The sequence below is a fragment of the Clinocottus analis genome, unplaced genomic scaffold (genome assembly GCF_023055335.1).
Source record: "Clinocottus analis isolate CAN_PGR_092001 unplaced genomic scaffold, fCliAna1.0.p SCAF_16, whole genome shotgun sequence".
Taxonomy (NCBI): Eukaryota; Metazoa; Chordata; class Actinopteri; order Perciformes; family Cottidae; genus Clinocottus; species Clinocottus analis.
The window spans coordinates 6,676,871-6,748,959 of record NW_027175887.1 but is presented as its reverse complement, the minus strand read 5'-3'; the positions used below and the strand labels follow the sequence as shown (position 1 = coordinate 6,748,959).

At 41.4% G+C, this 72,089-nt stretch overlaps 3 protein-coding genes across 3 annotated transcripts; 1 reads left to right on the top strand and 2 right to left on the bottom strand.

Moving 5' to 3' along the window:
• Positions 1-5,530: 5,530 nt before the first annotated feature.
• Positions 5,531-22,456, bottom strand: si:ch211-198m17.1 (mucin-13). Its single transcript, XM_068578918.1, has 13 exons — positions 22,384-22,456; positions 13,027-13,416; positions 10,686-11,276; positions 9,951-10,049; positions 9,751-9,860; positions 9,604-9,662; positions 9,372-9,505; positions 9,144-9,278; positions 8,342-8,384; positions 8,116-8,153; positions 7,941-8,025; positions 7,430-7,625; positions 5,531-6,459 (listed from the first exon to the last, which is right to left on the bottom strand). Exons 1-13 carry the CDS (start codon positions 22,436-22,438, stop codon positions 6,331-6,333), a joined length of 2,064 nt encoding a protein of 687 aa, XP_068435019.1. The 5' UTR covers positions 22,439-22,456; the 3' UTR covers positions 5,531-6,330.
• A 6,359-nt stretch (positions 22,457-28,815) lies between these two features.
• Positions 28,816-38,814, bottom strand: znf281a (zinc finger protein 281a). The gene is made up of 7 exons (XM_068579416.1): positions 38,702-38,814; positions 36,559-37,012; positions 34,492-34,593; positions 33,937-34,063; positions 33,070-33,153; positions 32,847-32,965; positions 28,816-32,757 (listed from the first exon to the last, which is right to left on the bottom strand). The coding sequence occupies exons 2-7, from the start codon at positions 36,961-36,963 to the stop codon at positions 31,153-31,155; spliced, it is 2,442 nt and encodes an 813-aa protein (XP_068435517.1). The 5' UTR covers positions 36,964-37,012; positions 38,702-38,814; the 3' UTR covers positions 28,816-31,152.
• A 4,877-nt stretch (positions 38,815-43,691) lies between these two features.
• kcnj19a (potassium inwardly rectifying channel subfamily J member 19a) lies at positions 43,692-58,399 on the top strand. Its single transcript, XM_068578639.1, has 3 exons — positions 43,692-44,709; positions 53,062-53,278; positions 57,065-58,399. Exons 1-3 carry the CDS (start codon positions 44,044-44,046, stop codon positions 57,727-57,729), a joined length of 1,548 nt encoding a protein of 515 aa, XP_068434740.1. The 5' UTR covers positions 43,692-44,043; the 3' UTR covers positions 57,730-58,399.
• The last annotated feature ends 13,690 nt before the right edge of the window (positions 58,400-72,089 follow it).

Below are 72,089 nucleotides of genomic sequence, written 5' to 3'. Positions count from 1 at the left end.
CAGAAGAAAGGGAGAAAAGCCGAGGAGGAGAAAGGCAGAAAGACGAGGCGTGTTTCCTCTCATAGCAATCAAATAGTAGAGCAGCTGCTTCAGCTTCAGCTTCCTTTGTGACATTTTGGCCGGGATTCATACACACAGTTGTTACGTATTTATGTCCAGTAAAAGTGTTCGTGTTTGCTGCTGACTCAAATTGCTACGATAAAACATTATGAAAAGGATGCTCCAAATTAATAAAAAAAAAATTCTGGTTCTTTTTCGTTGAGTCATGTGACGTTTTTTCTCAGAGGAAATGTTTACAATAAGCCATATTCCTGTTATATTTATGTTGGACTGCTATATATGCTTTTGCTGTCAGCATTCATTGTGCTGCCAAAGATTGCCAGAATATTTTATATATTATATTATTTATAGTTACTTTTTGTGTTGTTCTGTATGGTAATTAATAGAAAATGGATTGAAGATTATGTCACCATCTACCCCTTCATTATTTAAGAAGAATTGGGCTGTGAGACCATTCCAGACGTCTTTAGTGGAGCGCTTCGTTATTAAGAGGCAGAATCAATGAGGAGCCACATCTTTAGCTCACTAAATGTGGGAAGATAGTGGAAACAGGCCCGAGTACTGTATCCTGCCATCCCCAGAACAGCCTCTCTGGGAGGGGGAAGTTCCTCAAGTTGGCAGTCTAGCTCGCTTATCTCATTGGCTCGATGCTTATTGGATTGCGTGCCCATTCCCACCGCTCCAGCGGGTCAAATGACTGGGATGTGTAGCTCACGGCCGCTAAGTGGTCTATCGATCAGTCAGCCGAGCCTGTGGGCTGATGGGATGTGCTGCAGCAGACAGAGCCAGGAGTTGGCAGGTTGGTAATGGGAACAAAATACGACGCATTCCTCCACAGCTGAGAACGGCCGTGGCGGACCGAGAGAGGAGTCCATTACAGAGAAAGTAGGAAATCAAGTTAATGAGGAATTCTGTTCTTCACGCTGTTTAAACATTGAAATTTGGGAATGCTGCTTTGTTTCTGTTTTGATGCTGAGGTTGACTAAAAGTAAGAGGAAAGCAGAAGATAAAAGGTTTTTTTATAACATATTGCGCCTGAAATTTAATTAAGACCTGTCAGCAATTTGAACCAAAGCCAGAGATCTTAAAGAGCGCCCGTAGTGCAGGTAACTTATATATGTCAATACTTCATGAGTTGATGATTGTGTGAACACAAGTGAGCTTCAGTCAGTCAGAACAAGCCATGGAGAAGAATCCCTAAACTGATATTATTTCATTATAGGTTCAAAATGTATTAGTCGTCGTAATATAATGACGTTGTAAAAATCCATGTCATGAACAGGTGAACTACATTTGGGCCAATTTCTAGAAAACAATCTGTATTATTATATAACCAACACATGAAGCGCTGACCGCAGCAGAAGGCCTCCAGCCAAACTGAGACAATGACAGATGGTTAATCGGTTGTACATCTCTGCAGGAACACGTTTAGAAAAAGAAAGTGATAGATTATTGAATAGTCATGATTCTCAATGTCCCCCTTCACAACACCTACACTCGCCCAGTTAAAGTGATGCAGCGAGGGAATTGCATCAATCACACAGACATTATAGTTTGAGCACATTTCTGATGATTTTGTGTTATTTTACTTTCATGGTTAAAAACTATGGAAGCCCATTTTTCCACCAGTAAAAGAAAAAACATTATGAGCTCAAAAGTCATAATTATGAGATAGTAAGTGTGCATGCGCTTCAGTGGCGGTGGCTTTTTCTTTCCTTTCTGTTGTCTGCTAAAAAAAAAAAAAAAGCCAGTGCCATTGCGCACTCATAATTTCGACTTTCTATCTCATAATTATGACTTTTTTTTTTTTATCTCATAATCTTTTTCTTTTATTGGTGGAAATGGGCTTCCATAAAATCCAGCCCTGCTGCTGGCATTAATATTAAGCTACAGATCAGGATGCTACGTATTGTAAAACACATGCACACACATGTTCACTTAAAACACGCAAATTAAATCCACACAACACATGTGCACCTGATGTGCGCCCTTATGCCATATGCCCCCTGTCGGCCCACCACAGTGTGTTTTAGTGACGCCCAAGATTAAGGCCTGGCAAAGCCAGATTTATCCTCCAGGCAAACCAAATCCCAGCATTTCAGAGCCTGTGAGAAGTGAGCTCTTATACTTTAATGCCAACACTGACAGCCAAGTCTTACACAAACTGCAACATAAAACTTCCAAGGCCTTCAAACACTGCGTCGCTCGGGCTGCCAGAGTGCTGCTGGCAGGGAGATGGAGGATTTATGAGTAAAATGCACAACCACACCTCCAAGAATAATCTCATTAACACTGTGATGCATGTGGTCATTCATTTAGCTGCTTGTGCAGCTTGATGCGCACCAGCACTCAGGTCTGTATTCTGGCTGATTGTGGTGATGTTTGCAAAGCATGTGTGGCTGTGAAAACCTCTACTGAAATGCACCCTCAATCCTAAAGACGAACAAAGGTGTGTTTACTCCCAGTGTTAATAACCAAATCCTAATTACTTTATCCTTGAGGTCTATCAAACGTGTTGGAACATTAACTTTCTTCATAAAACACTTGCAAACCCGGTTTATTAAGTATTGAAAATCCAGAAATTATTTGCATTTTTTTTTGGTATTGCTATCCAATCAATTTCAGCAAACATTTCCAAATCAAATGAGTCAATGTAAAAAAGGTACCACTCATTACTTTTTTCAGTTAAATATTTAACATTTACTTCATCATTTTGACATAAGGACATCTTAATAATACAATGCAGTATATATATATATATATATATATATATATATATATATATATATATATATATATATATATATATATATATATATATATATATATATATAATGTAGCATACACATGTCTGAAGATGAAAAGTTTTAAAGTTGACCCTTTAATACAAATCCTTATGACTGATCTGGCTTGATTTTGAGTGATATGACCCTGAACAACAGAGGTGTCTCATCTCTATTTATTTACATTACCCCATGAAAAATAAAACATTTTAAAAATGCAAGTAAAATGTAGCTTTGAAATATGGAATGGTAGACTAATACAACTTATATCTCGGTTGTACCTAAAACATAGTTTAAAGATGTATTTTTCATGAAAATGAGTGAGTTAATTGTACTATGATCTATGGAGGGGTGAATAACTCCATTCCACTAAAAAATGGTGACAGTGATGAGGTACAAACTATATTTATTATGATTTTTTTCTTCAACAATCATGCACCGGATCACATTGAGCCGGGACTCATTGCTGTAGAAACAAACATAACAGGAAACCCTCCTGTCTTGATGAATCTGTGCTCTTGAGTACTTTTTAGGTGTGGGCGTAGGTGAAAAAAGTTTTAAACATTTTAGTTCAAATTATAATTCTGTTTTATTTTGGACTTGCATGTCTTTGAGTGTCTGGGATAACCGGATCACCCGGAATAAAATCCCTTCAAACAGGTGGAGAACATGCAAAAAGAGATTGTGTCACAGCCTTAGGAAGATGGTTGTGATGAGAAAAGTCACGACATCATGTCGGTCATTTTGGGGGAAAGGGTGTGTGTTAGGAAGGAGGATGGCAGAGGGAAAGAGAAGTACTATTAGTTCTCACTCTTCTACTCTACTCTTTTCTTTTGCTTGCTTTATTTTTCATGCTGCCACTTCTTCTCCATGGCTTTCTTTTCCGCCTGTGCTTCCCTTCTATATATTCTCTCTTTCCTGAGAGCTCCCAGTATTTTCTCTTTCTCCTCCTCCCATTTGAGCTCCATGGTGTTTATCTGTTTCTTCAGGGCGGCGTTATCGAAGGTCAGCTCCTTGACTTGTTGTGTCAGGGTCTGCAGTTGTGTGCTGGGAGTTTGTGGGTTTTGTTGGTACTGCGCCTCTTCAGCAGGGCTGGCACCACGTCGAAGAATGCTGAACACTTTCAGCGGCTCTTTTTTCATGGCTTTCTTCTCAGCCTCCGCTTTCCTTCTACATACTCTCTCTGCATTGAGAGCTTTCAGTATTTTCTGCTTCTCGTGCTCCCATTGGAGCTCCTTGTGAGCCATCTGCTCTTCGAGGGCAGCAATTTTCTGGTCTTGCATTTTCAGAGTTGCTGTATTGTTGCTTAAGTACTGTATTGTTGGTTAAGTACTAGTGCTAGTTGTGTCTTGATAGTAGAAGTTTTCACTTCATTTACATGAGATGTAAAAGTGAAAGAATGTACTGTGCCCACAGGACTCTTGTATAAAGAACATTTGATGACATCAACAAGTGAAATCTTCAAAGGCTTGACTCCTCCCTCTTCTGGTTGAGTCACATGACTCCGATCACATGACTATTCAGGTAAACAGGATGTGGATTGGTTCCTTAGTCACAGAAAATATAATGTATTTTCGGAACAAAATCAAACTACATCCTGTTTACAAGGCTAATTGTGTGATGACTGACGTCTGGTTCGAATTAACAAGGATCAGCCATCGAGAAACCGAGATTGCCGGACGTCAATCATTGGGGTAATTTAAGCTGGATGATAGGACATTTGATCGATTTAGTTAAACGAGGAACAGGGCCCAGATCTAAATGACACGAACGCATCACATCGAACACACACACACACAAAACATCAGTTTAGTTGTGTGAAAAATATGCAACAATGTAGACCCAAGAGGCAAAGCAGTTTACACCCGGTAGACATTTTTTTGACTGAAACTCCTTCCTAACATGCCAATGTTTTGATGTATTGTGATTTTTCTTGGAGATTTGGATTCTTTAGGTCCTATTTATTAAAAAAATGTGTGTAATTAGTATGTTAAGGGTTATTGTTAAGGCCCTGAAGCATACAGTTTGAAAAACTTGGAGACCGCTCGAGGAGGCATGTTTGGGAAATCTTGCTCATATCATGCCAGATGTTTATAGTTATGATCAAAATATGGTATAAAAGTGTTTTTTTTTTAAATATACATTTTATTCCCAAGAAAATTCTGAAAAAAATCATATAAAATACCAGAAGTAATAGAATTCAGTTGGGGTTTATACGACTACTTGAACACAGGGGGAACACTTATTTATTGTCTCTCTTCACCTTTTCTTCCCTTTCCTTTTTATGTAACTCATTTTCTTTTTTTGCCAAATCTGTATAAGTGTTTGAGCTGTTAAGGCCACCTGGGGTCTCCATGATCTCAAACACAACATAGTGGTTCAACAGTACAACGCTTAAGATATCAAGAAGAGAATCAGAGTTAATCAGAGTTGCCTTCCTTCTCTAAACAGATGATGACGAGTGACACAAAGAGCCTGTGAAACACTCAGAAATGCACAAAGGTTTGACTTATGAGGCAATGAAGTTGTTACGACATTCAGGACAGTTGTACTGACTACATCCATCAATGATAAGAAACAACAACCATTGCTTTAAATTAATTTATTCCAGTTGCATACACACACACACACACACACACACACACACACACACACACACACACACACACACACACACACACACGCATTCTTTCCCAAAAGATCTTCAATTATTTACAAAACCTTTACACACTTATGAAATAGTGTTCTCAGACACACAAAGATAAATATATATTTAAGAGTTTTTAAAATAAATGTTAAGAAGGTTTGATTGGCACATCCAGAAGACACCAGCTATCACCAGCTGTGCACGTTTCCTGTTTGTCAGAGACGATTTAAACAGGCACGTTTTGCAAGTGCAGCTTTAAAAAATACAAAATGCTCAGCTTTAGACGGCGACAATGTTCATCCCTTTAAAAAATACCCCAAAACAGGGATCCAGCCCCTTTAGTGATCAATATTTTTTTTTTCTTTACACAATCATAACCATAAGAACACATTCAATTTACCTTTGATTGAAGAGTAAAACTGGTGGTAAACTTGACATACACTGAGGTGCAATTCACCAATACAAGAAGATGCATTTAAAAGACGACAGAATGATTTACTAAAAGCATAAAAAAAATATAAATGTGCTTTGTAAAACAGTGTGATAATTATACTGAGCAACAGCGACATCTACTGGTTATGATCAGCATCATTTAGCGCTTTTCAAAGAATACACGCTCTTCACCCAACGTCACTAAATGTTGAAATGTTCTTGCTCGCACGAATGAATCTCTTTGGTGGCTGTTTCCCGGTTGACAAATGTCCTTTGTGATTTAATATTATTCCAACAAGTTCAAGAATGTATAAATAACCCTGCTCAGGAAATGTGCCTGAAGACCCAGAGTTTTTAAATCAGTGGCTTCCTTTGGACCCCATTTTGCTCACTTCGACATGGCTTCCATCAGTTGTCCTTGCCGTCTCCTGGTAAGAAGTAGGGATTCTCGTGGCCTTGAACCAGATAGGAGTAACGGGATGGATTTTTACCTTTGAAGGTGTTCATCCCCTCTGGGCTGAGATCGTATGATCCCGTCTGAAATGTCAGTGGAAACAGTCAACACATTAGTATCTTTCAGTAGGGACTTCAATCATTCATGTACACACACTCACAAAAGCCAAGCAAGTAACCGCAGGCCCCAACGTCCAGTGAACATGACTACTCCCAAACTAGCATCAGCTGAACTTCTTTGAACAGTCACGCTCTACATTTACATGTAGATGAAAGCACACGGCTTTCCACAACACGTTTTCATGAAGCTCCCCCATCACCTGGAAAACCTGCCACCTTAATTCTCTCTGTGGCCTTTCTAAATCATCATCACGGAGCATCAAAGGAAATCACAAGACTAAAACGTACCTTTTTCCATCTTTTCTGCTTCAGCTGAAACCCCTAAAGCAACACACTTGGAGTCAGGCAAAGCAGGGAGTATGGAAGGGAGCTACGTGCTAGCACTATATATATATATATATATATATATATATATATATATATATATATATATATATATATATATATATATATATATATGTGTATAGGAGGATTGGATGAAACATACTGGTGTGCATAGGATTTAAAACATATCAATAAAGCTTCTAGTCCATCTCTGAAATGTTAAAAGATGATCATGTGATCCAGTGAACATGGATTTGTTGATTTGCAGGTCGTATTGCGTCTATTGTCTCGGATGAAACCAAGCTAAAATAATATTTAAGTGTATAGTCAGTCCAAATATCAGAGTGAAATCTAATCATTGAAATGATGTAGAAATAACGACTAAAGTGAATATAGATGTCTAAAAAAATGAAATGTTATTATATGCCCAGGTATGTTTTTTTCACCAAACCAATGCGTACTGGGAGGGTTTATGTTAAGCTGGAGGGGCAACACTCAACAAACTCAAGGCTGATTCAGCGGATGATCGACACAATGCAAGACTGTGAGTCTGAGGATTAGTGGTGAGCAATTCAGACACGGAGAAACAGAAGACGGTGTAATAACTCACAGATCCGTTCGTTTGATGGGTTTTTTCCACCGGGGTACGAGTGCCAGACCCTTCGGACATCTCTATGGGAGAAGCTGCCTCCCGGTTAGTGGTGGCCCGGGGGATGGGGGTCACGCCAGTGGGCCAAGGCTGGTTTAAGTCACCCGATGAGTATGGACTGCTGCTGTAGTCTGTCTTGCTCCTTGCACATCCGCTCCTGGTGTACCAACAGGGAATGTAAAATGTGAATGCCTTTTTTTTCTTCTCAAAAGCATTCATTTGGTGATTTGCATTCTGCTACTACATAATTTCAGTGATTATCTTTCAAAGTGCAACTACACTTTTGAAAAGAGGCAAAACAAATAAAAACAAACGCTGACACAGTACTTAACTTTTAAAAAAAACTTTTCAATGAAAATCTAACCCAGGTTTTACATCTTTTGACCTGTAAATAACCAGAGCTATATATTTGCTAAATGTGGCCCATGTGGCTCAAAGTGTGAGCATATATAGGAGTGTTTCATATCCTCACCAGTAGCAATATGCAAGCAATGCCAGGACAATGATGAGAAGAGCTCCCAGCACACAGGAGACGATCACCACTGCTAGCAGCGCCGCTGTAAACACATTTTTAGATGTTTATGGGTCAGTACGTAACTGTTACCACTGCATTTTTTCTTTTTATTGACAACAGTGCTGTTACTCACAGTCATTGCAGTTGAAGCCAGCGTATCCAAATGCACAGCTGAAAGACAAAATAGAACGGTTAATCACAACGATATTGTTATTCAAGGGCACATTATTGGAGTTTAACACTAAATCCACATGAGGGAGCCAACTTCACAGCAACATGTACCTTATACACAACATTATACAGCCACTTGCACATGCAAAACTTACCCTGTCGACATCATACAAAATGTGTGTACTCACGGTTGGCACACGTCTCTCTCTGCCCTCTGCCCACTTGGACACACTGCAATAAAAACACAATAATTTAAAAACAGATGCACACACACACACATACACAATGTTTTTGCACAAAGCGACTGAAATAAAAGGATAACAAGCTACAGTTTTAGACTAAGTCACGGTAGATGGAGACGCACAGCACGCTTGGTTACACAGTTGCAGACGCAATGAAAGCATGAGCTTCATATGGAGGCTGCATGATGACCATTAAAAACAGGCTTATAATGGTGCATTATGCATTTCCTGGGAAAGGAACTGCATGCAGCATTTGGTTTATTGCCTCTTCCTATAGCTGATCTCCTTGGTCACAACCTCCACAGAGAGAGAGAAAGCTGTGATTCTTCCACATGTTTCCAGGGAAACAACCGCTCTTTAAAATAAATCAATTAGAGAGATAAATGAAGTATGGGTCAAGGGTTGGCATTAAAGAAAAGGGTACCGCTCTTGACCTTGTCTGAGTCTCGCTCCCTGTGGCTTCTTCCCCTCATTCTCACACACAAGTATTTCACTGAGGAGAAGAAGGTTCTGTACCAGTTCTCCGCTGGGAAAACTTATCTTGGACTTGTCTCAGACGCCGTGGGTCGTTATAGTGAATGTGAAGCTTTAATAATCTATAGTGCCAGGCTAGCAGAACATTGTAAAGATTTCACATTTCTTTCACTTAATATACAATACTAGAGCTGTTCTACTACTGTGCTCATTGAAACCTAATACTCGTCTTGAAAAAGAAGTTGAATAAAGAATATTAAGTAGTAGTGTTTACTTCTGCAGCTGGTGTTGGAGTACAGGATGGAGATGTAGCCCTCTTTGCAGGAACAAACAGCTTGGCCTTTTGCATTTGTGCACATTGTAGTGGAGACATCACATGGTAATGGCTGCTGTGTACACAGGTTGGTACCTAACGCAGAAAACATGTAAAACAGGTGTATAAGAAAAATTTAAAAAAAACATGTCAGGTTCTCATTCAAAATCAATTAGTCGCATTACCTACCTGTAAATGTAGCATTAGCAAACAAGTCATTTGCCGGGTTGGTTATAGCTTCCGTAATGGCCTGAGCAACAGACTCTTGAGTGGCGGTGGTGTTTTCAAATATGTTATTTACAGTTGCTCTTACACTTCCTGGTCTGGAGAATTAACAAGAAACACCAAAAAAGGTTCAAAGATAATTGTGTCACTTTTTGCATCATATCTTTCTGCATTAGGAGAGAGACAAAATACTCACTCAAGTTGCACAACATCAGATTGTTTATACCCCGGCTGATTTTTGAGGGCATCTCTGAGCTGTGAAACAGAATAAACATGTGGTTTAAGAACAAAGAGAGAGCATTTAATATAGAAATTCAAAATGCTTTGTAAGCCCACAACCTACCGCTTTTGAGATCTGAGCTGCTGTCGTCTGGAATATTTCCGAGGCCCTGTTGCTCATGTTCTTTTGAAATGTCAAGGAGGTGAGATGAAGCTGGCCTGGGAACACTTGGGCTGAATGAAAAGGAGGACAGGAGAGAATTTGTCTTCCTTCTACGGTAATGTCTCATATGACCACACTTCAAATGTTGTTCATGTTCTCACCAGCTGCACAGCGGCCATTCACCAGGAAGCTGCCAGAGAGACACTGGCAGGTGCCATTAAGACAAACACTTTCAATTGGGCACGGGACGGTAGGACACACTGGTAAGAGACGGAAGAAGAATTATGTGTAAAACAACTGGCCATCACATTTTTCCAGCAATATAATTACTCACTAATGAAATTCTGTGAATGTGATTCACACTCCTTTCAGCTTTGTTTTAGTTTCTTTCTGGCCAATCTAGGAGGAAATATCTGGCTGTCTATCTGATAAGTGCTCCACTATGTTCAACAGCTACTTGCTAGCTCTGTCTATCTGCCGTTTAGTGCAGAGTGGGTTGTGTCCAGTGGGTTTATCACAGCTTTTATGCTGAAAACAGCTGCCTGCTTTGGCCGGAAGCAGGGCAATGAAAGCAGTTTGAGTGAACCAAAAGAGCCGGACAGATGAACTCTCTGTAAAGCCGAGGGAGGGGAGCAGCAGATTTAGATAATAATTTTCGAGAGGCTCATTACTATGAGCAAACTTTTCATATTTTCACATTTTTTACATAATCATTTGATTTTTATTGTTGTGCAAATATTGATTACAATCATTTAATTACAATAAAACAGTGTGGGACTTGTGAATGTAAGGTATAGGGACATCTTTTTCAGTTTTTTGATTGAGTTGATCGATGGAATAATATACCTGTAACATGACATTTTTATGAAAAGTACAAACCTATGAAAAGTACAAACCTATGACTGGACTGACGGGCGGGACTGCTGTTGTGTCTGTTGGTCGCTGGGTGGTGCGAGTGACAGTGGTACCAGTGCTGATGGTGGTGGCGGATGTTGGAGTGGTGGAGGAGTTGTTGATGGTGACGTCTGTTGGTCGCTGGGTGATGCTGGTAGTGTTGGTACCAGTACTGATGGTGGTGGTGGCCATTGGAGTGGTGGAGGAGTTGTTGGGAGTGACGTCTGTTGGTCGCTGGGTGATGCTGGTAGTGTTGGTACCAGTACTGATGGTGGTGGATGTTGGGGTGGTGGAGGAGTTGGTGGTGGTGACGCCTGTTGGTTGCTGGGTGGTGCCAGTAATGGTGGTACCAGTACTGATGGTGGTGGCCATTGGAGTGGTGGAGGAGTTGTTGGTGGTGACGTCTGTTGGTCGCTGGGTGATGATGGTAGTGTTGGTACCAGTACTGATGGTGGTTGATGTTGGGGTGGTGGAGGAGTTGTTGGTAGTGACGCCTGTTGGTCGCTGGGTGGTGCCAGTGATGGTGGTACCAGTACTGGTGGTGGTGGTGGAGGTTGGAGTGGTGCCAGATGAGGCTGTTGTATTGCCACTCACTGTAACGTAAAATACATTGTCAAAATCAGAGCGAGAACGTCCAATAGAGCAAGTTAGCAAATGTTAGCATGCTAAATTAAGATGGTGAACAATGTAAACATTATAGATTCTTAGCATCGACGCTCTTAAGATGGCCAACTGCTGCTTTAACTATTTCATGGCCCGTACTGCATTCTTACTCAGCTGCATGTTATAGTACATCATTTTTGTAAGAACAAACATCAAAACTCATCATGCTGTTAGTCCTACCTCCTGAGGTTGTTGTTGAGGGACTAAGGGTGGTGGTATTTCCGGTAGGGGGTGCGGTGCTACTGCCTGGGGAGGTATTTGTGGGGAAAGAGCTGGAGGTGGAGATGGAGGTAGGTGAAGAGGGTGGGGGTTCGTCTGTGACTGTTGTGTTTGTGGTGATAGTGGAAGATGAGGGTGTAGTAGTGGACATAGAAGTCTCAGGAGAGGTGTTAGTAGAATGTGTTAAAATAGTTACTGTACTTGTACTCGTGGTGCCATTGGTAGTGTGTGTGATCGGTGTACTTGTGGTTGTATCATTGCTGGTGTGTGTGACCGGTGTACTTGCGGTTGTGTCATTATTGGTGTGTGTGACCAGTGTACTTGTGGTTGTGTCGTTGCTGGTGTGTGTGACCGGTGTACTTGCAGTTGTGACGTTGTTGGTGTGTGTGACCGGTGTACTTGCAGTTGTGATGTTGTTGGTGTGTGTGACCGGTGTACTTGCAGTTGTGACGTTGTTGATGTGTGTGACCGGTGTACTTGTGGTTGTATCATTGCTAGTGTGTGTGACCGGTGGACTTGCGGTTGTGTCATTATTGGTGTGTGTGACCGGTGTACTTGCAGTTGTGACGTTGTTGGTGTGTGTGACCGGTGTACTTGCAGTTGTGACGTTGTTGGTGTGTGTGACCGGTGTACTTGCAGTTGTGACGTTGTTAGTGTGTGTGACCGGTGTACTTGCGGTTGTGTCATTATTGGTGTGTGTGACCGGTGTACTTGCAGTTGTGACGTTGTTGGTGTGTGTGACTGGTGTACTTGCAGTTGTGACGTTGTTGGTGTGTGTGACCGGTGTACTTGTGGTTGTATCATTGCTGGTGTGTGTGACCAGTGTACTTGCAGTTGTGTCATTATTGGTGTGTGTGACCGGTGTACTTGCAGTTGTGACGTTGTTGGTGTGTGGGACCGGTGTACTTGCAGTTGTGACATTGTTGGTGTGTGTGACCGGTGTACTTGTGGGTGTATCATTGCTGGTGTGTGTGACCGGTGTACTTGTGGTTGTATCATTGCTGGTGTGTGTGACCAGTGTACTTGCAGTTGTGTCATTATTGGTGTGTGTGACCGGTGTACTTGCAGTTGTGACGTTGTTGGTGTGTGTGACCGGTGTACTTGCAGTTGTGACGTTGTTGGTGTGTGTGACCAGTGTACTTGCAGTTGTGACGTTGTTGGTGTGTGTGACCGGTGTACTTGCAGTTGTGATGTTGTTGGTTTGTGTGACCGGTGTACTTGCGGTTGTGTCGTTGCTGGTGTGTGTGACTGGTGTACTTGCAGTTGTGACGTTGTTGGTGTGTGTGACCGGTGCACTCGTGGTTGTGACGTTGCTGGTGTGTGTGACCGGTGTAATTGCGGTTGTGTCGTTGCTGGTTTGTGTACTCGGTGTACTTGCGGTTGTGTCGTTGGTGTGTGTGACCCGTGTACTTGCAGACAGTGTGTGATCGGGTGCAGGTGTCATTGTATTTGCAGCCTCACTAGTGTTGGTGGGTCGACTTGTCTCTTGGATTGCCGTGGACATTGCTGTCCCACTGGTTGCAGCTGAGGGAGAGACATCTGGGCTTCGCGTGGTTAAGTTACTGTTCTCAGTCACGGGGCTGTTGACCGTTGCCGTGGTGGTGCTGGACTCAGGTGTCGGCTGGAAAGAGGTTGTCTCTGGTTGGGTGAAGGATGATTTGGTAGTTGTAGATCCTACTGTGGCATTATCTATAGTTGTAGTAGCGACTGAGGCTGTTGAGTGCTCTGTGGTGGAGGAGTGGTTGATGCTTGAACTTGAGTTTTCAATTCGAGACATGTGAGAAGTTGCCGGAGTGGTGGATGTTCCCCCATCGCTGGTGGAATTATGCGCGATAGGATCTGTTGCCATTCCTAAAGACAAAACAATAGCACACAAAAATAGCAATGAGTGCTTTACACCAATTGTATTTGTATTTGTGTCCAACAGGTAAAAGCCCAGTATAATGTACAATGTGTATTCATTTCATGCTGCTATTGGGAACAACGCATATGTGAGAGTAAACCAAAACCGTTAAGCTGAAGAACATGAAACCAAAACAATCAGCTAAAAGAAACTAAATACTCTCGTATCACAAATTTGTCTCGGTAGGCTTTACAATCTGTACAACAAACGACATCCTCTTTCCCAGGACTCTCACATTGGAACAGGAAAAACTCCCCCAAACGAACTTTAACGGGGGGAAAAAGAGAGCAACAGAGGAGGATAGAAACCGCAAGATTATATATAATAGAATGATATCGATGATAAATACATTAATGGAAGCAGTAATAGTACAATAGTCCACAGTTCTCCTAGACAAGTAGTCATTTGATAAACTATTACAAATATGAATATTGATTGAAGCAGCTTTAAGCTGTAATATGGTCACGTCACAGTTTATAGGATTATGTATGCGTGCTAATTACTGAGGGGATAGAATGCATTCATCAACAATTACTTATTTGTCAATATGCATGTATTCACATGTGAATATTCACGGCAAATATAATATTAACTGAATATTAACTATTAACTATCTATATATTAACAAGCTCTGAATATTAATAAAATCAAATGAGATCATTTGCTTTTTGAAGGAGGCGTGTTGTCTCTACAAACAAACAGCTGCCAACATAAAACATAAGGTCCTACACACTGCCTACCATAATGACAGAAGAATTTAAGCTGTGGCTGTGACTTAAATAAACATGTGACACTGAGAGTGGAACATTTGACAAAAGCTGTGACTCAGCAGATAAGAACTACTGCAAGTGACGGCTGTTTACGGCACCAAGTTGTATGAGTCTCAAGTGCTGCCAAATCCATTTGACCATCTTAGCGGAAAGAGCTGCCTCTTATTTGCTCAGTGTGACGCGGGCCTGTTCCCGCTTAGCCTGCTCCCTCTCTCCCCTTTGTGTTTATGGGGGAAAAGAGGAAGCCAAAGGGCAGCTTGTGGAGTGCTTCAAACAGTAGGAGGTATTTAATAATGGCTCTTTACCTCAGGTCCTCATCTGTATTATTGAATGATTACATTCAAAGTCCCTTTTCAGCAGCCCGAGAATGAACTTATCACAGATCAGTGGACGCCTTGCACAAACAGTTTTCTCCAGTAAGTTGCCTCAAAAGCACAAGGAAATGGTGAGAAAACCGTGATTAATATCAGATCCTGGGTGTGATTTGATTATTTTCTGTGAACAAGGACCTGCATGACGTGATGTCTTTATCGCTTAGTAACCAAGACTCATTTAGAGATGAAAAACCGCAGGCGCCACACGCCCTGTGACGACAAACTTTATTTGATACGATGAGCTTGATGAACACGGACACACACACACACACACACACACCCATACCCACCTTCGAGAATGATGTATTTGGCGAGTGAAAGAAGGGATTAAGCAATCAACAATGATAGATGAGGAAGTACTGAAAGGTGGGAAATACATAAAGAGTCTCAGGTGACGGTTATAAAAGTCAAGGAGTGGTCGAGTTAAACGGGGCTGGGTCTATATGTCAAGTAGCATAGCGTGAGATCATTGCTGTAAAACAGACATCAATTTGTGACTGGCTCGTCGAGATTAAGATTTAAGGGCAATTGACTAATCTGACTGGAGGACCAGAGAGATTCAAGATGAATGAAAAAAACTCTTAAATCAGGTCCAGTCTACCGTGTCTTCATTAGCCCTGTGTTACATTTTAGTCGAGTATCAATTGCAAGGACTTGTGTGTTTCCGCGAACGACTAAGATGAAGGTTGAGTCGTTCGCTCTGTTGCATGCCTTACATTCTTTAAAACCTTAAAGGCCAACGTTTCATCTGCTTGTATCAAAGATCCTCACATCTTAGCCGTTGTTCAGATTCTTAATAGAATGCTGCTGGACAGAAACAGTTTACAGTCCATCCTGTCAGTTAGTCAGGTGTGTGTGACTTGCTCACTGCAGTATTTGTGCACCATGCCAGTGTCAGAGCCAGCAGGTGGATCTGCATGCTGAAGGAAAGCCCTTAACATTTTAGAAAAACCGTATTTAATGCGCTACCAATCAATGCATAATCAATCCCGGGGCCGCTGATAAGCAATAAGACGTCCATTAACTCTGCTGGTGTGGACTCTGTCAGAGAGCCTTTTCAGCTGTGTGTGTGTGTGTGTGTGTGTGTGTGTGTGTGTGTGTGTGTGTGTGTGTGTAGAGTAACCACTTTCTTATCAAGGACTCCACATTATTGTCAGAATGGAAAGTTCACATTGCACCACTCTCTCTTTGTGTCTCGACTAATGATACACTAAAACTAATCACATTGGACGCCTTTGTTAATCAAACCCGGAAAAAGATTGCAATTATAAGATTAACACAACTAATCACGTTCCCCTCATTCTCAGCTGTACTTAAGTGATGATTTGCAAATGTGAACACACTTGCAAACTGAGATGGTGACCATGGTCAACAGTTGGTGCATGTTGGTGCACATGTGTGTTTGACTGTTGTGCACATATTGTAAAAGCGCCAACATTTCATAATCCATGTATATTTAATCTTATTTCTGTTTTTAGGTTTGTTTGAGTTTTTGAATATCTGCCTCTCGGGACTACGGATGGAAAATAGCCTCTTGGCTAACTCTGGCACATTTAACAGACATGTTATTTAATTAAATCAACCATTTAGAATGCTGACGTGTGAGTGTTCAGCTCCACTAAAGCTCCACTACGCACAAGTCCAGCCTCACAAAGCCGCGAGCATGGATGCAGCTTCTTAGTCTTGTTCTAGAAACATAGCTCGCTCACAAACGGTGAGCTGCTTAGGGGACTGCAAGTAGGCCGATCGAACACAGAGAATAGCTCACTTCAGCAGATTGGTGACAACCCTGCTTTGGTAACCTACGGACACTTTTGTCCTTGATGTGGCGAGATCTAATTTAATGCCAGATTTGATAACCATGACATCAAAGCAGTTTATCTTGGACTCGAGTGAATGAGGGAATAAATATATTGGCAGGAGTGATGAGTTAGGAAATCCAATGGTGCAATTTATAAACCACCCAATCAGTAAACTACTGTTCATATCACCTTCTGCTTACCATCCACAGGCGATACACGTAGAGCTCAACATAGAAGAAGAAAGGCTTTTGTTTCACATGTCAGTGCTGCCACTGGGAAACAAATATGATGAGGGTTTTCTGGGGGTGGTGACATTTTGAAAGTTCCCTAAATTTGTGTTATTATTGTTGTGATGTTGTTCTTTTATGCAGTTCTTTTGTTCCCCTGTTTTTGTTTGTTTATTTTATGTATTTATTTGTTTGTTTTATATTCCGTTTGCTGTTTTTGGTTATTTGTTTGGTTTTGGTTGTATTCATTGTCTTTGCGGTATGGTCCTTTTTGTTTACCGGTATTGATGTTATGTATGATTATGCTTTGCTTCTCTGTAGAGCACTTTGTGTTGAAGTTATTAAGTTATTATTTGTATTATTGTCATGAAATTAGCATTACATTGTCATTTACAAAAAATCTGCATAACCACACTTACCCTATAAAGATAAATGTTTTTCCATGTAGCCTCATATACAATTATTATAATCTGATTATGGCCTGATGTTGCTAACAGACCATGAAAATGACATGATATTTAACTATGGCTCTTGATGTGGTGAAGCATTTTTGATATCTACCTAAAAGCCATAAATAATCCAGATAAAGAGATACCAAGAGCAGGTTATGGTGTCATAAAAACACAATGTATTTAAGGACATGGGGAAGTGATGGACAAACGGGAAATCACAAAAAAAAAAAAGGTAATGAGTGTGGATGGCGAACAAACACAGTGGTTCTTCTTCCACTATTTTGATCGTGATGACTGCTTCCACCTTCAAAGTTCAGTGCTGCTTCTGTATTTCCATTTACATGGACGTAAATACAGAACGTAGAAACAACTGTGACCAGTTTACAGACAACCTACGATGCAACAGACTGATAAAACAATAGCTGCTACAATGAACATTTACGACAGACCACAGCATTTCTTAAATTACATTTTTATAAGCCCAAGCTTTTGTTGTTGTGAATTTCACAGGGCGGCTGGTCAGTAACCTACTGGAGAAGTGAATGACTTCAATGTGAAATGATGTCAACAGACAGTGAGTTAGTGTAATATACAATTAAGAACACACTCTGCCTTGCACGTCTCACAGAAAGCTTTGTCTCTGAGGATTTAACCTCCAGCCGGATAATCCCCTGCAGACACAAAAGAGATGACTGGGTCAGGCCGGCTGACAAGTGGGTCTAAGGTCGGCCTGCATGCTCATATTCAGGAGGATGTGGATAAGAAGGGCCGGCTCTGCCCACTCAACCCTTTGGTCCATTTTGGTTTGACAAACTATAACTTTACTGACGCCGCCGTCGGTCTCACCGCTCCACCTCTCTCTTTCTCAACACTGAAATAAAACCAGTGCAGTGTGGGAGTGTATCTGTTGCCACAGAGACGTTCGCTTCCAGCTGTCGAAGCTTCGCTTCACTTCAAGTCGCAAACAGAAACAGAGAGACGTCGGTGTTGATGATTGTGTTTCAGTGCCGCGCCGCACTTCAGGGGATTTCTATTCACGCGAGACAATAGCACTCCTGTGAAGTACCTGCTCAGGAACTGACTGTCACATCCAGTTCCCCCAACGCAGGTCCTCAACTTCCTGTCCTCACTGCCACTCCCCGAGAATAAATCTGTGTTAATTACACGCCGCAATTATCTCTGATGCAGCTGCAGGACGAACGCGCTGCTGGTCCGAGATGTTGCAAATGATTCCAGTTTATTGTCGCGATTAAGCGAAAGTGCGTCTTTAAAAGAAACCGCCATGATGAAAGAATGCTCACAGAGCAGGAGAAGAACTGACAGGTTGGGACCGAACAGTCAGGAAGAGCCCGAGGCTGCGTCTCATTAGGAGGCCGAGTCATGTGGAGAGCTGACCTATGTGTGTGTGCGTGTGTATGTATGTGTGTGTGTGTGTGTGTGTGTGTGTGTGTGTGTGTGTGTGTGTGTGTGTGTGTGTGTGTGTGTGCGTGTGGATTGCTTGTGTCTCAGAAATCATCCAGTATGACATCTGAAACCAGCTGATTAAAGGTAAAACTGCTGGCGGCATACAGATCTAGGGCACATAGCTAACTGCTTGTCACACTTTGGGTCCCTTTGCCAGCTAATGAGAGTCAACACTTCTTGCGAACTGCTTTATGAGCTGCTGGTATTTGAAGGTGCCCATCTCTGCGTTACCAAAACCTCATGGTAGACAAACGGATACACACAGGTCAGTTTCTTTGAGGGCACACCAGGCCCGAGGGCTGCCACATCAAAGCGTCACCAGGAACGACCTCACAGGACTGAGAGGAAGCTTCTTTTTCTTTTTTATCACCCAACAGTCTATAATCTTGCTGGGTGTCTTGTACCAACAGATCTGATCAGAGGATACACTGATGCTGGTCAATATGGTGAAGATGTGGAGGATTCTTTCAGTGTGATTCTATACAGTCAGATCTGAAAACAACTGTTTTTTACAATTAATGAATAGTATGTTTTTCTATTCAGGAAAAGTAGCTTTTAAATTGGTGACAATAAATTGAATATCAGTAGGTTTGGGAGTAATAATCTCATAAAAAAAAAGGCATTTGTTCGGCTTTGTGATATGGTGATTTTTCTGATATGGTATGGAGCATGTGACATACAAGCTTAATCTGCAAAGCAGCAGTACAAGTACAAAGAAGCAGTTAATGGACATACTCAACGTACAAGTAACTACAGTCAAAGGCTGGGGGGAAGAAAGGGACAAGAAATTAGAGGAGGCCTTGTAACCAATAATCAAAGCCAGCTGTTGTGGGGCTAAAGATTTATTTTCTTTGTGGGTTTTATGGTTTCTGTGTGATTCTTTGACTATTTGTTGTGTGTTTCAATGCATATTAACAGGATGGTTTTGTGTTATTATGAACATACAGGTATAGCTCCTGTATTAGATCATTACGCATGTAAGAGTGAGATTATCTGATCGATCATTACCGGGACAGTGGTATGAATCATTAAGAAATGAGTAATGGCTGAGCAAAGTTGAAGCCTCCTACGTCAGGCCTGAAACACACACACGGAGCATTCTGGCTGGGTCTTAGCATTTTGAAGAGTCACGATTGTTTCAAACAAGGTAATTTTCTTCTGTTCGGCTTTCTTAAGACAGTCTCGGGTTTAAGCCCGAGTCTTCAATAGGACAAGGCAGAAATTAGCTTTCCGTCTCCCAGCAAACAGAGCGCTAACACGGTAACTCGGAAGTAACAGATGGCTCCCTGGAGCAGGGCTCACTCGCAGGGCCTCTGCACATATCATATCCAATTAAAGCCCCGCCGGCACATGCTTTCCAATTACAGAGCGAGATTTACTGCCCCGGAGAAGGTCTAATCCAACAGGATGCAGCAGGGACGCGGGGACAGAGGGAGAAAAGAAAGGGAAGAAACAGCAACAAGTGTGCATTGGAAGTGAAGACAATACGGGCAAGCAGGTGAGATGCCGTCAAATGAGGAAGGTGAGAACAATTGTCGATTTTAAACAGAAACACGGAGAGGAGGAACATAAACAACACTGTTCAGTGAAACTGAGCTCTTTTTGAACTTATCCAACTGAAAAACAAGGGTTTGTAGAGTATGTGACAGAACATTTTAGCGTCACCTACTTTGACGTTCAAATAATTGTTTCAGTTTTCAAGCAAAAGGGGCAAATATTATTTTGGTTCTAGCCACTCAAGCGTGACGATGTTCAGTTTTTCCATTGTCACACATGCCAGGAAAATGTTTTGTTTTACCTCAAGGTGTTAGTCATACAAGACAAGCAAACCAAGGACATCACCATGTCCTTTTCTTAATGGAGACAATAAAGATATATCCATTGTAAAAATGTAATCATTAGTAGCCGCTCTACTACGTGAGGCTGTGTCCCATCACATTGCCAGAACCGCACGTTGACTTTGCCTGCTTTGATAATGACCTAATGATGACAAACCAGCAGAACGTGACACGAGATACACTGCAGGAAATGGAAACAGTAGCGAAGAGGTGAGGGCGGCGTTAAACATGCTCTGCTCCTCTCTCTGGAAAGATTTCTTACAGAGGGCACAAGAAAATGTGGCGCCAGAGGAGGAGGAGGAGGAAGATCCCCACCCTCAGGAGGTCTTCTCATCTGGACCTCTTTACTGCTACTTCAGACGCACTCAGTCAAGCTGCCCCGACACTGGAGCGCCCATCACCTCCCCAGTCTCCCTCATGACAGGAAGGGAACCACACAAGTGGCCTGCAGGTTCGCAGCGAGGCTCCGGCACATGACAGTAACTGAATCTCAGTCTTCATACATGGGACCTTAAAAGACAGAGATGCTCTTCATGATGGTCCAAAAAAATAATAGGAAAGACAGGGTGATCAATGGATTTGACCGCAACTAAGCTTCGGGAGTCTGTACAGTGGAGAGCTCATCAAAATTCCTCAGGGCAGCTTCACCACGCTGTCGAGGAGTCAGCTCATGCACACACAGAGTAAACTTTGTGTGTGGAGTGTGCTTCGCCTCAGGGAGCCGGCTGTTATTTGACCGATGCGTGCTCGCTGGCATTTGTTCACCCCCCGAGAGCTTTGAGTCACACCGAAGAGGCAATGAGTCAGAGTTTAAGACTATTTGGGGGGGGAAACCCCATGAATGTGAAGGGGGGAAAGAGGGGAAAAGATGCATTTTGATTAAAAAACTTGAATAAATGGAACAAGTTATCTCCTTTCATTCAGGAGGAGTCAAATCTGCCCGCACTTCTTGTTCTGGGTTACTCTGAACTGTCACACAACCATTTCATGGCCTTTATTGGGTGTCTATGTCTAACGTGTTACCTTGTCAGCGTTCTGAAACAAATTTAACACATATTTGTTCATGTGTTTCAATGGTCTAGGTATTTACTCCTTATCTTTAAGTATACGTAAATGCTGGAGTTGTGTTTGTCTTGATAAAGGTTGGTGGATTCTGCTAACATGGGAGCAAACAATGTTAATGAGTCCGGATACTGCTTCGCTCTATTACTGAATAAGTCGGATGTGTTTTATTTCTATGGATATATAAATATGTAAATAAAAAATGCATTGAATGCAAATGACTTTGCGTGTACATTTTCAAAATATAAGCCGTAAGATTGTTTATATGTATAATAAACTGTATACACTGTAATAGATAAATCTGCATATGCAAATAAAATATATGGCAATAGATTTTTCCCAGTGAAGGAAACTGTGGTAAAATATTTAGGATATTAGTTGCTGTGAAATGGGTCTAATTTGCCCTCCTGAACATGTAAATGCCTTATCATAAACATAATCCTTGAGTTAAAATGCATTCTAAAACTCACAAAGGGTGAAGGAAGGAGCAGATGATGAAGCCAAAAAGAATCACATTTTCCATAAAATACAAAGCTTCACCGTGACCAACCACAACAGAAATATACTTGCACATTAAATAGTGTGAATTAATTTTTGATAAATATAATAATAACTCAAATTTAAAAATGAAAAAAAACGCTGTTATTTGGGCTGCATTACTATATTTAGCTGATAATACATCTGTTCTTCTACTTGTCCTAAGCAGACGTTTGACTGCAGATCTGTTACTGGAGAAAGGACCACTGGTCACTACATATTAATAAATGTGTGCTGACTGTAATTAAACTAGTGAAAAAGTCACATGAAAATGTATATCCAGAGCTCAACGTATACTCCAAATCAATAAAATGAATGTGTGGTATAAATAACTTAACTAACTCACTCAGTTCACAGTGTTCTATCGGTGTGAGGTGAACTTCACTCACCTTTAAAAACAGCAACCAGGAGAAACACAACAGGCAGATAACTGCAGGGAAACATCTTTCAAGTCTTCGGTTGTCAAACGGCTCGAGTTTGGAGGAGAAGCCCCGTGGTCGGTGAAGATAATGGAGCCGAGCAGACGGTTTCCTCCGGCTGGACTCGCTGGCTGCTACAGGTGGCTCAGACTGGAAGCTTCAGCCCCCCCGACGGCATTAAAAGCTTTAGTCCCTCCTCTGATTGGCCGGCTGTCCTGTCACTCATCGTTACTGTACTGGAGCTGCACGGCTCTGCCTCCAGCCATAAACCAGTCCTTGACCCTGTCATCAGCAACGCAGAAGTAAATGACAGGAAATGCCTTTTTTTTAAAAAACTTTTTTATTCTTAGCTTATTGTTTACAGAGAGGGAATATGTGCCCTTCTCAGGGGCAGTTAGGGTTAGCAACTAGCATTATAGTACTAGTAAATTACACTATATGTATCACTTCATTATGCCTTTGAAATAATTGTGAACAACATATGGCTTGATAATATATAACTTTAGCACAGCTGACACTTTTGAGCTAAATGTCAAATACAGCTAAAGCTAATTGGGGAAATATGTTAGCATACATGCATTACAGGGTTCTTTCCTCTTTTACCAATCTAACTTTCGCAAACTCCGATTATTTAAACGAGCAGCAATTCATATATCTAGACTAAATCAATTCAGAATGCTTTGTGTCAAATGCTTACAGTTATCTTTCCATTTAAGAGAGTTAGCTAAAACAAAAGCCAGTTAAAGTTAAACGCTCACATCGGAATACAAATGTCAATGTCGACACGTTTTGCAGGCTATGCTCGCTATTTTACAGCTGAAGCTATTGGGGATGTCATTGGTTTCATTTAGTCATAAACCAATGCATCGGACACATTTAATGTTAACCAGATGGTGGAGCTGAACAAAAAGGTAAGGGGACACCAAAGTTATTACAATTAAGGGGGCATAAATGTGTACACACCAACATTCATGGCACTATATCACATTGTTTACACACTTCCATATGTCAACGTCTTTTAAAAGTCAGGTGGTCATGAGGCTTCACCAGCTGGGAACCATGAATGTTCAAATGTCTATGCTCATCCATCCAATCGGCTGGTTGTCTAGATATTTCAATATGTACCAAAGTATGACATACCAAACCATAACCAGAAAGAATAAGGTCACCATGAACTAACTGAAACATTAACATATTAATATTCCTCTGCTGTGCACATGCACATCAAGTAAATATCAATCATAATTTAAGGATCTTTTCATATTTACTGTTAAACTGTATTCATGATGGACCTCACACAATGAGAACCCAAATCCAATAAACCACCATACAGAGTATGTTCTTACAAATATCAAACCTGATCCAAAGAAAAGGATTTTTTATCTCAATTCAATGTTTCCTAAAATCCCAGAATGTTACAATACAATTACTAACAGTCATCTACACATTTTGAAATTAATTTATTTTCAATGTTCTTGTCCTCTGCAGGACCCAACAGTGTCACCACCACCAGGCACAAGATTTGAAGACACATGGGTGTCTGTTAAGCTGATTTTCATATTTGATTTAAGTATGGCAACAAGATCTCTTCTTCAAGTTTTTTTTTTTGTTTGGCCTCTTTCTGTCCAAAATATGTGAGCACAAGAGGACAATGAATTCCTTCCGAATGAAAACATAATGAACCCTCAACAATGGCATCTCTTTTCCTCTAAATGGCCTCTATCGTTTCAGGCTAAATATGCTTTGTTAGGAAATTCAAGGACAGCTCTTTAAAACGTATTCTGTTTCATTGGCCATGTGACCCTTGAGACATCCGTACAAAGGAGCCATGCCGCTGCTGACAGGCCGTTGTTATTTGTTCTGCTTCAAACTTCACTTCATCCCAATCACAAACTTTGTTCCTACAAATCTTAAGTGGCATCGAGTCATTCTAGATAATGTAGTTTTTGGTTTTATTTGCTGATTTTGAAATCTCCACCACTGACATTGTTTGTGGTACTGAAAGTGATTAAACATGACACATACTCAGTGGAAGCTCATAATATGAAGGTCTACGACTGTAATATCACAACCAAACAGGGGGCCAACGTTGTGTTTTTACAAACAATGATTTACCTCTGTTTAAATAGGGAAAACAGTCCAAAAATACAGGTATCCCTTTTTGCTCATCACACAATATCTTTTGCATATTTTAGAGCACTTTTTTAGACATTGATGAAGAGCACTCCCATCAGTTACCATGCAGGAGTCTGTAATGCAAATGATGGCCATAACATTACATTCATGGTCCTTGTAAGAGCAAAAGAGGGACACAAAATGCAGCTCAACTATATTTAGTACAAGCTGATCTACTTAAAGTAACATGTTTTGAATCATTTACAATCTGGAAAAGAATGAAAAAAAATGTATTATTCACATCTTTTTGGTGTGGAAGGCCAATGTCCATGAGGTTACGATATCGCATCAGAATGTGCATGCTGTTTATTTGCTTCAAAGCTAATACATCAACAATTAATAATCATTACCGGATCTTCGTCGCAAGAACCCCCAACCTGTGGCAGCTTTTAATGAGTAAAGAATAGCTGTGGTCAAAGATCCCGGGTCAACACCTGGACTTGCGTAACCTGATCATATCTGAGCTTATATCTGTTTTTCACACGTCAAGTCTTTATTGGAGCAACTCCTGCTTCAAGGACAGAACTATAAGTGTTGATTAAAGTCATAATGCCTTGATAAACGGGACTCTAGGATCTGTCTTGGCATCTTTCTTTGTGTTGTATGTGTACTGATCTCCCGGCCTCATCTGCCAGTAGAGCAGACAAACTAAGCAGTCGATCATTCTTTAGAAAATGGATGCATGACGGCATTGTCACTGTTTTTTACTGCACGGTTTTATTACACAACTGTTTTTACATTTGCGTAATTGTGAATGATACAACTGCGTATTGTTAAACAAAAGCAAACAAAAAAAGTTAGAACTACCAAAAATAGAGGATATAGTAGATGAACAGTTAGAATAATAGCAGTAATAGCATTGGCAATAGTAATTGTATTGCAACTAGCAATAGCAATGCTAGTAGCAGAGGGTGTCGGGCAGGACCAGTAATGTGCATGACTTCATACAGAAGGAGATAGAGAAAGATGGTGATGAGCAGGGCCGAGCCTGGAGGTAAACATCTCTTAACTAAGTCAGTTAACATCATGAACACTGAATGATTATCAAGGACACGTTTCCCTCTTGTAATCAAGGAACTAGTTCATTTATTTTCATCTGGAACTAAGACGTATGAATGAGTAATGTTTTTTTAAGTGTATTAGTCAGTGTGGGGTGTTTTGGACACGCACGCACACACACACACACACACACACACACACACACACACACACACACACACACACACACACATTACACAAGTTTAAAATGCTAATAACATCATGAAACATTCATCATCATTCATGTTCTTGCAGCTCTATTGGAACATTTGTCAAAATATAATTTGATTTACTATCTACAATCTATGCATGCAGTGTTTTAAAGCAAACCACCACTATTATTTAAGTACTTGCATTGCATTTCATATTTTAAAAGTAAATAGGAGAAAACTTGGCCAATTTTTAAAGACCTTGTTGTTCCTCTGGAGTATGACACATTGCGTTATTGTTTAACTCAGCGGTGTAATTTGGATAATAATTTACTTCGATAGCATCATAATATCAATGGTTATTAAATTATTCAGTGTATTCATATGAAACATTTTCCAGTCAAATTCAATCTGTATGCTTTTACATTCTCCATGTTGCCATAGCAAAGCTTTTATGGCGTGACAACACATTTCCAGCAGTGTATAAAAACACACACCTCTCTCTTATCTCTTGCAAATACTCGAGGGCTTTGCAACATCTTTCAGTACCCACCAGCAACAGTTAATATCTGCAAACAGGGCGGCCATGTTGTAGCTCCATGTGTCTACTGTGGCCTAGATTGGACAAACCAAGCTCTAGAGTCTTTCACGTTTTACGTTCCCTAAAGGCCACCGTAGATGTTCCGACATTTTGAGGTTTGAGCACAGAGGTATTTTTGGGCCCCATATATGTCATAAAAGTACATTTTTAACATGTTAGCCATGTTGTTGTTTTTTTGTGTGACACACGAACAGCCCTGAGGAGCTTCTCAAACAAATTATAACATCTGCATGCCAGCATGCTAACCACCTGAGCTTTTCCTACCATGACAAGTCAAAATGTCCGATGTGAAAAAAGGCTCAGAAACAGCTGATGAGTAGAGTTTTGCAGGCATTTAAGAACCGGCCAAACAGTCACGTTGTCCTAATGGTGGCATGAGAAGAAACGTGGCGGGGTTTCCCACAGTTGATCAAATTCATCCTGAAGGGACATTAGAATCAGTATCAGCTTTTTTGGCCATGTGTGTTTACAAGTTACACATAGATCTTCGTACTTGTATACATACACAATATACAATAAACGAGACAAATCTTTTTTTTTAAAAAGACATTAAAGACAACAGAGACATCAATTAAGTGTTGCACTATTTTACCTAAAACCACAAAACGTCATCCTCGTGGTTACACAAGAGGAAGTCAGTAGAATTCCTGAAAATATACAATACACATATTCCCTAGAACCAAACAATCGTGTCTCAGAAATGACTTATTTGCATTCCCTATTTAATCAATCTTACTCACGACTCATGATACAGCGTCATCAAAACCCACCCCTTTTTATTGCCGTTGTTCCCCATTCACTATCTCGCTGTGTACACAACCCAATACATATGCCAATATGTTGCCAGCTTTGAAGATAACGATCATTCAGGTCACTCTCCGGCTGCACAGACCTGCGTCCTGTGGAAGGAGAGACGCGAGAGACACAACAAGAGACACAACAAGAGACACAGAGGGCCAACAGTTCGGCCGGCCTCGCAGAGTTAACTCAGCATCTGCTTTATCCCAAAATAGCACTTTAAACATCCGGCTATCCTGTTTTACTGCTCGCTCCATACTGAGCACCACAACTCCTCGGTTGCTTAATAAATGTTGCACCTGAACTATTCATGCTTAAACTTTTATGGCCCAATATTTCATTTTCCAGTCAACAATGAGGACAATGCACGACTCGAAACTCACTCATGATGATGCACAAAAAGTTCCAAGTTTAGAAATAACGTCCCGTTCATCCAACGATTCAATAGAAAACGCAGTAATTTATTAACTTTACAACATCGCAATGACACTGAATCACGCAGGGTTTGTTTGGGTGTGTACTTAAGTACATAAAGTATGAAAAGATTTGCAAATTCATGTTCGAGAGCAAAACACACATGCAGGTTTTTTCCGTGCAGTCAGGAGGACAAGCTACTTCTCTTTTTGATGTTAGGAGGCACACACAGATGATAAAATGGAAATTAAAGAATAAAGCAACGTTGCAGTGCTGGTAGCTCTTTGGGTGGTGGGTCCTGATAGTTTGAGGGCTTCTTGTAATAGTCACTTAGCTAATCTATATTTCTTTAAACATGGTCCAAGAACATCTTCATTTGTTTAGGACACTCTGGGACGCCTGCTGTTGAGTCACATTTCTTCTCCCTTTGGCATGTTTGTGCTTGATTTGTGATCTCATAAGCAGTAGTCATGATAATAGTAATAATTAACATATTTTCAAATGGTTTGCGTACATAACGTTTGTTTATGCAACCACTAACATTAACCGCTTTGATCTTTCAAAAAAAATGAAATTAGCATTTTAAAAATGCAGTGCTCTGCATCATAGAAGAGCTGGTTGGGGGGTAGTTAACTGGAAACAGGATATTTTAGTATTCGAGCTGCATCCTGAAACACCAGCTCACTGATCAGTTTTATGAGGTGCGGTGTGATTTTAAGAGGAATGAATGTAAACCATAAAGTCCATTAAGCCCTCATCCTAAAAAAAAAAAGAAGCTACTTTATTTTCCAACGCGGATTGAGTTATTGAATGAGCCAATTCTGCACACTGGACACTTATTATGAAGCTAAAGTCCATGTTACCCTGATCCATAAAACGCAGCGACGTCGCCAACCACCTGCTAGAAGGGTCATAATTTCTAGAAAAGCACTAAAGCATATTTGAACTGTATTGTGCATTTGGAGGCTGACAGCTTCTCCCTTCCATGAACAGCAGCGCCACCCAGTGGTGGAAAACACTCAGCCACATTAAGCTCCAGTAAGCCTCTTACATTCTTCTAAACACTTACATGCAGAGTGAAAATAAGCAAAGGCGGCATGCCGCCCACAACATTATCAACACACAAACATGCATTTAACGAATGCGTCAACATCTTTCCCACCACTTCCTGCATAAAAGAGGACAAATACAGCTCTGAATAACAGTATTCTTTATTGTTTTCTCCCTAATCAGTTTTAAATTCATTGGACAAGTACAGTCTTGTGAAACGCGTCACAAGAAGCTGGAAGAACATAAAAATGGAAGATATCATCAGCTACAAAATTTGGCGGTGATAAAAAAAAAAAGGGGAAAGAAATATAGTAAAATAAAATGTATACAGGGGTCAGACTTCCGTGGCGTAAGATGTAGTGTTTTGTACATTTTTTTGTAAACAATAAGCATATTGAAACAATATGGCAAATTAGATCTGGAGGAGAGAGGCGGTTGAACTGAAGAGACTGAACACTGGTCGGCATAAGACATTTACAGGAACCCCCGAGCAACAAAGTCTTAGTGGGTCACATAAATGTCATGTACACAAAACTAGTCGCACAGAAACATGACATTTTTTATACATACAACAGCATCTCTGCTACATACATCAAACCTTCACTCCTTTATCCTGGATTACTGTGATATGAGGTATATGCGAGGCAAATCATTTTGAAACGCCTCGACCGTTCAGCATGGCAACATATTTAAGATATTACAGCATTCACTCTGCCATGTTTCATGATTGCTTCGAACAGGCCATAAAGGGGTTTAAAGACTCATTCAGCAGAGTGATATCTTTTCTAGCACTCAAGGCCAGTTGTAGCTATGGAAGACAGCGTACTTATTGTTGTCTTTACAAAAAGAAAATTGTACATAAATACATTTAAAAATCAGCAAGAAATTACATTTACATTTACTAGACAATATCTTGCAGCCTGCACTTCTCCTCAGGAATAGGCACCCAATTTCTAACGGGACAAATAGGCCTGGTGCTGCCAGCATACGTGAAATATCTAAAAACGCATACAAATTTTTGGTCAGCCACCTTCTTTGCTCATAATGCATATGGCTGCCTCTCAGTAACAGCTGAAGAAAATACTTGATCACTAACACATTTGTCATCAAATTCAATAAGAAAGCAAAGCTTCTAAGTTGGGTAACAAGTCAAAACTAAATCTAGAGGTTTGAATTACATTTACATTATCCCGATTAAATGTTCTGTATTTTAAAACCCCGCCCGCCCTCCCTCCCAAATCTAAACCCTCCCTCAAAGTAAGGAGAAAGAGAACATGTTAATGAAAAAATCCCACTTTCATTTATCGACCCCGCCCTCCCACCGTCCCCTTATAAACCATGCTACCCAAACAAAGGGTATCATCATTCACCCAGAATATGTTCAACCCAGAGACCCGTCTGCATATGCCCGAACGACGACACGTCTCTGTCAAAAAGCCAGTCCATTCCTGATGTTTGAGCTTCCTTGATCCGACAGGGTACTTTACGCAATGTAAGAAAACGGCTCAAAGTGCTAACTGGATTCTTTTAAAGAAAAAAGAAAAGAAAGAGAGAACTGAGGAAGAAGCAGAGGGCAGGACGAGGGGAAGGCCGTTCTATCGCTGACCAACAGCAGCCTCTATTGGCCAAAGAAAAGCCCTAACATCACTTTAGTTCTCCAAAAATATACCGCGGACAACGTTTACCCCCGAGCCAGCCCTCCGTCTTCCTCGACTTCAACTGGCAGTTCCCCAGAATGATTAAATCTGTTATTTTACATTAATATATATTCTTATAAATATATATAGATATAATATATATATGGCCCTTATTGAAGAAAACATGAGTTTCACATTGACACGAAAGTACCATAATCTCTATATAGCCAAGTAGAAAGTGTTTTCAGTGCTCAAGTGAGCTGGCAGCAGTCTGTTTATGTCACACTCATTCAACAAGTAATAAAACATAAGAAAAATCCTCTTTGAAGTCACAAACTTAAACTTCTGAAAAGATCGCTCGCTGCACCTCGTAGGCTTCTCCTTTTTCACGTTTTCCTGAGTAATACTTTAAACCTTGTAACAGACAATAAGTTTTTATTTTTTTGCTATTTCAACTCTGGGCTATTCCCTGCCATCATGGTTATTTTCATTATTATTTTACAATTGTAAAGTTGATTGCTCAAACACCATAGCTCATTGTAAAAGAAATATGTCCCGTACTACGCTACACTTATTTAAAAAGTACTTTCAGTTCATGATTTATGACCGGACCTAATGCCACTAAAATGACAAGAAACAAACAGTAAAAACATATTTAACTTAAAAATAACAGATACTTAAAAAAAAAATTGCATTTGCAGGAAGCCCCGTGGGCTTATTGTGAGGAGAGGAGTGGGCACAAAAACAGGATCAGTATAATTACAAAGATGACACTTAAAAAAAAATAATAATAACAATAATAATAATAAAATAGGAGCACTAAAAAAAAAAAAATGAGAACATCAAATTTAACAAGTGTTCTCTCCCTCTCAGGCGCTCATCTGTAGCTTTGGCTTGTTGTAGTTTTGGAACCTGTACTTACCGGCTCATTGACATCAGATAACAAACTACTATACCCTGAGAATTCAGACACAGGCGTCCGTATCCTGTGATCCACCTCCCCGCTCGAGTCAGTGCCATAAGACAAGCCACGGCCATCGGACTTAAATTGGGATCCAAAGGCTTGGGCAAAGTTTTCTATCTGGTAGGAAGGCTTGGAAGAGTCCAGAGAGGCCAAATCCTGTGAGGAGGCCAGCGGGTAGACCACCGTGCCGTTCTTGATCGGGGCTTGGTCCTTCTGGATGCTCAGGTCAGATGGGCTAATCTGGTAGGAGGAAGGGGGAGTGGAGGAGTGTTGCTTCTCCATCTGGTCGGTGAGCTCCTGAGAAGGGGTGAGCTGCTGGTGTGTGGAGGCCTCAAGGCCGCTCAGGTGGAAGCCGTGCTGCGGCGAGGATCCCGTCAGCATCGCAAAGTGAGACTTTGGCACAGAGGAGGGCAACGAAGGCGAGGCCACCGACTGGCCGAACCCACACTCCATCGGGGATGTAGTGTAAATGTTCTTGTCAGCGTAGAGGGGATTTCCCGGGTGGGAACTATTGAATTGTCCCGAGGCCGGAGGCCCGAGGCCCAGGGGGAAGCTGGCACTGTGGCTGGTGCGCTCCAAGGCCTGCAGCAGGAAGCGAGAGTATTCGTGCATCATGACGGTCTTGTCTCCAGACGGACTGGAGGTGTCGCCGTTGTGGCCGATGTCGGAGCAGTCTGCCGAGACGGGGTGCAGCTCCACGTGATGGTCGCTGATGTCAAAGTGAACGTCGTGGTGCGAGCCGTCGGGTTTCTGGGTGTAGTGGTCGAGGAGGCTCTGCAGCACCTCGTCGGGGATCCCGGACTTGTCGAGGCTCAGAGGCGCGTCGCTGTCCATCACACTGGAGACGACGCCCTGAATGACGGATTGCTGGGAAGACAAGTGACCGCCGCCGACGTCGTATTCGCCGCCGGCTCCTCCCACCGCCACTGGCCCTGATGAGTTTGCATTGTTTGCTGCGTTAAGGTAGCGCCGCTTCTTGAGGAACTGCATGGCGTCGTCATAGTTGCTGCTGTTGCTGGTGGGCCCTACTTTGGCCCCGTTACCGTGCATGAGGCCGAGACCATCCATGCCGTCGCTCTGCTCCAACTGGCCTGCTTTGCTCTGTGCCAGAACCACTTTATCCAGACTCTTACGATTAGCCTTCTTGAACGCCATCTTTGGGGCCCGGCCGTGGTGGCCCTGCTGCATGCTGGGTCCTGGCTCCGTAGAGGACGATACTGTTTGATTCTCCATTGAGTAATCGTGGATGCTGTAGCCTTCAGGTGCAGCCCCGTGGATATGCGGTACCCTCAACCCTCCTCCATCCCCCTTCTTCTTCTTGCGCTCCCCTCCCTCGCCAGAATTTTTGGACCGCCCCCTCTTCCTCCCAGTAATCCCAACATTTCCCTGAGTGATTCCATAGCTGCCATGTCCCATGTCTACACAACCCAGGTCCATCATCCCAGGATCCAGCCCCTTCTTTATGGCTTCTCCACAGGTTCGCTTGTGCTTAAGCAGTCGGTCTGTCCTAGAAAAATACTGAAGGGAATAACACCAAATGTCGTTTTTAAGTTTTTGATACATAAAGTGTCGCATTAGATAATCAGGATACTAAGCAGCTCACTGACCTGTTGGCAGGTCTCACATCTGTACGGCTTCTCTCCGCTGTGAGTCCTCTTATGCCGCTCCATGTGGTACTTCTGAATGAAACGCATGTTACACTGGTCACAGCTGAATGGCTTCTCTCCTGCATTACAAAAACAATGCTCAAGGTCAGTTGTCATTAGACTCACACAATGACTCACAGAATGAAATCAGATGGGATCCGCATGGCCGTCTTTAAACACTCACCACTGTGGATTTTCTCGTGTCGCTGGAGAAGGTATTTCTGAATGAAACTCATGTTGCACTGATTGCATCTGAAGGGTCTTTCACCTGAAACAAACCAGAGATTCATCCGGTTACAATGTTACATCCCCACGTCATTAACCTTCTGGAGAATGGTTATTTGTAAAACAACCCAAGCATTTGTACATTGTAATGCTATCACGTCTTCGCCCACTCTTCACCAGAAGCAGTACGTGTTGCGTGTCAATGTGTGAAACACTGTCTTTAGTTCACCAACTTTCACTATACTAATACAGTTCATTATTTTGGTGCATGAACGTTTCTTAATGATGAATTATTATTTCAACAGAGTCTATAATTAGAAATCATATCTTTTGTGATATGAAAACCTAGGACGGGAGTATAGGAGGTTGTACCAGCCGTAAATTAGCTGACTATGCTAACTTTCAGCACTGGAGCTGAGAGCGTCACAGCAGTGAACATAAATTATCTGCACTAATCCAGGTCGTGTTGCCCTCAGTTTCCATCACATTAATGTCATTTTGACAAGATTCTGTTCAAGTTTACAGCCTCCCATGTTGTTATTCTATGCTGCAGCAGAAAAACAGGCAGTAATTTTAGGGAAACACCCTGAACATCTGTGATGCTAGAGAACAGGGATCATTACAACCTAAATATTATGCAAAAAAAAACTGCATTTACTTACAGTACACTAAGAACTACCCGAAGACAATGTTTCTTCAAATGGCATAATAATGACATTAACATTTTATTTGAATGCTATTATCAAAACGAGTGAACTCTCGACATCAAGAAGCACGTAAACAAGATAATACATGCATCATTCGGGCCACGTGGACGCTTCAATACCTGTGTGGATGAGAACGTGTCTGCGTAAATGATAGGAGCTTCTGAAGGAGGCAGCGCAGTGCTCACAGATGTGAGGCTTTGTCCCCGGCGACAGGCTGCTTCCATCTGCATCCAGCATCATTGATTGCTTTGAAACAATAGCAGAGAAACACAGGGGTCAAATTCAGTCAGCTGTCTTCTATATTATTGGCAATCTATTTAAAAAATAAGTTCATTATTGTTCATGTCGAGTAGAATCAAATTTATGATGAGCACTTTGCTTAAAATTTAAAACTAATTTAAGTAGATAAAATGTACAAATTGTTTGTGACATCAAAATATTCTGTGAGGAATTATTATTGCATTACTCTACAGTTAGGGCTCCTTACTTTGTTATTATTTGACAAAAGGCAGAAATGCATTTGTGTTCATTTTGAATATTAAACAAACACATTGATATTATTTTCTTTGTCTCCACAAGTAATCGCTTATTCGCAATTATGATGGTTCTTTGGTAAGGACTAAAAAATGGCAAAATATGAGAACATTCACAGATGAAATAAATAAATGACAAACCTTTGCCTCATTTCTCTTCTTTCTTGGTTTACCCTCCTGTCCATCACCATTTGACCTTCGGCCTTTTCTCCCAGTGGGCTCTTTTCCTAACTGACTCGGCAGCTGTGAATATGACAAAGGGAGAGGGCCGTGAGAGTGAGCCACGACAAGGAAATTACTTGATTGAAGGTTAAGGGGCCTTCAGTCTTAAAACTATCATTCAAACAAAGAAAACCCACGGACAATGTCTAATGATTGTTTGTTGGAAACTCATTGTGCAAGATGTGGTTCTTGTGGGCAAAATAATGCAGTAAATGTAAGCAGCCTGTATTCAATGGTAGTCTTTCATCCCCTATTTCTAACCAAATAAATAACAACTGCGCCCCTTAACTAATCATTGAGAAGTATAACATTTCACTAAACAATCTGTGTGGCATATTCCCTCTAGAAGGAAGAAAACGGGCTCCTGATTCTTCCCTTTATTCTTTATGTTTACCTACTCGCACTACTCTTTCTTTGCAGTGAACATGCTGCACATCAGTACCATATGGAGACTGACAGGGTAAATGTGGGCGCACCTGCCTTTTAAAAACCAGCCCTATATTTATGATAAAAAAAAGAAGAAAGAAAAATGGTTTACTACTACTTACTCAGAAAAAGAGGAATCAGCGTAAGAATAAGAGCAAATATTTGACTGCCGGGCTTATTTGTCTCAACATAGCTCTTCTAAGAATAACAACAATAAGCATGAGAGCAAGACTGAAGAATTTGTGTGTGGGCTTCTCATGTTTTGTGATGAAATAATAACCTGAATATAAAACTGTCCTGAGTGGTCGATTTAGAAGGAAAAAAAATTGCACAATAAAAAAAATTCTTTTACAATAATAAAAATCTTTTACAACAAACTTGCGGCGAGAGCCCTGATGACCTCTGATGGCTTACTATTGTTACAAGTGTGTGGTTGTGTGTATTTCTATTTGAACGGGCACAAAAGACATCTGAAATCAAGTGCAAGCTCAAACAAGACAGCTGTGTCCTTGCCAGGACGTTTTCATTCACGCTGAGGCAGTATGACGTCACCCTTCTACCCAGAAAGAGAAACCGAGGGAGGGGAGAGGGGGGCTCATTTATATTTTGCATCTCAAGCGTTGGTAGATTTATGTCACCATAAACAGTTTCACACATGTTCCTCCCCTGAACCCATCCTCTCACAGACTCCTCCTCTTGGTTTGGCTTTTAAAATATCAGCTGCTTCAAAACACAGTAGGGCTGTGTTTGTGCGACACATTTACCTAATATTATTCAATTATATAGAAAAAGCCTATAACGGGCTCACCTAAAGCTTTTTACGGGCAGAATTCAAGCACTTTATATTCACTTTGATCGCATATTGTGATCATGATGTTGTATATTCATATTAAAAGAAGTTGGGGGTAAAGCAACATTATGTAAAGTAATCCAACCTGCATGTACAATCATGTGACATGGGGCGGTCACAACCTTTCCACAACATAACCGAGAGGGGCCAATAAAAATATGCTCTTGTCTATAAACTACTATTTGGACATCAAAAGGGTCATAAACATAGCAGTCTAGTAGTTTATTCTCAGCCAAAGGAAAATATTAAAATATACAAGTACTTTTAATCAGACAACACATGCTTTTCGAGAATGCATGGGAACCTTGAAGATTTTAATCTACAATTATTCAATTAAGGATGTAAATTGCCATCCTTTATCATTTAATTATCTGCCATATATTTTCCTGATTAATTAATTAGCCGGTTGGTCTCTAGTATAGACCCTATAGGATACCAACAAATAGTGGAAACATTTCTTATTTTGTGCAAAACCCAAAGATACTTAGTTTACAATGCTAAAACAGAGAAGAGAGCAAGCACATCCCCACACTGGAAAAGCTGCAACCTAAGAACCTTTTTGAGAAAACAAAAAACGCATGGGAGAATATTTTTGGGGGATAAATGAATTAGAAAGACATCTGTCAATTGAATTGATCAAATGCCTTAATTGATTATTTTTTTTCAGTTTTAAACTCAAGCACGGCCATCTTCCAATCAGTGGTACTTACATTGCCCATGTTGAGGTCATGCACCAGCAGGCTCTGGTTGTTGCTGACTGTCACCTCCAGCAGCTCAGTGCTCTTCCCCAGCCCTCCAGGATAAACCGGCAGGCGATAATCGTGCTCTGACAGCTTTTCCTGCTTGATGCCCATGGTGTGAACATAGTCTCCGAGCCCCGCACACCCCATGCGGCCACCCTGGTAACCCATGCTGCAGTCAGGCGAGTCCCGCTCCTTCTTCAAGATCACTTCTTGAGGCGGAAGGTCCTGCATAACAGAGTGGGCGGCCAGCCGGGTGAAGCTGGTCACCGGAGGGAGGTGGCTGAACATGATCATACCAGAGCCATAATTGGAGTCTATGCTCCCGTTGGAGCGCAAGTATTCATTGCCTAGTTTATCTTGAATGATGTTCATGATGGATGCTGGTGGGCAGAAAAACTATGGGTTGGCAATCAGTGTCATCCTGTGAGAAAAAAAAGAGAAAAAAGTCAACGTTAAAACAATAATAGGTCAGTGTTAGGGAGGGCCTGCAACAGGCAATCAATCTGTGACGATACGCTCAAATAATGGACAACAGACAACAATTACAGAGCCAGTTAAGCTTAGTCTTCAGGAATCAGTGCCATGGCCTCTGATCTAACAACTGGTCGCTTACTCGGATTAAAACGGATGGTTTATGGGTCAAGAAAAGGGCTGCAGTCTGGCACCAGGACAAGTGGAAACAAGCAAAACAGACAAAGCTGGGGATATAATGTACACAATTCTCTCTGGTTGATTACAGTGTGTTTGTTCAGTATTTTACAGTGCAAAAAGGTCACTGGCTGCAATGCTAGACACAACATGAGATGAGGAATGAGAGGATTGAAGTAGTGTTAATCTGTTTGATGGGCCTGTCTGACCCAGTCATCCTATTTGCATCAGCTTATCTGCCAATGAGAGTGCACAGACTGCATTAGAAGGACTGGTGTAATTACGTAGTTGCTGCATCAACAAATGCATATTTTTTGTAATCGCTTCGGGCGTGATGTTGAATGCAGATATTTAAAAGGTGTTTGGACAGGAAGTGTTATAACATCCAAATTAAATGTGATTAGCTTTGATGAATACAATTTTTAAAGTTTGTCAAATTCCGTAAAGGTGTCTCTTGAAGTATAATTTCATTTTTGTTTTTCCATACAGGAGTTACAATATAATGTATAATAGATGATTGCATTCTTTACAGCAGTCTTTGGTCGCTCATGTGTGCCATCTGACTGCTGCCAAATGCCTTCAGCTCTGATGGTGAGCTAGCAGCAATAACCTACTCAGCTAACAAAAAGCCAACTTTTAACACACAAAACAAGACTTAAACCACTCCGGACGACGTCAGCCTTCTCATGTGTTAAAGCAGACACCACGTGTGTAGAGGGGACCCTTCGTCTGCGTTCATTTATTTTAAAATATAAATTAAAAAAAAATACCAAGCTTGTTCGCTATTGCTATGCAATTAACGTGCGCTACCAAGCTAACCATTTGGCTAACCACTCTTGCGGGGGCCTTCTTCTTTGTGATGCAGGATCAGGCAATAATTAATATGGCCATGCAATAACAGCAGCAGCCCTGCGCCTGATTAACGCCAATAAACGAGCAATTACGAACAGGGAGAAACAGATATAAAGCATATAGAAAGTCAGAGCCTTGTTTCACACGTGGAGAAAGTTAGTTTTGTACTTTTTGATGAGTTGAAATTAAAGAATTGCTCGCAGATATATCACTGCACACTGGCGTCCCACAAGGCACACTAACGTTCGGAGAAATGATCCAAGGACGAACGGCTGGTTGGCGCCTGAGAAATGAGACAAACACGACTAATCTCGCATTGTTTGTACTTATTCTGACCCGTTTTCACCAAGTGGTTGAGGTCGTGTCCTGGACGGAGAGCCGGCTGGAGGCGATAGCGCGACAGCACGAGCATGACCCATAACAACCGGCCCACACAACTCCGGCGAACAATGATGCTCGTCCGGGCTAGCCGAGACGGCTAACTTAGCAGCTAACTAGCGGTAACGTTGACGTGAGTGCGCCGCGCTTTGTTGTCTGTCTCGTGCGAGCAGTTTAAGTGCGGCGACGGCCGCCTCCGGCCCCGAAGTTGGACGTTGAGGATTTCTCTTACCGCTGCAGGACCATGACCTGCAAATTTTGGCTCGCGTAGTTCACCCTTAGCTGTCCGTTTCGATAACTAAAGCCAAAACATTGTTCTCCCGCAGCTGCTGGGTTCTTCCATCTTGCCTCGGCGCAGAGCATTCTGGGTCCTCCAGGCGGACGCGTCCGATAGAGAGAGACGTATAAAAAAAAAACACATCAGTTTTTGTTGTTTCTGGCATTCAAACGATCTTTTTCAGGAAAACCTGAAAAACAGATATTGATGTATTTATAAAAAATATCGTGCACAATTAATTTGTTTTTAATCGTTATTCGATAGGGTGAAATTCCTGCTTTTCCCGTAATTCTTCCAATTTAATCTGCAAAGTTTGGCGTGTAAGATGTAAAATGGATGAACAGAAAGCCACAGCAAAAGCCTTAACATATTTTTCTCAGATTCTTCTTCAGATTATAATATAAGATAGTTTAAACAGATCCTTTACTGAAGTGATGAAATGCCAACATTTCCACAATGTGTACTGTATCTTTTATATATATATATATATATATATATATATATATATATACATATATATATATATATATATATATATATATATATATATATATATATACATATATATATATATATATATATATATATATATATATATATATATATATATATATATATAAAAAGTGTAATACTAGTTTACTTATAGTACTTGAGGAAATGTACTTAATTGCGTCAAGCACATGTGTTGTTTTGACATATATTACATATATTCCACCATCAAGCACACATGTTGTTTTGACATATATTAGTGTGTTTTGGCATATTTCAAATAGATAGCAACTAATGGTTGCTTTCTTTTGCAAGTGATTTTTTTGTGGGGGTTTTAGTTCAGTAATGTTCATTAAGGAAACATTACTTACATATTGTTGTTGTTTGTTCACTATCACCTACTTGGCAGCAGAAAATAATTAGTTATAACATTAGAATGTCTTAATTGTTCAAACCAGTCTCACACTGTTCCGTTGATCGTGTCAGATGTTCAGAAGTGAAGGTGAATAGTGTGTAAGAGCACATCAGAGTCAGGCCTCACACCCCCACTCCTAATTGCATTTACTAATGAACCAATTAATTCAGAAAGCTGCACATAATTGAAATGCAGGCAGTAGAGTAATGTAAAAAAGGTCAGTGAGTGCATTTTTTATGTCCCTGCTCCTTTTAATATCATTCATGATGACAACCCACACAGCTGACAGTGATATCCATAACACTCTCATCTTGGAGTGTTTAAATATGTATGATGGTCGACTGATGAAAGAAGGCGAGATGAAAGTCAGTGATTATGAGTGTTCAAGGTTAATAATTTGCATTGTCTTTGGATGCAAACAAATGACCAGATTTTCATCAAGTTATACTTTACCATTGTTATATTGTTGATATTAAGCCTTATTTTGTCTTATGCAGCATCTTTTTGGGTTTATTGGAAAATGTGAAGATTTAAACGTCCTAAGGTACTTACTTTTAAAGTTAAAACACTAATACATGGTGGTATTTAATTGGCTCGCTCCAGTATTTTTAGACTTTTCAGGAGTCAGCGTTTACTCAACATTTCCATCAAGGCAGACAGAGCATTGAAGCAGAATTTTGATTTAGAAAACACGATTTATTAACATTTCAATATTTGAAAACACTTTTCTGCTTGTGGAGTGGCTGAATTAGACCTGAGTGTTTCTAAAATCCAAACATGCATAGCTTTCAAAAATAAATAACGGCATTCATGTTTGCGTGTCGTTAGGATATTTACACATCCGTGAGACACAGAGCAGTTTCTTTGCCACCTGATGGATGTTATTCCAATATTTACTTTTCTTGTTTAGGTTATCCAACTCCACCAAGGGAAATATCTGTATAAATGCCTCATTGTATTCACAAGCTAGTCACTGTCTGTCTGCTGTTTAGTGCTGAGCAAGAGGTGTGCAATATGTTTTTAGAGTTTTGTCGCTGAAAATAGTTGCCTGCTGGGTGCTATTATAGCATTAGAGTAGAGTTAGTGAACCAAAACAGCAAAGTTGCAGTTTGTAAAGGCAAAACAATGAGTAGAAAGATGCTCAAATGTATCGAGTGATGCTCCTCCTTTGGTTTGCACAAGTAGACATGCCTTGTTGATATGAACAAATGTGAATTATAGGGTTGCTTTCAGCATCTTTTTGTCGTTAATTAATTATCGTTCAGTTTAAAGTTGAAATAAATCCCGTCGAGCTTGAGCATAAACACAATAGCACACAGACAAACTGAGACAATGACGGCACATCCTGTGTGTGTTACTTCAATGTCTGTTCTGAGTCTTGTGTGTCGATCCGAGGTGAGGAAATGTCATCGTATGGCTCAGCTTTCCATCACTGCCTTCTATAAGATGAGTGTTTGGCACATGGAGGTCAGAGACACTATGACTCCTGCATATTGAGTCACGTCATATGCCATTGACGCCCCCTTGAATCTTTGCTCCGAATGGAGTAATCTGGCCTCGTTGCAAAGGAGACAGAGGACACAGCTACAGAGAATCACAAACATGAAAAACAGTTGGATATTTTCATGTCTGAGATCGTCTGCTAATTTGTGTATCAGATAACACGGGTTGTTATCAATTCTAACTGCTCATTAATAATTCAGCCTGTGCAGCATGTCTTTGTTCCTGCTGCCTCCTCCCCTAAGTCCATCCCAACCTCCCAACACACACACACACACACACACAACCACACACACACAACCACACACACACACAAACACACACAATAAATCATTTTGCTATAAACGCTGAAATTCCTTCCTTAGCCAACATTGGCGGCCAAGAATACTGAACATTTGGGGTTCGGTGGGTGCTTGTGTGTGTGTGTGTGTGTGTGTGTGTGTGTGTGTGTGTGTGTGTGTGTGTGTGTGTGTGCTGATTTGGATTCCTCTCACTGGGAAAGCCTGATGCCTGTACACAAAACAGATGGCCAAGCTGGCCGTCTACACTCTAATCCTCAATTGTCAGGAGGATCACAGCCTTGTACGAATTCCCTCTCCTGAGATTGTCCGTAACTTGTCAGTTATTAGAAACCTGTGCGACGGTGAGACTGGTGCTGTGGGGATAAAAGAACATGGGGAGGATTTTATTTGGTTCACTGATAGTTGATATTCAGTGGCAAATGCTATAAAAATTAGAAACTCGGTCAATACACCCAATTTATTGGGTGTTCTACTGAAACCAGAGCTTACTTGTAAACTAATTTTGTGATCAAACCAAGTTTATCTGCACATTCTATGAACTTATGAGTGGGCGTTCAATTTTTGGAACTAGATTGTTTTTTAAAGTATAAACACTTTCATTTAAATGCAGAAAACATGCACAAAAAAAACCTGTGCCATATGTGAGGGAATATTTTTTTTTTGCTTTTTTCCCTCAGAGAGAAAAGTGACACCACTCTTATGTTTGTACGCCAAATGAGTAGCTACGACCAGAAGCCGTTTATCTTATCTTAGCATAAAATCTAAACAGTCACAGTGAGGTTGCCACACAACCAATGGAGACTCCAGTTATTGTGTCCTGCTGGGAAGCAGTTAACATCCCAGTAAAACACTTTTACACAAGAGTTTCTGTACAGATTCAACAAACGCAATATAACATGTTAATTGGTGGGCTTTAGGGTGCTGGTAGGCGGGTCATATTTACCTTTAGATGGCAGGATAGCTGCTGTTTTAATGAAGCATTCATTTTTCATTTAAAAATAAATGTTACAGCATGATGGTTACAATTCAAATACATTTTTTGTTTGATGTCAGTTTTATCACCTGCAGCTAAGATGATGAATTATCAGGTCTTACAATATGACTAAAAGGGGATTAAATTAAAAAACATGCATTGTATGCATATATATGAAATATTGCAAAAATAATCTTAAAACACTCAAATGTCTATAGAGCACTTCTTTTTGATCTTCTGTCTTTTATTAACTTCCTCATCTCAAGTTACCTTCTCTCTCTTTGGTTAGATTTCAAATAGTGGATACAATCAAACAGCTCCCCAAAACATCAACTAAAAAAAGTACAGAGAAGCAAACACTCTTGAAACCCAAGATCAAAAACAGTTCATTACATCATTGATAGATAAAGTGCTCACATTCCTCGTAAAAGTAAGAGCACTGTGATGAACTTGTGTTTTTTAAGAGCGCTGGACTCTTTCATGTTTGAAATACTCCTTAAAGGTCTGAAAAGGAAACACTGGAGAGGAGGCTCAGCTAAATAGATCAGTACAGGGCTCCTTCATCACCTCTGTGATTACAACTGTAATGACGCTTCAGTTAATAATAGTAGTACTTACATGCGATGACATTTGTGCCTGACTAAAACAAGGGCAAAGAGAGCCAAGGGTGTAGCATCCTTTCTGGGACTGTCCTTTGGGGGGATACTTATCCAAGAAATCCTGCTCTCTTGTCCAATCCAATGTCCAAATCAATAAGAAGGAAAGAGGAGAAGTACAGATATAATGTAAGACTTAAAATAGGCCCATCCTGTTAGTCAGTCAATGCCCCAATATAGCCACAGTACTGGCCTGAATTAGAGCAAATGTGCACATAGATCGTCCTTCCAGTAGATGGCACAGTTTAACTCGGCACAGCAAAGATCCTCCAATTTCATCACCCAGGCCCTGGTCTCTCCATGCTGATGATCACACAGAGGGGTCAGCTGCAATGAAAATGCAATGTACGCACATATGAGGAATGAATGAATAAATTAAGCTACTAATGAATTAATACCAACATTAGGCCAAACACTGATTTAATTGACCACATGAACTACACAGAAGAGTCAATTTCTCTCTCTCTCTCTCTCTCTCTCTCTCTCTCTCTCTCTCTCTCTCTCTCTCTCTCTCTCTCTCTCTCTCTCTCTCTCTCTCTCTCTCGTAACTCTCCCTCCTCGTTCCCTTCCCCCTTCCCTCCCTCTGCTCGCATCTCACACGCACCACACACTCACCTCTCTGTGCTCCACAGACCACCAGAAGCTGTGAATGGTAGACAGCTCGTATTTCACTCCGCTGGTGAACAACACGCCAGTCAGAGTGCGCGCAGGCTGAGCTTTTGATGTCATGTCAAATAACTGGAAGAATCGTGGATTTTTTTTAATGTAAGAAAATGATCATATCAGAGCATTTAAAGCAGTGACAAAGGAGTGATTTCATGTTTTTATGCCTCTGATTTACGCGCGCTAAAGTGGCCATGGCACATTTTACGCACTGCAGAGACGGTGTTTTGGAGGCTCAAACAACCCAACAAATGGATTAAACAGCCAAGAACTTTTCCGTTTACTTCAGGAGAGTTATAATGGCTGCACTTCGTAGGAAATTTGGCGAAGACTACCAGGTGGTTAACACAAATCGGGCAACCACTTTTGCTGCTCCGGTGAAGAAGAAACGCCAGCGCTTCGTGGACAAGAACGGTCGCTGCAATGTGCAGCACGGAAACCTCGGCGGGGAGACCAGCAGGTACCTCTCTGACCTCTTTACCACTTTGGTTGACCTGAAGTGGCGATGGAACATGCTCATCTTCATCCTTACGTACACGATCGCTTGGCTGGTCATGGCGTCTATGTGGTGGATCATCGCTTACATCAGAGGAGACCTGAATCACGGCCACGACGCGTCCTACACCCCCTGCGTGGCCAATGTTTACAACTTCCCCTCAGCCTTTCTGTTTTTCATCGAGACTGAGGCCACGATCGGTTACGGCTACCGGTACATTACAGAGAAGTGCCCGGAGGGCATCATCCTCTTCTTGTTCCAGTCGCTGATGGGCTCCATAGTGGACGCTTTTCTCATCGGCTGCATGTTCATCAAAATGTCCCAACCTAAGAAACGCGCAGAGACGCTCATGTTCAGTCAGGACGCCGTGATTTCTCAGCGAGACGGCAAACTGTGCCTCATGTTCCGGGTGGGCAACCTGCGGAACAGCCACATGGTGTCCGCTCAGATCAGGTGCAAACTCATAAAGGTAAGCTCGAGCACCAGAGACTCTAATGATTAGAACTCCATGAAAACTAACTGAAGTGTGGGAGCTCAGGCTGTAAGTAGATGACACCACCAACACAGCAATAACATAATATAACAGGGTTGTTCTATATGTATTATAATGAATGGTAAGCATATTTCAGCACTTTTATTAATGTTCAGAGCTAAATGCAAAAAGATCAAGTGTAGGAAAAGTATCTAAATAAAGGCAAACAAACAAAAAAAGGCCCCACTACACAACATGCACATGTCAAACAAAACAGGCTGAAGGTAGCATCCCAATACTCCTCCAGCTGCAAGGTGACTGGTGGAACTCGGAGGTGGAGTATAGATGGTCAACGCTGCGTCCAGCATCGGTGGTGACACCTGGGTAGATATAGGTGTGTATCAGTTTGTGGATGTGGCAGTGAGATGGCCCCCAGAGGAAGAAAGTTATGCTCGGTGAATCAACAGTGAGAGGGAGCTTCACGCATGACTACAGATCACTGGAGTCAGTAAAGCAGCACTCCTGGGAGAGAGCAGGCATAAAGAGTATTTATGGCTCCCATAAAGAAATGTATTATCTTCTTTCTTTTCTTTAGGGGGTACTTTTTATATTTCTGTTCCCTGGTATATAAAACGACAGAACAAAAAGGGACAATGAACGCAGCTGTTTTAGTGTTTGGATCCAACGCACTACCTGTGTTACTACATTCCACGAATTAAGATTTTAGGGCAACGCAGCTATAAAAAAAAAACTCACACTCTTAAAAACAAGCAACACTGCAGAAAATCACCACGGCCGACAGACTCCTCTTTAAATTATCCTAAAAGAACTCCTTTCAGCCACGTCCATGTTCAATGTGAAAAATGAGGTTTAGAGATGCAAAACAGCATTATTTTGATGCTTGGAGCTTGTTTATGTCTGCGTTCTCCTCTGCACAGCCACATCGAGCAGCGTTGGTCAGCTTAATGGTGCACGCAGGCGGGCAGGACCGAGCTATTCCACAGTTACTAGCATGGAGGGAGTGAACACCCCCATAGGCATAAAGTACAACCACACATGTCTACATCCACTTCTCTCAGCTCTCCTGTGAGACGGAAGCTCTCAGCATCTCAAACAGACTGTCTCCATCTGTGCAACAAACCTATGAGACCATCCGCACACTGGCACTCAAAGTAAGATAGGATTTGCTTATCAAAGCAATGGCACCAGAAGTATAGGAGAAAATCAGGATTTGTGTCATTTAAAAAAGGAACGCATCACGCAGGCTTAGGGATTTTATTTCATACTGTAGAGCCACTCTCCTTTACCTTTCCTTCTGGACTGCAAGGAGCGCAATCAGTATAAATTCCAAGACCTCTCTGACAGCCTCACATCTTTACACTCCCTCTCTTTGTGAAATACAATAAATACCGTATCCACTGTGCGCTTCTTAGTTGGTTTTTTTCCCCCCGTTTTGCTTCAGGGCTTTAACCTTATTCTTTCGCTTCAAAGAGTCTCACTGAGACAGAATCTTTGCAGCAGCTCTGCCAGAGTACATAGCACACGAAAAATAAATGAGTCATTGTGCATGAACAGAGGCATTGTTTAGGTATTATACACATCACACGAAAACCCTCAAATACAATTATTTAGAAATGATTTTATACTGAATGCTTTCAGTGCACTCCCCATAAAGAAATGTTGGTGGTGCTGTTGAACTGCAACCCTTTTCAAGTCAAATCTCATCTATGAAGCTCTCAGGCATTAATGGCAAAGGAAGCATTTGAACTTGTATAGAATCTGCGTGATTGTGTGTGAGGGAGTTTAGGGAAACATTTTTGGGATGACTTGTACGTTAAGCTGCATCTAAAACACATGAATACCTCTCTTTTGATCATAGACATGTATTCATACTCTAACTATTCCTTGTCTTAGCCTCATTCATGTAATTGGTCATGCTGCCACAAAACGTTTTTTATTGTAATGCCGTGTTGGATAAAAAAATATCAGCCTTTTACTCCCTAAGTGCAATCACTGACCTTTAGTTGAACGTGGGCTTCGGCCCATCTGCCCACAACCAGGTACAGTGCTTTGCTCTTTCCTTTCTTTCTTTCAGTTTTTTTAGTTGCCTATTAGATAGGGCCACACTCCTTATAAAGCTGTGCTCTCAGGGTCAGTTTGGCCTGCAGTGGATGGACCGGAGACAGCCTCTTGTTACCGAAAAGAAAGAAAAACATGTCCTCAACTTATCTACACCAAGAAGACTGCATCAATATAATCTTTGTCAGACATTGTCAGTGATTCCAGGCATGTTACAGACAGTGCCGACCAGCTCGGGCAGAATGCTGTGTCCTGGACACCTGCAGCAACATGGTGGCTAACTGGCACACATCAGACAAGGTGATACAACTGCCACTGTAGGTGCACAAGTCAGCCCTCATGAAGCCGCAGCTCTCATTTTCTTGAGCCCAAGTTGCAACTTCACTACAACTTAAATGTTGGAGCCACCTGTTGGTGCTGCTGCATTTGGACATTAGAGCTCTGCTGAACTGTCATGGATGATTAATGGGTGACAGCAGAGAGAAGAGAGTAGGGAAAGACAGACCAATGGAAGCTGTCATACACAGTCTCACCCTGAGCAGTTGAAATGCAGCTTTGCAGGGCACCCATGACTGCCTCTGAGGGCTTCCTGGTAGAACATCCTGAGAATATGAATGAAGAGTGCAAAGGAATTGATTGAAAGTGATGGAAAGTGGTGATAGAGATGGAGAGAGCCTTGGAAAGAAAGAAGGGAAACATTAAAAAAGGATTACCAGCAGCTCCCCCCGCCCCCTCCCCCTAATATTTTCATTGTGAGCGGTGACTTCTACTTCAGAGACATACAAGGGAGAGGAATCCTCTCGGCCGTATATCTCCTCCGAGGATTGCGTGATGGGTTATATACACAAGTCACTAAAACTGGAATTGATTTCCATTTCTTATCTAATAAGAATAGAGATGCAATTATATCAGGTTGTGGAGGGCTAGAGAAAGGCCTTGCAGCCCTGCAGTCATTGATTAACGCGCCCCACAGCCAGAACACCCTAAGACTCTGCACTGCTCACTCCTCTCTCATTTGGATGCTGTACTTTAAAGTCTACACAATTGAATAGGATGTTTTTTTTCTGTCTGAGTGCATGCAAAAAGCACACATGACACACATATACAGACAAAATCTTCTTAAGTTGTCTCACCAAAGCGTTTGTAAACAGGCGCCACATGTGAGGTGGAGTGTGTATTATTTGTAATGTCTGAGTTAGAAATACTGCATTATTATTTTAAGATGATAACTACAGCTTCAGGCTACTGTCTATATTAATGGATGAGCCTTGTTACAGTATTTCCCATACCCAAGGAGAAATCAGAGGCAGCACATTCGCAACAAAACAGGTTTTTGGCCAAGAACATTGTGACACCATTTGTGCCACAACAGCCTCTAAAGTCATTAAGAGTCACATTGAGGATTTAAACACTTTCTGTGGGAGGAAACAAAACCAAAGCACAACAATGAAAAGTACACAGCATCTACAACACACATCTAATTGCAGATTTGTTTTGGTTTCACCAATCCATCTAATATTTTATTCAGAAACCTACTCAGTATGCCTTCACATGCATCCTCGGTTGAGTGTAAATCCAATTACTCACGACGATTAGTGTTGCACATTGTAACCTTTAACCTCACCGCACGTAACCTTAAAATACTTGTCATGTTGTCATATTGCGTGACAGAATATTGGTCATGAATGTTAAAAAAAATGTTGTCATTAAAAAACTAAATGAATTCAGGGGAAAAGGGGGTCTTTCCTAAACCTTTAGTGGATCCGTGTCAGCATATTCTGACTTTAGTGAGTTGGAAATGTGAACTGTAATTGTAAAAAATCCTGCTTTTATGGAAGTTATGATGTTCAGTTTTGGTTTAAACTATTTTGACTCTTCGTGATTATTTTTGAGGTTGTAGTTTTACGGTGGGACTGCATTGCATTATACCGGTTTAGTTATTTCGCCTACCCTCATTGATATGAATGAGATGGACTAAATAATACAACTCCTGTCAGTGTAATACATCACTATAGAGTGTTGCAGGATGACGTACTGTTTTAGGCTAACCATGTGAGTTTGCGTCACCCTGGGTCCAACGCGGCTGTAAAGATGTAGTAGTCGGCGTGATGAAGTAGTCTCATTTAGCCACTTTTTTAAAACACTTAGAAGCCTAAACAAACAAGAGTGCTGCTATTTATATATTGCAGAACAAAAGGTTAACATCGTTTAAGCCTGTGCGAACCACAGACCTTATTACAGACATCGAACCAAAAAAACATTAACTGACTTCGTGGCGAAGGAATCAAAAGTGTGAAAATGCTGATTCAATGTTCAGTTTATTAGGTACACCAAAATAAATGCAGCCTGAGTGTTATCTTTGACACATGTACATGCCGACATGTTTCTTTTTAGTGAGACCAGCAGGAAACTGGACCTCTGTCCCACGTTGCGTCGTCCTGTTCATTTGAGGCTTGATTGGACCAATTCATCTACATCAGTCTTGGCTAAATTGTGTGAAATGTTAGGTGCCCCAACCTTTTATAAGTTGACTAAATAGGCAGTACCTGGCAGAAGGGAAGCCCGTGTGAGACGGCTGGCTTGTCAGTCGACCTGATTGCCTCCATGCTCCTCCAGCTCCCTCGCAGGCTGCTGATTGATGGTGGCTCGGCAGAGCATGGGGTAGAGTTGGGTAGGAAGGACGATCAGGCCACTTTAGATCTAATCAATTTAATTTATCACACCTGTCTTCATCCATAACCATCATTCACGTCACTGAAACACTTCTTTTGTGAGCATGAAACAAAACCATGATGCCTTTCTAATGATAATGAGCAGCTGACAGGTTGACTGGGGTGGTGAGTGGTCAGATGTGATTGTGTGTTTGTGTGCATTTCTAGTGTTTCTGCTGCACACTTTGCCCAAAAGCATTGCAAATTGAGTTAAAAAAAAATAGAAGTCCCTGTTGTGATACGTCAGAGCTCGGGGAGGGTTGAATAGTAGACAAGCTCAGCTATCTCAGAATCTGTGTGCAGAAGAAGCGTAGGAGAGTGCCGACGGCGTCTGTGTAAGGCGCTTTGCCTGTCAATGTTTGCATACAGTCATCCATCATTTTAATCTTTAGTGGCGATGACAGAAAGTAAAATGTAGAATTTCCCTTAGCCAGCATTGCGTAACCCACATCCACCAAAGCAGTATTCAGCAGCCAGTAAGCACCTGAACAATGCCATGAAAGTAGTTCCCCAATATAAATCCAGAAGAGCAGCTCATTGATATTCACAGGAGATGGAAATAGAATGTTTTCTGGCAATGCAAAGCCCGATTACTCACACTTCATTCACAGTTAATGTCTCGGAGGGATAAACTATAGGGCAATGTCACTGGCAGGTCAGGATGAAGTTAGGCTTTGACTGGTATCTCGCTGCTGCAGTGCAGAAGAAGTTTGGGTGATTGAGAAGAAGTAAACCCAATGTATTGAACATTAACATCGATTGATGATAAATGATAAAAACCCCCCAATAAATGATAACAAAAGCATCCTACCGTTATCATTTTATGAAATGGGAGCATAAGTATTGCAACATTAGTCCAAAACTGTTCTTAAAGTTGTTGTAAACTTATTAATGTCAATTATCTGCTCATGTTTGTGTTCTGTATGCCCACGTTGCCATCCACCATTTGCTGCGTTGGTCCAATCATGGCCCAGCAGTCCTGTCAAGCTTTCGATGTAAAAGTGCTTTAAAAACTAACATTTCTAACCAAAAAATAAACACAAGAGCAAATGTGTAAGGAATTGGTTAATCAGTGTGTTGATCCACTTTCAGCTTCATATGGGCTCCTCAGAAGCTATGGGGGATGTCTCAAAGACTACCTCCATATTTTAGAGTCTATGTGCAGAACGCAGTTGTTTTGTGGCCGGGTGGCCTACTTTAAGAAGGAATAAGTAAGCCTCCTGGAGCTCTTTAGAAAAGACAGACTTTCTCTTCGGCATGACAGCTCACAGTTAGTTCTGACAGGTTCTGTCAGAAAGAGATGCAAGCGTCTTAGCAGAAGCCCTGACAATGACGCAGTGATTGATTGACTCAAATGGGCCTACAGACGAATGGGTGTTTAATTCATAGGGGGACAGAAGATGTAAAATGTATCAATAAGCATTGAAAACGGGTGTATTAGTACTAATAATTTCTTGAGTAACAATTTGGTTGTGACTGCTAAAAACTGAGACATACTAATGTCTAGTCGTAGTACATTTACTTTATTGATAGTGGTTCTGATCTCAGGAGAGCCAGCGTGAAACCCAGACAAACTGGGACATCGTATGGTCACCGTACTATTACAAACACTACAAATCAGCATGTCCGGCTACCGAGCTTACCGCCTACAGTAACAACGCCATCGAGGCTTACAAGTTTAAATGTCTGATGTTACATCTCCTTTTTCTGGGCTGCGTTAAGGCTGAGTTAAAGGTAGTAAATAAACATTTATTCAAAGAATAAACATGAAGAACATACATTAAACAAAACCAACACGTAGAGACAGTCCTCTGTTATGTGTGGAAATGTGTGTAGCAAACTAAACCAAACAGCAGATGTGCCAAAGAAGAGGCGTCCAACTCCCTGAACTAATGTTAGCTTAATTAGCTAGCTCGCTACATCAACTCTAGTGACAGTAGAGGTGCAGTAATATAACACAGATATGTCACTAATTGAAGTTATAGTGTGCTAGAAGTTCAGCATGTCCCACTTTTCTTTTATGATCATCACATTTTGGGCCCGGAGAAACAGATGAAGATGACACTGACTCAGTAACAAAGGCTGAAAGAGAAAATTGCCTGAAAAGGAAATAATGTGTCTATCATTTTAGGATTAACAAGAGATCCAGAAATGTCAGAAAGGGGTGCAGATAAGGGGCGGGACTGTTTGTGTGTCTGTGTCAGAGATCATTATGAAGCTGTGTGTGTGTGGGTGGTGCCCAATTATTGGTTGGCAGTGAAACAATGTAGAAACATAGAAATATAAAAATGTGCTATTGCTATTTAATTCATGTGGAGTATATTGACTTGACACTGATTTTGTTGTTGTTATTGTAATGAAATGCTAATGGTTGTGATGCTATTTTAAGTAGAAAAAGAAGATGCCGTACATCAAAAAATGTGTCTTATCTCCTTATTATCTCAGTTATGATGATTTGCAAAGATAATCTAAATACTTAAAAGGTCAGATGTTTCTTCTTAAATGACACATAAATACCTAGTTTGAACTTTTTCAGCAGGTTTGGCCATTCCTTCAAGTTTTTAGATTGAAATATTAATATACAAAAAGCCTCTTTTCTGACAGCAGGAAGTGTGCAAGTGTGGTTGACACGGAGGCTGCTAAGTGAGAGAAGCCAACAAGAAGAGGAAAGGTGAACAGATTGATTCGACAGGTTACGACATGAGAGGAGAAAATACATCCAGGACCTTGGTGCTGAGTGCCAACACCATCGAGGCAATTAAATGCTTCTGCATCAGTTAACTCTCTGTGGGCCAGTAATGTCCGAACACGGCTGTGTCATACCTGCAAGTTCCTTTGGAAATCAAAGAGAAAGAGCAAAGTCTGTGTTCACTGCAAGTAGGGCACCAAGGGAAGTTGAAATGTACGTTTCCAGCACGCCTTTAGACTAAATGTTTAGGTGTTTTTACAACTGTAGCTCCATTTTCCGCTACATTATTCTTTGAAATCTTGCTTATTAAATCCAATGAACTGATACAGACAGTAGATGCAGCATAATGGCTTACAACAAAGTGCAACAAAGCATTATTTAATTTGGGCTCCGTGTCAAGTTTCAGATGTCTATGAGTTGTTATTGGTTTCATCTCACTTGCTTTCATTTAGCTAAGTTTGGGATGATAATTTTTCCCAAGCAAAGCTTAAAATTGTTTTATTTCCTCTCTAATTAATCATCCTAAGACCCCTTTGATTTATCTTATCTCTATGAGAGTATTAACAATCTAATAATGTCATTTACAATAATATACCAGTAACAGGATATTATTTTAGAACAAGCAATTGTATTTTTGACACTTTAATCCATGTTGATTTTGCTAATGCAGTATGTCTGTTTCATGCTGACATGCAATTAATCTCTCTCTCTCTCTCTCTCTCTCTCTCTCTCTCTCTCTCTCTCTCTCTTTCTCTCTCTCTCTCTCTCTCTCTCTCTCTCTCTCTCTCTCTCTCTCTCTCTGTGTCTCTCTCTCTCTCTCTCTCTCTCTCTCTCTCTCTCTCTCTCTCTCTCTCTCTCTCTCTCTCTCAGTCCCGTCAGACACCTGAGGGCGAGTTCCTGCCTCTGGACCAGTGTGAGCTGGATGTTGGTTTTGGGACGGGTGCAGACCAGCTCTTCTTGGTGTCCCCTCTCACCATTTGCCATGAAATCAATCCCAAGAGTCCCTTTTTCGACTTATCGCAGCGCTCTCTCATGAATGAACAGTTTGAAATTGTTGTTATCCTGGAGGGCATCGTGGAAACCACTGGTGAGGGACTCTCCCTGAACTCAACTCTTTTTTCCCATCACTTTCCTTTGTGCTTTTGGTATCCACCTCCATCCCATTCTCATTTCTACCTTTCTTCACTCCTATCAATCTAAATGTAAATTCCTATCAATATGAACCCACAAAACACTCCTGTCCAATAGATACTTTTGACCTAAACTCTGTGAAATCTCATTCCCCCCGATTCCAAGTTTTACATATTTAGAGAACGTGGGAGCTGAAAAAGAAGTGAGAACAACACATGAGAATGACACCCTGAATGAATTATGAGGGATATTTTATTACTTCAAAATCGCTTCATGGCCACCCTATGTATAATTAAGGCTTGTGGTCATATGCGTGTGTCACTTTGATGAATGACCCGGCTTTCACTCAAAGTTCCACTCCATTTTCAGACGACAACTGAGAGTAGAGGTAATTCTGAGCCTGTGAGACATTGTTATAGCACCACTGTAAACCACTGGCAGCCATGCTGGAGCACTCTCAGGGACAATGATGTTCTCTCTGCTGCATTTGAAAGAGAAAGATTCTTCCCTCAAGTCCAATACAAATAAATCCATCTCCCTCCTTTCGTTTTAACTCTTCTTCTATCCATCCCCCATAACCCTCATTTTGCCGCTGCTGCAGAAGAAACCACAGAGCTGAATAGGCTTAGAGCAGTGGGGACGGATCAGCAGGGAGGCGTAGAGGCTTGCAGGCAACACGGTCTGTGCTCTGTTGATAATACCATTAAATCAGGGGCCAGACACAAGTTTAGTGTCGCAGTGCTCTGGCACTCGGAGCTGAGGAGCAGAGGAGGGAAGCCCCGGCAGTGTCACCTTCTATGGCCACGATATCCTGCCACGCTCACACTAACACACGTCCCATTAACCCCAACACATTAACAGGTATCCCCTCGTCTCCCGATCTCATTCCAAGCATGTTTCAACCAGACGGATAAAAATGCAGTCACTCATATTTGTCAGTTTTAGTTTGTGTCGTCGAAGCAGTTACGTTTCTGATCCGAAAAATGAGCAGAAGGATATTTGTGTTTCTCCACCACATGTATAAATAGAACATATAACCTCCATAGTTACAGTGTTGGCAAATCATTATTACTGTATTGATTTAAAACATTTCTTTGTTGAGAAAAAAGCTGAAACAAAAAGCTAAAACAATTTCAAACCATCCTTAAATAAACCAGTCCAGACAATTCAGGATTGAGTGTGTTTAGATGGACATAAGCATCCCCGTTACGAGGCCCGGTTTTTCTCATATTTGGATATGATGTTTCGCTGGAACACAAATAAATCAGGCTTTTTATATCCACGTGTACATCACGTGTACATTTGTGCAAGCGCCTGTGATGTTCACCAAAATAAACCGACCTGTATTGAACATTTTCAGCCACTTGACAGCTTTACTGCTGATTTTCTCTCCGCTCTGATCGCCAACAGCTTTCTGCTCTGAGCTTATCCACAGTCTCCCTCACATCCGCACACTTCCAGACACTGAGCTATTCCTGAAAACAGCTCCACGTCTCCGATGACACTCACTGGTGTGTCCGCCTGTCAGTACTACGGGACAGAGGAGACGTGGATGCAGATAAGCAGACTCTTTTATTCCCGAAAGCTGCGTTTATTTCGTCGCTCCAGAAATTAGACGCTTTTGCTGCCACTGTGTGTTTCTGTCATGTCACTTGAAACCGTGCCTAAAGATAACAGTCTTTTTTCGTTATTCTCCTGGTATATTCACGTTTCACATAAAACGGGATATGCGCTTATCGGGGTTTCCTAAAAAAAGGCTACGGTGTTTACGCACTTAAACACTCAAACACATTGACAGGATACTTCAAAAACACGATCTTGAACCGTATATTTTAAAATGGACCCATGCAAATCATAATAGAACCCTACGTCCATAAATGCATTTTTTTAAATTAGCCATGGTCCAAAAAAGACTAGAGGATAGCATTATTTTAAATTCGTCAAACACAAACGCACAAACAGAGAGAGAACCCCAACACTGGACGGAGCAACGCTTCACCAAGTAACCATCAACTGGAGCCTAAAGGTCAGCAATCACTGCCATTTCCACCGGTATGTCACAGTTCATACTCTCAGTCTTGTCTCCAAAGCCTCATTTTTCTCCCGGCATAGTTATTCCATACCAACTGATGAGAACTGGTAGTAAGTCTGCTTAGACGTGTGGCAGTAAAAACTTGAACGTGCACATATGTTGAACCCGGATTCTAGGAAGTAGGTACCTAGAGGACCGTGACTTCAAAAGTCAGAGCAGGTGATGCGTAGCCCGGTACAAACCTTTGCAAAACTTTGAGTATAGGGGAGTCAACAAGACTTGGTATAAATCTCTTGACTCTTTTTTTCGTATGGCAATATCAACACACTATCCCTAACATGCAGATAACACATACCTCTCTGCGTGTTTTTATACTTGCCAAGTAAGTATCACGTAAAGGAAGAAGCATCACAATGCGCTCCAAAAACAGTGCCAGCGAAGTCTAGTGCCAGCAATTTTACATAAAGTCTTCTTCGGGGACGTCCTTGTCGCTGTCTGCCAAGTGTTTGCATGGTTGTGCTGAGGGCTTTTAATTTAATGCCAGATGCCGTAAACATTAACCAGCGAGATGAAAACCCGTGTGATGCTGAATGATGAAACAAAACGAGCACGCCCGTCAGGCTCTAAAACCCTCCAGCATCCACCGCACCGGTGTGACTGCTGTCTAGTGTGTTTTAGTCAGCTGAAGTACAGTCACTCTCCTGGTGAGAGAAGAGAAAACAGCTGGCAAAGTATCCTGGACTCACCGTTGTGATTAAAGCCAAACATCTGGGCTAATTAAGAATAAAGATGAGCTTTGTGTAAATGTACAACAGACTTTTCTGTGGATGACGATGACTAGTGAGCCTGGAATAGCAATAGGCTATGACATAACCCAGCACATATCATCCCTCAGAGGGACGGGCTCAGACTCCTACTCCACTGCAAACTGTGTTTACCAAAAAGGCTCACATGGAAGCAGAAAATATGGACTATGTGATTATTAATCACAAACAACCTCTCTAAATGTCATGAAAATTAACTAATGAGAGTTTGAATGTAATAAAGATGTGTTAAGATGCGTGTAAGCTGATATACTCCTGTATACAGAAGACACACTATAACTAACGTACATTCCTTAAATTATGGATGATTGATAAACAAATGCAAAAAGAGCATGACATCCGTTTGCCAATAGGTGATTGTGTTTGGGATGAACAGAGATTCAGGCCAGCACGAATCACAATCAACACCATAAGTTACATAAAGGCATGTCCGGACAGGACCTCTGGCTCTTGACATTGATGTATTGATGAGTGAAATGTGACAGGGGACTGTTTATTACGTTGACCGGATTAAAGCTGGCAATTATCACGAGCAACACAAGCAACACCGATAACAAGCACCTCTCACCTCTCATCCACTTCAACGGCATACAACCACTCAGCATTACATGGAAACAAACCAGTTTTTAACTCCAAGAAGGAGTATTTAAAGACAGACAAATATTACTCTGACACAGTACACAAGATGTCATTTATCTCAAATATGGGACTCGGGGTACTGCGCAGGAAGCAGCTATGAGCTGTGACCTCATAGGCAATAAAGAAGAGCAGAGTGGGGTGAAAAAGGATAATGGGAGGGCATGCTGCCCTTTCACGCTTCTCCTTAACAGCCAATAATTGTTTCGCTAAACCCATTCAATATTGCTTCCCTGTCACTCTCTTGAAGGTATGACATGCCAGGCCCGGACGTCGTATACCGAGGACGAGGTTTTATGGGGCCATCGCTTCTTGCCGGTGATGTCCCTGGAGGAGGGCTTTTTCAGAGTAGACTACTCTCAGTTCCACAGCACGTTTGAGGTACCGACACCGCCGTACAGCGTCAAGGAGTACGAAGAGAAGAATTCCCTGCCTTCGCCTCTGTCCACTCCCACTCCCGCACTAACTGAGAGTCACGGCGCCCGCCGTGGCCGGGTGTTTTCAGTGGACTGCATCAACACATCAGAGGACAGGAAGGGAGGGACTGGGGGTCGGCTGCCGAGCAAGCTGCAGAGGATGAGTTCATCCGGGAAGGAGGACCTGCAGAGGAAGGTGCTTCTGCTCAGCTCCCAGCACTCGGAGAAGGCCTGCAGCACAGGAGACCTGCCTCTGAAGCTGCAACGCCTCAGCTCCACGCAAGGGCCCGAGGTGGAGAATCGACTGCACTTGAAGTCGCTCAAGATGGGCTTCGAACCCATGACCCAGTCTACTGGAGACCTGTACCAGCAAAGCCTCGTGCCCACACCCACGCTGTCGTCTGCCCCCGTGCCCATGCACAGCCCGCTGCTCTCAGCTGGAGGGAGGCCAGAGGACAACCTGCCAGCAAAGCTGCGGAGGATGAACGCCGACCGCTGAACCCCAGACTGTCCCGCCGCAGCAGCCTCCTGGCCTCTGATAACAGACTGACCGGAGAACTGATGGAAACTGATTCAGAGGTGTACTTTAGCTTTTGGGGCGTTGATAGAACGAAAGCAGATGCTTTTTCTGACGGTTAACCGATTCCCTTTTTTTTTTGTTTTTTTTTCTTGAGACACAATTTACTGGAATTACTGTGATTTTTGTGTTTCATAGCAGAGGCATTCATGCAGGTTTTGTGACACACACGAAACACAAGAAAGAACTCACAAACGTCATGCTTGATTTGAACTCGACACATTCTCACACCCAACTGGTCAAATAGCGCCGCTTGGTCAGTGCACCTTGGCGTCAAAGATAGACACACCTGAACGTCTACGAATGCCACAGGAGGGTTTACATTGGCGTTGGTTGAAAGCCCGGTGCATCGAATAAATCCACCAACGAGGGTGTATCCGATGACAATAAAGGGTGTGTAACTTATGATACTAAAGGGGGTGTGGCCGATGACAAGTTCAAGCAGAGGTACTTGAGGAGTTGCGGGTGAGAATGGGTTGGCAAACTTGATCATTCTGCAAGAGTTGTGCATGTATACACTAAATCCATGTATGCACCACTACACTTAATAGTCAATTTTAGCTCTAAATATAAATTATATGAGGATGATAATAAATGCTGTTGATCTTTCTCTTCCTTGTGTTTTCATTTGTCACACCAAAAATGTACAAGAATAAGTTTTTCCCCAAATGTCAATAAGTAATCCAGCAATGCAATTAAGTCTTGATAGGGTGTTGTTAATGCCCTTCTTTTGTCCCCATGGCAAGGGACACTTGTCTCACTCGATAGTGCACACAGGAGAGAGCGTGAGATAATGAGCCGCGGAAATATTAAGTGTGTTTATCGGGGAACGGAGGCTGATTATACTCAGCCCATCGTTCCAGACGGGAGTAATGTGGTCAGACAAACACACACAGACAACGGATATCGCTGCCTTTGCTTAAATTCCATTAATATAGGTACATGCGGATGTATTTCAGGCCAAATCTTTGCAGCTTGTGTATCAACAGACAGTGTGATTAGAGATCTGTTATATCGCACAATGCCCTGCTCCCGACCAAAAGAACAAAGATTAAAGGAACAGACACGGGGCCAAATCCTGGCATTAACACACACCACATTGTACAAATGTAACTCCACAAATTGCTTCTTCAGCACCGCATGGTCAGCGTATCTGAAGTACTTACTGAGAACACCCTAATCTCACTACTTTGGAAGCAGAGAGACAGGACTATCAATGGTAGACGGTGATTTTTTCCTGCATCAACCGCACTCTCAGAGTCCCTCCCTCTGCCATTATGCATCTGCAGCTCCGACCACCCTCTCAGTTCACACAGAACTGCTCTGCACATTCTTTTCCTCTAAATTAGTCTCCTGTGTATGTTTGTGCACTCGCTGGGAACACATACGCTGTTTCACTGCTCTCATGCTGCGTCTGATTTGTCAAATTACCCAACAATGAATGTGAAATTACAAGACACGAAACCTCTGACGAAACATAGACACAGTTCATAATGACGCTGAGTATGATGATGACTCCTTGTTCTACGTATCAGTCTGGATATTCAAGCACATCTCACCGGACCAGCTCTGACGGGAATCAGACAACTTTAAGGCTGTGCTCCATTGACTCTCATTCAATTGTTTCTTAATTTCCAGGATTCTCACCCTCTGTACGTTTTTAAATCATTATGTTTCTCAGTAAAAACCTGTTGAGCTAAGAATAGCAGAGTACATTAACTAGCGCTAACACGTCTAGGCTACGCTAGCTATGCCGAAGGTACACTGAATGTATAGAACTATAAAACTGCATTATTACTGCAATATCATACAGGATTCTGCATCAATGACATTACACAGCTTGATTTATCAGGTATTTTATTCACTTTATTAGCTCAGAGCCCCTTTTTTGATATTACATTTTATATATATATATATATATATATATATATATATATATATATATATATATATATATATATATATTCCAAATTGAATTTCCAGAAAATGTACTATATGTCACATAATGTGTCAACGTCCCTGCATATACTATTGTATATAACTAATACACCCTAATGTATCAATCGTGGCCCACAGCTCATTTCTTACCAGGGCCCTTCAGCAGTTTAATCCACTCGTGCACACAATTACCTCCCTGCTTGTGTGAATAAATCCTTCTATTATTTTAATTGAAGTGATTAACCACACGTGTCAAGTCTTACCAGAGGACAAAAAGCAATCAGACAATCCAAATGACCGATGGGTCATTCGGTACTTTCTTAATAATTTTACAACCACATCCTACTTACGGTACATCGCAAGAAATTGGCCTCATATATAAGTTGACGGCACCCATCTCCACAGAATTAATGTTATTATTTTCTATGCGACGATGCAGTTATGCAGCAATGACCATTAGTGTGTGACAACAGGAATTATCATTTCCAGCGGAGCCGACACGGACCGTTTGCTGCAGGGGTGGGCTGAGCAGGGCAGCACTGGAAAGAGACGTAACAAATCCAATTTAGGTCCTAAGAAATTTCCCCCTGAAAACCCAATCATGTCTCTGTGGGGAAGACAGGGTGATGAGGGTCATTTTGTTCTTTCTAATGGAACGACAGAATGGCTGCGTGTAATGATGGGGTCTCTTTTCATTCTCTTGGCTTTCACTCACTGCCCACATCACTGTCACACTTCACTCTTCACCCCACTCCCACACACATATACAGTCAGGGCAATACAGTACACTGCGGGAAGGGTATGATTAAAACTCATTGGTTTCAAAAAGTTAAGTACTTTTCATGTTTCTAAAGATGGATTTTGAATAAAGTCCCAGAAAAAGTTCTCCAGCTTTGGCTGAAGGCTGTGAAGTGAGGAATTGCCAAGTGGGAAACAAGGGGAGTGTGTGTGTGTGTGTGTGTGTGTGTGTGTGTGTGTGTGTGTGTGTGTGTGTGTGTGTATGAGGGAGGGGGGGGGGGTCAATCTTCTTTGCAGTCGAGCTTCTGATGTGGAAATGTTTGTGTGTTTGAATTTTGTGTCATATTTTGTAAAAATGCAGGCCTACGTGTGACAAGTACAATTTCACAGAAGAGGTAGCGTCAGACAAACGATGTGTCCGAGCAGAAAAAATGCTTATCGGGCACAATGTAAGGGGCGATGCAGGCGTTAAACAGCAGAGGGTAAGCAAAAAGAAATAAATAGATAAGGAGAAAAAAGGAGTAAATGGATAAATGGAGTCTAGAGAAAAGCCATTACTCATGTTTACAGGTTGGAGACTCCAGGTTTTCATTTAGAGAAGACAAAATGTACAATGTAATGTAGTGATGGTGCAGCATTGCATGGATTTACTCCTGACAGGAAGTCCATTTAACGCCTCGACAAAGTGGATGTGCACACACACACACACACACACACACACACACACACACACACACACACACACACACACACACACACACACACACTCATCTCATCATCACTCAATTAGTCCCATGAGAATGTGTCGTAAAAACATCACTAGTGAAACCTCTATCAATAAACACACCTCCAACAGTTGCTTTGAAATCCAAACACACACTGAAAACTCAGACTCTATACTCTCCATACTCTCCATACTATATAGAAATGAAGGCCTTTGATTAAACTTAACAGGAAGTCCAGCTTTTCTTTGTTATTTAGCGTCATCTTGATTTTCATATAAATCACGGGTGCTTATAATGCATAAAGAGTGCCTTTTCTTTCAGAATGAATTACCTTTGGTGACTGTTATATTTTACATCATGGTTGCCCATTTTTAAACTTGCGATTCTCTCGTTAGCTTAGTATCTGCTTAATTTATAATGAATGCACCGCTTTTCCGTAGAGATTCCTCTCTTTCCATGCGCAGTGCCCTAATGAAGAGGTATGTTTAGCATTGTCAGTTCATGTGGAGTAAATGAAAGAAGAACTGCGTAGCTAGGAGGAGCGATTATACCCACCGTGGCGAAACAGATACAGAGAAGTAGTATGAAATCAACTAATGAGTGTTAGGCGGCCGAGATTTTCTTTGGTCGAGGACAGCCCTACAGACAAGAGTGCTATATATAATTATCCTATAATCTGTATGCACACATATACATACAGTATATATTAATGCACTGGCTCAGGTAGCATTTGTAGAAAAATAGGTACCACTGTGGAATGTGGAATTCCTTCTTTTTGATCACCACACAGAGGAAGATACTCTTCCAAAAAAGGGATATTGCGGAACAGTTGCATGTTAATCTGTCATGACACAGTCGACCCCACAAACATTCAAACACGTGCTGCTGTTGCTGAGACGTTATCAATGTCTGTGAGGGAAATAGATCATCTGTGCATATCTGAGCGATGCATAGAGCTCCCAGCTATTGATTTCTATTCAGGAGACTTCAGGTCATTCTAGGTTTGCGCCACACTTCTTCTCTCCAGCTGTGAATGGACCTCCATCTTCCAATCGCTCCTGACACCAGCTGTCCCTGCAGAGCGGAGAGATTATCTCAGCCTCGAGGCATTGCACTGCAGCGCAGGTCACGGGTAGGGTTGCGGCAGTGAGACAGGTATTGATTGGTCTTTCAATCTTTAGCTTGGTTACGTTAGCCGGAGCAATGAGAAGGACGTCCCCAGAGGATGCTCGGACGATACGCTTCATTCCAGCACTTTGGGCCAGTCACAGATGCTAGCTTTAAAGAACCAATATTTACACACTCCCCACGGGTGAGTGCTATGGTAATATATGCATGGGAAGAAAATCAATGCAGCCAACCATTCATTATTTTCAAAGGACGTCAACAGTGGTCGTCTCCGCTGTAAAGAGGACACAGTGAATTTAAAATGCTTCACAGATAGATGAGCGCTGAGGTTATGTGCTATCTTTCTTTTACCCCGGTTTCCCACGGGCTCACTCTACACGGATATGGAGGGATAAATCATCCATGACACGCTTGATATCTGCAGTTTAGATCAGTGGTCCTCACCTGCACACAGCACTATCAAGACACACACACGCACACACACGCGCACACACACACACACGCACACGCACACACATGTTTTAAATGCTGTATTTGAATTTGTGAAATCAGAGTGGGCCAAAGGGAGAATACAAAAAACACACACACACTAACACATCCATATTCACCTCAGTACTAAGCCTCCCCTGCATGGGAAATAGCTTATTTGATTGACGGCTGCTGCATCTGTTTGTTGTGCGTGTGCCTAAAGACGCACTTGTGTGTGTGTCCGTGAGGTGGTTCAGCCTGGCACGTTTCCCTTTGAGACATCACAAGTGGCCGGAGTAGTCATTCATTCCCCGTCGGTGAAACGCAAAGCAATGGATCACTGTGGATCGTAGATGAATCAGCCATACATCAAAACATCCCCAAAGCTTTCAGTCTGATGGGAAAGATTGTCAAATGAATGAACTGAGAGAGCGAGGGTTAGGATGGATGTTTCATTGTCATTTAGAACTTTTTTAACGCGCTCATTTTGGAACTGATATTAACATGTCAAAGGCGGATTTGAGTTGGAGGACAGCCGGGGAAAGTCAGCGAGACAGGCTCCTAATGAGCCTCTCCCTGCCTTGTCTTGTTATTAAGTATTCATGTTTCAGGTATTTTTAACCTGTGGAGACCTCACTGCCAGAGGCATACGAGCAGAGGATGAAACCCTCTGACAACACCTCAGACAGGAGCCGAGTACCTAAAACTGAGGACGATGGAGTCACAGAGGTCCGCCTGGTCGTGAGTTTTAAGTAAGGAGAGGAGACGACGGTGTTATCAACAGCGTCGGGATGTGTCGAGCATTGGTTGCAAATATAAAGGTATTGAGAGACATTGTTTGGAGACTTTCTAGACGCAAAACCCAGATGAGAACAATCTTTTTCTTTTTGCCAAGTTTATTTGCAAACGTAATCAATGAATTATTTATTATAATGTTGGTATAGAATTATTTAGAATTTGCGTTTGGATTTATGGCTTCATTCCTTGATATATGTCCAATGTATTTGGTGCGGATCTTATTTCTAATGTTCACAGGTTTAAGTAAAGAATGTTTGTTTTTTTCAAATAAAGGAATTACGTTTTATGTTATTAAACATACATAATTGAATGTTTACATCATGACATTTGTTTTGTAATTTCAATGGATTTGTTAAAATGTGAATTGTATTGTACCTGGATCATACAAAAACCTGTTGAAATTGGATTGGTCAATACTACTCGGCTATAAGGACAAACAGAAAACCAACATTGTGTCCTTTTGCTGTCAGATGCATAAGAATGCAGAATCTGGTCATGGATGTATAATTAATATGTCGATTTTACTCAGTTTATCTTGCTGTCTTTGCTTTTTTCTGATGACTCCACTTGTGAAATGTACTCTATTTTTACACAGTAACGTCTTACATTTGCAGCATTATTTTGAGTTTTCCAATACCAAAAAGTTCACAATAAAGTTATTTTTGATTTGGTTTCAATTACAAGTTCAATTTGAATCATTCCACATCCAAAGATCACCGTTTTTTTCAAGGGAAACAAGGTGTTTCAACCAAGATAAAGACCTGCAAACAACCCAACTGCTATTGAAGAGGCTCACTTCCCTCGTGTTGTATAAATCTGTCTTCGGTACGGCTTTCCTCTCGCCCTCATTGCCTCATTATTCTCACAGAGCCTCTCTCCTCGGGCCCCTTATGTCATGACTAACTTACTTACTCTAAACTTCAACGAACCACACTGTGAAAAATCATCTTTGGCTTCATCACAATTCATGTGGATTGTGGAAGACAAGCTTTTTTTCCCTTTTCGAAGTGAGTCATGTCGACTCAGTATCGATCGCCACACCTGATGTTCCCTCTCTTCCCTCTGTCACTTCTTTGATATGTAAAATCTGTCCCCTCTCTGCTTGCATGACCGAAACACGACCCACCGATGCACAGCTGGCTCCTAATCTCCATCACACGGTGTTTGCTTAAAAGCGGCCAAACACAGCAGCCTGCTGCCTCACAAAGGAGCTCTGTTTGAACATCTGCCTGTCTGTCAGCTCGCCCACTCGCCTGCTGAAGGAGCCCTGGACATTTTCAGGCCTTTCACAGCGGCATGTTAATTAAATCTCACCGGTCACCGCAGCATCAGGACCGCTGGTTCTCCATTTGGTGTTTGGTAAACATGCACAGTCAGCGGGACGTAACTGCAGAGAGTAAAGCGAAGTTAAATGAATTCCTGGTCAGTGTTTGAAAACCCTTTCTGAAAGTGTGTAATCCATCATCCCTATTTGTAATGGGCTGACTTCAGGGCGTCGGGATTACATGGGACAAAACTTTGAGCAATCCTACAGAAGGATTGGGGAGTCAATCAGAAGTTTGCTATGACTTTTCAACACATCTTATAGTTGGCAAATCCACAAATGGAAGGAACCCTTTTTGCATTTAGACAAGTTCGTACGACACATTGACACAAAGAACATTCAGGATTTAAACCTGGTGTTGTTGTCATTTCAAAGGGAGGAACACAATATACAATCTCAAAACTAAAGCTCAAAACATGTTGTTTCCATCAAACGCGACATATGAGACAATTCTGTTCAAACAATGTTGGCTATTAGCATGAAAAGGAACTGAACCGGTGTCGAATTCGCACATCTGCTTCACCTAACCCTCCACCCTAATCTGTGACCTGGTGTCATGATCTCATGATAGTTTTGTCTTTGTTACTAACAGATGACAGCCGTGATCTGTCCTGCCAGAAGAGATCATAATAACAAAGCATCCTCTGTGAAAGATCAACTCCCCAGAGGAAGTACAGCACAGTATTGTGTTTAGTAAATACACACAACGGTCCACAAGAGTAAACGTTATCTTCACAGTATACCTATATACCTATACATTGTCTTGTACTTTTTGTGCTTTTCTCGTCATGTCATAAACCCATTAACATCCATTCATTCACTGATGGAAATGTGCCACATGCCCATCAGGTTTAACTAATCATCCATACCCGTTCATACACAGCAGGCACAGCCTGCAGGAGCAATTTGGGGTAAAGTGTCTTTCTCAAGAACACATCAACATGGACTAAGAGCGCCGGGGAACTGCTGATCCTCTGACTGAAGGATGACCCGCCCCACCACTGAGCAACAGTGACCTGTATGCAGTGCACCATAAGTACCCAGACATCATGGTCTCATCATAACAGTGGGTACTCCTCATCCTCAATCACACACTTGTGTAAATGAGCGCATATCGTCGGAGTAAAGAAGATAAGCACATTTACACGTTCTGTGTTGACACCACCGACAAAATAAGTCAGCAGCATGTCAGTAACATGTCACCCCGGTTGGTGACACACAGTGTTGTGTCAGTACTCTGTAATTATCCTCCTCTTATACTTTGTGACTTCCTGTCGCCGGCACCATAACCTAGTTACCTCGAGAGGGAAGACAAAGGAAATACAGAGCACGTACTTTGTATTGTTCTCTCTGTGCACCTTTATCTTTGCCCCTTGCCTCTGCTTTCATCTCAGCAGCTTGTTCGACAGGTTGAGGGTGGAAAACAATATTCTCTGTAAGCACATCACCGATCCCTGCAGGGGGAATTGCTCGCTTACAATTTCTTCTTATTTGCCGCATTACGTGTGAGATATGATTATAGAAAATTAAACAGAACAAAAGCATGTGTTACAATAGATGCCTTATCAATTACATTTCATATTCATTTGAACATTTAACAGTATTCAAGCATTTCACTTTAACAAAACTCTATTTCTTCTCTTGAAAGTAATTTTAGTGAATGAATCACTTAATCACAAATGTTGGTCAATATTGAGAACATGGATATTTAACACAATTACTGATGGATTTTGGAAACAACGATGTGCTCTAAAAAGCAATTCAATCATAAACCCATTCATTGTATGGATGCAAATGGTAATGACAGGAAAAAGAAGACATGGGTGGTGTTGATGGGTATGTGGGTTGCTGACATCCACATCATCTATAACAGGAGACAACAACAAGCCACATCGCAAAATGGCATTCGGCACAAATATTGGTTTGTCTTACGTGTCATTTTTTCTTGATTATATTGTTTTCATAGTCTTTGGAAGGCAAAGACTACTTGCTCGATCCTTTTGTACGGTAAGTGTAAAGTAGCCGGTTTGCTTAGCTTAGCACAGAGAGAAACAGAGGGAAACAGCTAGCCTGTTTGTTTGTTTTTTTCCCAAAGGAAACATAATTTACCAACCTGCACCTTGGAAGCTCTAAAGCCTTTGAATGGAGCCGGGCTAGCTGTTTCCCCCCGTTTCCAGTCTTTTGTGCTAAGTTAAGCTAACTGGCTGCTGACTTCAGCTTTATATTAACCATACATGAGAGTGCCATCAATCTTCTCATCTAACACTCGGCAAGAAAGCAAATAAAATGTGGGACTATTCCTTTAACACATAATAAGACATCTGTGCATATTAACCAGAGTAGATTACTTTTTTAAAATGCTGCAGAATAAACAAGGTATCAAGCCAAAGATGCAAGGCTTCTCTTTGACATTCATTGTTTATTGTCTCTTAGCTGAATGAGAAAACAAACGCTGGCGGTGGACACGCTCACACCTCCTGATTAAATCCTCAAGAAACCCAAAAGACAATAAGCAAAAGAAGAACGAGGGAGAGTGAACGCCAAGTCACTCTCATATTTCTCGAGCTATTTTTCTTCCAGTTAGTTCCACATTAGCAACTAGAAAATAAAAGATTTTTGTTTCTAAAGGTCAAGAAAGTAAAACCTATTGACGCATGATGATGGGTCGACCTCACTCAGCACAGAAACGTAGTCTTTTGGTTATCTGGGTGTTTTACACAGACAAGAAAACATTTGCTGTCTGACAAACAGACAGATGGCTCTCCAGACAATTTATCTTCTGTGCCAGACACGGCCGACATTTAGCAGCAGGACACAAACGCAAACTTGCACAAGCACGCGCTCAAATGAACACACATCGGTCTATATATATTTATAAATATAAAGGATTCTTGGAAGAATAACTATTCATAATGCAATAAAAAACAAACAAACTGTCTTTCAGTTTGACATGGCAGTGGATTAAAGATACAACTGAACCTACAGTGCCGAGAAAGCTGATTTTCCTGTCAGCGTGTTCCCTCTCACCCAAAAACTGAATGTTCCCGTCAAAATAATGGAAACAGCAAAGAAAGTGACGTGACAAAAAATGTGGTAAAAGTGAGATTGAGCCCATTGTAGCTTTGTAATGGCCTGTCTGAGGGTATGATGTCAACAGGATCATTACATTCATCTAAAACCTGTTTTAAAATGGGCTTTTACTGTGCAGGAAAACAGCTGCTGATGAATATGTGGGGGCTCTGCTTTCATCTCCTTCTTTTGACATGCTGGTTTATACTCATGTGATTTCTTTTAATTGTTTTGATAGTTTGCAGATTACTTTTCTTTGCATTGGTTTCGCGATAGAGACAATTAGCACGGAGCTGTGTTGGAGTATTATTCTCATCAAACAATTTAATGACCACTTTGATTGTGTAAATGGAAACATTTTGGAGAAAGTGAGTCCCATGAGGATTAATATGCTTCTCTGTAGGAAGCTTGAGAGCAGTCAGAATGGATTTACGTATATTAGTATTAATCTTTAACTCTGATGAGTTGACAGACTGTAAATTATGACAAAAAATAAATAAAGAATGAAAATGACTGCTGTCACCTTACATTTACAGCAGTTAGTTGCTGCTGGTGGACATTAGCTTTAGAGAGATGCTCCTGAAAGGCTGTAAAGAAATGCAAACATTTGATCTGTTCGACAGGCTATACATATATATATATATATATATATATATATATATATATATATATATATATATATATATATATATATATATATATAACGGGAAGTATAAAGGTCAACGCACTCCACTTAAGGCGGATGTTTGATGGATGAGTGGGTCTAAAAGCACCAGACTTTCACTCAGGAGACCACAATCCTCTTCTAGACATAACCAAGTACTTTAGTCACATCAAGTAGTTTAGAAGACAGAAGTTTATTTTTTTTAAAAAGACTATGAATCTAACAAGCGGAAAGATAGGTGCTACATATGCCATATATTTAATAATCAGATTATTTATGAGACCATCATATACTTACTACATTCAACATGCCACAAGATGTATCAGAATCTAACATGTGAGCATTTTCTCGGGGGAAACCGTTCTTTTATTACCATAATCTCTCAAATATATTATATAAAAAACAGTCATTAATCTATTTCACATATATTTCTATTACTATATGTTTAAAATGTGGAAAAGGTGATCGACAGGACTGCTCAGCCCAGATAGACTATATTGTGGATATGTTTGCGTATGTTTTTGGCAGCTTTTGGATTTCATACATTTCTTTTGGTCACTGAGAGGCAGCATAATTAGTTGTCAACAAAACTTTACCATCTCATAAATTTGTGGCCGCAAAGTTTTGTCTTAACTTTGATTTCATCTCCTCCACATATCTGGCTCTTTAGCTTTTAATGCTCTTCTCTGTGCACTGTGATCGTGTTTGTTGAGGTGACATTGCAATGACAGACCAGTTGTATAGATTGTTTGTGTATTTAGTAATAGATAGTGGAATATGCGGCAGATCTCTTCACTTCACCTTTATACGTCTGACATACATTTGAAGTTTTGGAGCAACTTTGGAAAAGTACAGAAAAAGTAATAATGTTTTCATAACCACATGCAGGTCTGTCCTTCCACTGTGTTTGGTGAGTGTGCACAGGAGGATACTCTGAGCTGACTGGAGTGCATGTTTCCCAAGGTCTGAGTGGCTTCACAATGGGCACGAAACTATGCCTTTTCTATGTTGTCCCAGGGAAGCACCATTGTGAATATCTCAGACGTATTAGTGAGTAGAGTGCTTCTTCCCTTTCTTCTGCACTGATAGATGTGTGTCTAAAGGGAGCAAAATATGCACCGGTCCAATTTGTTTCCATCAGGTAGATCCGTGGCATCAGAACAAGGGCAGCTCAGCTCTATTTAGCAAAGTGAGTCTTGCATAACAAGCTCTGACCGAGCCTGTGCTGTTTCATTCACTGTTGCCTGATTAAAGCAAACAAACTATCAATTCATTGCGTGTTTTTCGAGGAATGTAATTTGGCAGGAGGCGTCCATTGGGAGCAGGAGCCACATGCAGCTCTGGAGTAGCTGGCAAACCAGAGGCAGCATCCAAATGATGCTGACAGCTCGGTGTGGAGAGAGCGAAAACCACAGGTCTCCTGCATTTAGCCCTGTCAAACACAGTTAATTACTGTGTGCAGACGCCTTCCATGGTGCGAACTGGCAGGGGAACACAACAAAGCTGCTTGGACAGAACAGTGTAAAAGATAATGAAGTTTATATAGCGACTCAACAAATGTTTTTCAGAACAACCAAATATGATTTAATAAAATGTATATTTTTATGTAGATTAAAGTGTTGTGAACCCTTTTATTTTCTGGAGTACAAAAGTATTCACTCCTCTGCAATGAAGAACCTGGAATCATGCGTCTGTGGCCCGGTTCAGTTTGCATGAGTTAACTATCCTGCAACATTCAGGATAAATACAGTGATCTAAAGATTAATTTAAGGACACAATGATCCGGAAGAAGAAACTCAAAGTATAGAATTAATGAAGTTGTGGGAGTGAGCAACTGACAAGGGGGAGATATTGATAATATAAATCAAAAATTCCTGTCTAGTGAAGTTCACGTTAGGTTAGCGAGGTCAGTACAACACTGCTGTGTAGTTGTAGTTGTGTCTAGAAATGTTCTCAAGGGAACTTTAGTCACACGCCTGCACTCCTCAACACTCACACCTGTTTACCAGTATGTTGACACTAGAGAAGCAGACTGGATGTTGCACGTCTCTTTCTGTGAGAAGAGATGAGAACATTGGATTCTCCTCCTCTTGACAGGTTAGAGACAATTAAATGTTACTTTGCTTATGATATGTTGATGACGGACAACCGTGTATTAAAGAACCGAACTTCCGGCTGTTCGGGGTGTTGTTTTATACAGTCAACTTGTGTTGACTGGACGACTCCCTGCCTTTACAAATGCAGAGCTGGTTACTTTACCTGTGATGGAGGAAATAAATAATGAAAAGGAGAAGTTGTCGAATTGAATTTTTCTGGAGGCGACACCAGGCTTCCAATATTTTTTTTACGCTAACAATATCAAATCTGCTTTTTACTTAATGTTCATCATCTCTAGCCTATACCTCACATATGACTACAGGATACACTTTATGTGTCACATTCTTTCGTTTGTAATTGGCTTATTTGACCCCAATATCAAATAATGCAACCGCAACGATCTTTCATACAGATGCAAAATGGACTCGAATGAAAGTAGTTTACAAAATACCTTTAGTTGTCCCTGTTGTATTGGACTCCATGCAGCAACCAGAAACCAACAACCTCACCTCCAATCACCCAAACACTTCTGGAAGAAATGTCGGTGTGACCATCCTGGGATTCAGGCCATATGTGCTTTATTAGTGGAGAAAGCCATCATTGATGTTGGCAATATTATTAAAAACCAATATACACACTTCTAGGCCAATAGCAGACCTTCAGATGTTCTTACATCAAAGGGCTGGGCCCCAAACTCTGTGATCAAACTTTATTACATGTCATTCTGCGGATACCCAAAAGTGCATGATGATTGCTGCACTTTTAGATGAAAAAAGGCAAAAATGGCCCAATATCAAGCTAGAGAAGAGCAGGACACGCCAACCAGAACTAAAACAATGTCTATGAACAACATTGTGTGATGATAACACAAACTTAATTTTATGATCTAAGAAATACAAAATAAGCACGGGTATTGGATCGTTCCTCACTTGATTCATGGAAAGAGAAAAGCATAAATGTATTGTACGCTTGTTGTTAGTATCCGGCACAAACGGGTTCTACTGCAGTGTGTTTGGCTAACAGAGCTTCTTCAAGGAACCAAAAACCTCCAGACATCTAATCTGAGTAACTTTTATTTTTCCAAGTATGGAGAACTGGGCCCTGGTATGGTAGAAATATATATATTCAGCGATACGGGGACTAAAGTTTACATATCTTAGGTAAAGGAGCTGTCGGGATGGTGTAGCTTGGTTGTGAATATGGCTTCAGAGAGAGACTGAGGGACGAAGGGAAAGACAGAGATAGAGAGCACCTCGGCCAGTGAGGAGGGAAATAGCTGAATACTATCAAAAGCTTGTCGTATTTGCACGGATTCTTTCTCTTGGTGTAAAGT

Coding starts and splice junctions, on each gene's coding strand:
- si:ch211-198m17.1 (XM_068578918.1), bottom strand. CDS start 22,438: ATGTTTCCCTGCAGTTATCTGCCTGTTGTGTTTCTCCTGGTTGCTGTT. Junction 9,663..9,750: donor CAGCTCAGATCTCAAAAGCG/GTAGGTTGTGGG, acceptor TCTGTTTCACAG/CTCAGAGATGCCCTCAAAAA. Junction 7,626..7,940: donor TTGCTTGCATATTGCTACTG/GTGAGGATATGA, acceptor TTGGTACACCAG/GAGCGGATGTGCAAGGAGCA.
- znf281a (XM_068579416.1), bottom strand. CDS start 36,963: ATGAACATCATTCAAGATAAACTAGGCAATGAATACTTGCGCTCCAAC. Junction 34,064..34,491: donor AGAAGAGAAATGAGGCAAAG/GTTTGTCATTTA, acceptor ATTGTTTCAAAG/CAATCAATGATGCTGGATGC. Junction 32,758..32,846: donor GATGTGAGACCTGCCAACAG/GTCAGTGAGCTG, acceptor TATTCCCTTCAG/TATTTTTCTAGGACAGACCG.
- kcnj19a (XM_068578639.1), top strand. CDS start 44,044: ATGGCTGCACTTCGTAGGAAATTTGGCGAAGACTACCAGGTGGTTAAC. Junction 44,710..53,061: donor TCAGGTGCAAACTCATAAAG/GTAAGCTCGAGC, acceptor TCTCTCTCTCAG/TCCCGTCAGACACCTGAGGG. Junction 53,279..57,064: donor GGGCATCGTGGAAACCACTG/GTGAGGGACTCT, acceptor ACTCTCTTGAAG/GTATGACATGCCAGGCCCGG.